Source organism: Nicotiana tabacum, chromosome 3 (assembly GCF_000715075.1).
Source record: "Nicotiana tabacum cultivar K326 chromosome 3, ASM71507v2, whole genome shotgun sequence".
Classification (NCBI taxonomy): domain Eukaryota; kingdom Viridiplantae; phylum Streptophyta; class Magnoliopsida; order Solanales; family Solanaceae; genus Nicotiana; species Nicotiana tabacum.
In genome coordinates, this window is record NC_134082.1 from 52,955,614 (window position 1) to 53,027,702 (window position 72,089).

General features: G+C 38.1%; 1 protein-coding gene across 1 annotated transcript; it reads left to right on the plus strand.

The window, feature by feature from the left end:
• Window positions 1-22,494: 22,494 nt before the first annotated feature.
• On the plus strand, window positions 22,495-32,115 carry LOC107803467 (MLO-like protein 8). Its single transcript, XM_016627201.2, has 15 exons — window positions 22,495-22,966; window positions 24,058-24,115; window positions 24,205-24,413; window positions 27,963-28,079; window positions 28,796-28,856; window positions 28,972-29,060; window positions 29,184-29,258; window positions 29,340-29,428; window positions 29,517-29,566; window positions 29,684-29,724; window positions 29,798-29,971; window positions 30,510-30,545; window positions 30,640-30,707; window positions 30,811-30,871; window positions 31,539-32,115. The coding sequence occupies exons 1-15, from the start codon at window positions 22,838-22,840 to the stop codon at window positions 31,944-31,946; spliced, it is 1,665 nt and encodes a 554-aa protein (XP_016482687.1). The 5' UTR covers window positions 22,495-22,837; the 3' UTR covers window positions 31,947-32,115.
• Window positions 32,116-72,089: the final 39,974 nt, after the last annotated feature.

Below are 72,089 nucleotides of genomic sequence, written 5' to 3' on the forward strand. Positions count from 1 at the left end.
GGTGCACGTGAGGGAACATGCACAGGTCGGCGTAAGAGACGCTCTTTTGTCCGCTCAATCCTTGCATATTCTTCAAACTTTGTTCAAGGCTTCTCATTCTCTTGGCAATCTCATTTTGTTCTGCAATCCTGGGGTTCTGATCCTGCCCGGGTGCAAGCTCGCACTGAGGCGGTAGAGGATTAGTACTGGTAGCGAACCTAGTTGGTTCCATTGAGAACGATGGGGCTTGGAATGTAAAAGAGGATGAGTCAAAGCTTGGCTTGTACGTGGTAGGCTGTGCCGTAACCGGGCAAGGAGATGCAGTAAAGATGTTCATGCTTGCATCAGTGGCCGACATTCGGGGATGAGGCTCAGAAGGCGATCCAGCAGAGAAGGCTGAGGTGGCTGGGTACCCGAATGGGGTAGCAGGGTAGTTTATGGGGACATTAGAAGTCCCACTTAACCTGGAGAATAATTCGGGGAATCCGGGGACGACACTTGGCGGCTCTTTCCCATTGTTCCAGTCGTCCAGCATTTCCAACATGCGGAGCCGTAGGATTCTATTTTCCTCCGCAGTTGCGGATTCAGGTGTGAGGACGGCTGAGATTGAGCTCTCCTCAGAAACATGGATCGTTTGCAATGGAATTTCTGAAGACATTTCCACACTTCCTTTTGACCTGGTGAAGTAAGTGTGAGTACTGCTTCTGGTCCTAACAACAGGTAGTTGAACACTTCTCCTTGACCTCGTGAAATATGAGTGCGAGGCCAGACTTTTACCAAACCAACCGTCCTTTCAAAAACCCTGGAATACTCAATGACAAACGCACGGTTAATTTTGTAGCAGATAACAGATAGTTAATTTCACGTTGGGCATGATGCACCAATACAGTTAAGTGGATTACTATATGTTTGCTACGAGAGCATGCGTCATTCCGGCATTTTTTATTAGTTTTCTTTTTTTTTCTTTCTTTTCTTTTTCTTTTTTGTTTTTTGTTTTTCTTTTATGTTTTTTTTTATTTTGCAGTAAAAGAAATGCGACCGGATCCGATGAGGATTGCCTACGTATCACGATGCCTACGTGAATCAGATCATTACGTAGTTCGAAAAACACAAATGAGCGTAAAAGAAACAACCTTTTTATTGTTGAAACGTTCTATTACAAGCTACATTTTGCAAAAGAGCAAACTTTGAAAATAAACCTAGACTCAAAATAGACTGAAAATCACCCTGATGGAAAAACAGGCAGAAGATGCTAAGATGCAGATTCGACCTATGAATGCATTATGGTTTTAAGAATTGGTCTCTGCGGGGCATCGTTCGGCCTCGCCGCGGTTCTAGGCGTGAGGTCCCTCTCAAGGTAACACTGGACATGTTCTCACATCGTAGACATCGTCTGGTGATGGCATGGGCAATGGCCTTGATCCTATCTCTGGTTTGCTTCTTCTCTACAAACAGGCGTTTTATCTGATCGCTGCATATCTTGAAGACTTGAGCATCTTGTACATGCTGATGCTTCAGTCGCCGTACTTCCAACTTCATCTGGGCTATTGAGTCGTACCAGTATCTGCTCTCGATTTGGAAATCCTTGGCCTGATTAGCTGCTTTGATCTCAAGTGCGGCCATCTCTTTCTTTATTTTAGCAACAGTTTTTTCGTGGTCGTCTTCCAATTGATTCAGGTATCGACGATGCTTATCTGCTCTTGTATCCCATTGTGCTTTGAGCTCTGCTATGACGTTTTCAGATTTTTCCAAACCATCTTGCCATTCTCTGATCTCGCTTTTTAGCCTTTTTATCAGGTACTCGTCTGATCGACGCCTTGGCTGTTTATCTGTATCCAACCTTATCTGTTTGATCTGGGCTCTGAGCATTTCATTTTCTTGAATTAACCCGTTCCGCTCTCCTAGATCGGTAGCAATTTGCACGTTGTGCTCGTATTTCATGCCTTCTACTTGTTGCTTTAACCTGCTGATTTCGGCACAATAGCCTCTTTCCTTTGCTAACCAATCCCAATGCCTTTGCGATGACTCGGTGAAATTCCGGATGTGGGGTCTCTTAGCTGTCCTTTCGTGCTCAAGTTCCCTTCTGTACCATGCAAGGTAACCTGGCGCCGTTTCTCCTTTGGCTCGATCCCGCACGCAAGTATCTGATTTCAAATATTGACCCTCATTCCAGATTTGGCGAATCTTTGCTTCTGGGAATTGTCCGTTAGGACTTATCTCGACTGCTTGAGCGCTAAGGTCTTCCTCATGAGGTACTGTCTGGCATCTTCCGAACTGTCTCAAAACTCGGCAGGGTGCGTAAGGTTGAATGCTCTTGAGCCCCATCAGCAAGAAATGAGTTTTAGCTGTCGACGTATATAAGATCTCATCAACAGGCAACCATCCCAACGTCCATTGTATTTGGCTGGCAGTAAGAGCTTGAAAGAACGAGGTCCATGCCAGGACTCCTTTGGGCAAAATGATCTCTTTGGTTCTCGTGTAAGATTCTTCTATGCATGTCTTTTCCGGAGAACCATGGCTCAAAATCTCGGAATGATGGCAGAGGTGCTCGGTCATCCATATCTGTAGGAGCAAGTTACAACCTTCGAAGAAATTTCCCCCGGCTTTACAAACTGTAAGAGCTCGAAAGATGTCAGATACCACCATTGGCGCGAGAGTACTGTCACTTTGCGTGAGTAAAGTGCTGACGACCCCGGATATCTTCAAATCAATGTTTCCATCTTTCCTTGGAAATACCAGAAGGCCCAGGAACATCATCATGAATGCTACCCGTCTGTGCTTGTCCCACTTCTGACGAACTCCCTTGCTGCACAGTTTGTTGATTGGATTATTGAATCCCCCCTCGTGACCGTACCTATCATATATGAAGCATGGAGTACAGAATCCGGCTGCTAGATCCGGTTTGTGGATTGTTCTAGGTATTTTCAATGAATCCAGGAACCGATGTACCGTGACGACTCTTGGGGCGACCAAGTATTTTTCCCTCAAGGGAAGCTCAGTATTCCCGATGTATCCGACCATTTCTTCCAAAGTCGGGGTGAATTCAAAATCAGAGAAATGGAAAACATTGTGCGCCGGGTCCCAATAGGTAACCAAAGCCCTTATGATATCTCCCCGAGGTTGGATTTCCAACAGACCCACAAGACCTTTCAGATATTTCTTAACCTCATTTTGTCCTTCAACACCTAGATCATTCCACCATAGCCGTAACTTGACAGGGATTTTGGTTATTATTGAAAAATGTTCATTTTGCATCGTGCTCATCCTGCACATTTATTAAGGTGATTTTAACAAAAATGACTGACTCAAAAATATTTTTACAGAGGGGATCAAGTTTTGAACACGGCCTTTAAGCACTTTGGGGACGAAGATTTTAAGGCTGTGTGGGTCAACTGGACAAAAGTACTAAACAAGACCCAAAGGTGGCTGTTTATGCAAAGTCAGCCTTCCGACGTCCCTTTCGGGAACATTCGGCTATTTATGACAAAACAGCATCACCTGACTTATTTATGACTCTTTTAAAATTTGACACGTCTTTTTTTTTATTTATTTATTTATGATTTTGGCTATTTTAGCAAAAAAAAAATGGGGTTGAACCCGACGAGGGTTGCCTACGTATCTCACATCCGGTGAGAATCAAACCGGCGTAGTTCGGGCATACCATGAATAGAGAAAATCAAATAAACCTAGAAATCAAGAATAAGTATTTTTATTATTTTTTGAAAAAAGATAAAGACTAAAGAAAAAATATTTTTTTTTGGCAATATTTGGACTATTAGTCTGAATTTATAAAAGGGGTACTACAAAAGAAACAACACATTTTTTTGAATTATGAATTTTCCATTTTTTTTACTTTTAAAATAAATACCTTCTTTTTTTTTTATTTTGGACATGAAAGAAATTTTTTTTTTGCATTATTTTTTTTTAATAAGTCAAACTAAGAAGACAAATTTGTTTTTATTCTTTTTTTTTAGAAAAGAAAAAAAAAATTCCGGCGAGGTTCTAACAATACTTGAACATTGGTTTTATTTTTCCAAAATAAGTAATTATCTCCCTACGCTGCTATTTTTCCCTTTTTTAGAAACCGGTCAGCATGCGGAACCGAAGCAAATAAATGCACAAAACAAATAGGATGCAGCAGGGTGGTCTTCTTCATTTCAGGTTGCCTGTCCTAGATGGACCCAACCCATGTGTTGAGTCCCCTAAGTCAAATGCAACATGATGCAAATAAGCGTTCCTACTAGGGATCCGGCATGAAGTCAAGTTATTCTAAGTTTGTAACCTGGGTATTTGTTCTAGACTGTGTACCCGAGCGGACAACTCGAGTCGAGGAGGGGGCTACGTACCGGGGACCCGCGAGATCGTCCGGCTTTGTAACTTGTCCGACCTTTTCTTATTTCAGGTATTGACACTAACAGAATAAGGAGTCTCGACCAGCGAGCTTCTCCCCGGAGGTAAGAAGAGAAGGGTTTCGGCACAGTTTATATACAGTTCAGATAATATCAAAGCGGTAAAAGACAACATTTAGCACGTTATGCAAAAACATGCAATAAAGATCAAATAATAAAGCCAAATATAACAATTATTCTAAGCTCGAATTCTTGAACCCTGAACCAGTGGTTCTGGGTTACATTCCCCAGCAGAGTCGCCAGAGCTGTCCCACCTCCTTTTTGCGCGCCCGGCCCCGAGGGGTTAAATGCGCGAGGGGAGTTTTTCCAATTTAAGTGACAATATTCGAAATGGGATTATTTATTTAATTCAGAGTCGCCACTTGGGAAAGGTTTGGTTTTTGGTGTCCCAAGTCACCGGTTTATCTTGAATCCCAAATCGAGGAAATTTTTGACTTTTCCAAATGAAGTCTGCGAACCAGAAATTCTAAGTAAGGAATTCTGTTGACCCGAGGAAAGGTGTTAGGCACCCTCGAATCCCGTAGTTCTAGCACGGTCGCTTAAATTGTTATAATGGCTAAATATCTGATTTAAATACATGTTGTGACTTATGTGCTTTTATTAAGTTTAAACCGCTTTTATTATTATCATTTATTTTTATAGAATTGCAACGTCGTGAAAATGCATTTCGAACCACGTCACAATCAATGCACCCGTAGTTGTTAACACATTTCGACTCCGTTGAGATTTGAATTTGGGTCACATAAATGCGCACCCGAATTTAAGAATGTAATTTAATTAAGCTGCGCCTAAAGAGTCTGACGCGTTATTATTTTCTGAGAAGGCCATGAGATTCACTGAACGGCCTAGCCCGAATTCTAAATATTATGATTAGTTGTTGAAGGCCTCGCAATTTGCATTTTTTCCTTTATTTGGCGATGCTCGTCTCATTATTTTTAAAAAAGGATAAAACCTACAATGACTACATTTCTTATTGTCTTTGTTTCCAGAATAGAAGAAGGAAAGATGTATGCTAATTGAAATATATGTTTTGACCAAAAACGGATTACTATCAATTTCTAATCACTTACAAAATGAAAAGACGCCATACCTTATGAAATATTTTTGGTTGAACAAAGAAGCTATATGGAGGTGGATGGAATGCAATACTTAATCCGAACATTTTCTCGAATCGAGCTTAACTAGACTTATTTAAGCTGGGTTAAGGAAATTGAATGCTAGGCATTGTTACTAATGGGGATTCGAACATGTACCTATATGTTGCCTAACGGTCCTGATAAATGGAAAGAAAATAACACAGAACATTATTGTGTAGGTGGAAATATTCTATCCTATACATGTCATTAGTTGACAGGAATCCAGTCGAAAGTTCTATGCCAATTATCCACACCGTCTATATATTATACCATTACATCTTATACCTAGCAAACAACTAGAAACTAAGATGCAAAAAAGCTAAACTTGATTAAGTATTGTCTGACTAATCTTTCACTACTGAATCACACTAATCAATTTATACAACAGAAATCAGTATATCACAAGCAGTACAAAACAGACATCTGAATTTTCTTCAAGAACTCCTTTCATTTCATGCTTTTGAACTGTTACAGTTAACACCAAAGTTGGATTTGAAATGTGTACCTGGAAAACACTGAATACTGAAATGCAAAGAAGAAGTGAAGCAGAAAGGTCAGCAGCAGCAGGAAACCAAATGGCAGCAGCAACAGCAGGTAACCAGATAGAAAGCAAAACCCCAGTGCAAGATGCAGTTGGAACCAATGAAAGATGACAGAGTGTGGCAAGTTCCCAGTAATATGAATCAGAATTTAGGCAAAACAGATCTGGGGATGCACTGATGCTACACACAACTAAAAATCTCAAATAGAACTCAAAAGAAATCGATATGGGACAAGGAAATCCGGCCAGATGAGAATCAAGACAAAGAGGAAAGATGCAGTTCCTCTTTCCTGTGTTATCCTCCCTCTATCTATTTCTGTCTGTGTGTATATATATGTATGTATTTCCACTCTCTCTTTCAAAAATTCCTCACAGTGTGTGTCTTTTCTCTTCTCAAATCTTCAGGGTTCTCTAGCCTCTAATCCTCTAGGTCTCTGTATTTTTCTCAGATGTGCTCCTCTTCTCCCTCTGTGTTTTTTTTTACAGCTCTCAAGGTCCAGTCCCCTTTATCAGCCTTCACATTACTCCTTTTAACAGCCTGTTTCGAATATCACAGTACCCCTCCCATGTGCCCTTTTTCATTTTCAGATTCCAATTAGTTATTTAAGTATATAACCTCCATCAACATTCCCTGGCAGACTTAACTTTTAAAAGGTTTAATACTTTTTAAACTTAAAGCAAGGTATGGGCAGTAGAATATATCTGACAGCATATGCTGTCAAATTGTTTAAAATTTAACAAAGACCTTTATGCAGGCCACAGGCTGTGCACAAAGCACATGAGGTGCACCAATGCACATGCTGTGCACGAGTGCACATGCCTTCCAATTCAGAATTTAAACCAAACATCCCTTTTTACATTACTGATCAATTCAACAGCTATAAGTAAACAAAAACTGGTTCTTAATTGACTCAACACATGCTTAGCAGAAGTAAGTCGATTTGTTATTGCTCGGATAGATGAAACTAATTGACGACACATGTCGACTCGACTATATTAGCATTAACATACACAATCGTAGCCAAAAATCAGACATTTAAAAGTATGGGACACATGACTCGACTTATACTGATTAAACAGAATTATACTTCGAGGAATCAGTTAATCAGTACAAATTTGGAATACAAACAATACACATGCCCTATCAGAATAGGAGGGGTTCAAACAAACACAGTGATTCAGGCAAAGTGGACAAACAAAAGTTGGTAAAAATTCAAAGACACAAAATGAAACAAAACATGAACATACATTTAATCACTCACATGGATCAAACAGAAATAAAGAAAGAAAGCAAGACTCACCTCAAATCTTGAAAAATCAAAAACCTTGACTCGGATTTGGACAGACCTTTCTTAAGGCTGAATGGACTTTAATCGAAGTGTTTCTCAGATGAGAAACACTTTGATTAAAGTCCATTAGACCTTAATCTCTTCGGTTGAACCGGTATGAACCAGTGACGAAGAACTACAAAATTTCCAAAACTCAGATCCGGGATTCATGCCTCCCTGGTCAGATTCGGACCAAACCAAGTATGGTTTGGTCACGAGGGGGTCTGGGGAGTGTCTGGTGTGAAGCTGGGGTTAAACTGTGTAGATCGAGTTTTGACTCGAATCTTCAAATGAAGATTCGAGAAGGTGAGGAGGGATTCGAACTACATGGTTAACAGATCCATGTTCAGGATGGCAAGGGGGTTCTAGGGTGTTAAGGGGAAGGTCACCGGCGTCCATGCCGCCGGCTTTCATGGCGAAAGTATACAGGGGCGGCTAGGGTTTAGGGGCCTGGTCTGTGGAGACGAAGGCTGGGGTATTGGATAGGGGGGCAGGGTAAGGTTATGAACTTATATAGTTAGTGGGTGGACGGATCTCGACCGTTAGATCAATTTAGATCTACGGTCTGGATCTGATGGTTAAGTGGAACGGTGTCGTTTCAAGTGTTGAGGGTTTGGGTTCGGTCCGGGTGTAAACGGGTCGGGTTCCTCAGTGGGTTGTGGGGAAGTGATCTTGGCCGTTGATCAATCTGAGATCAACGGCCCAGATCACACTGGACTAAAACGTCGTCGTTTGGACGTCCTGGGTATCAGGTGGTGTTGGACCGGGCAGGCCTGGGTTTTGGGCTGTTTGTTTGGGCCAATTTTAACAAATTGGCCCAAGTCTGGAAGGGAAGGGACCTTTTCTTATTTTTATTTTTTTTCTTTCTATTATAAAAATACAAAAATAAGTAAAATCAAATTAAAAATAAACACCTAGTACAATTATTTGCACACACATTAAAATAATTCAAAACGGGTAAAATTAAACAAAACAAAATCACGGACAAAGATGCTTGTTTATGCTTTTCTATTTAAACCGTGTTACGGTTCAGATTATGCATGACACGTACACACATTTTTTTTGAATTTTGTTTTAATAAAGTAAATAAATAAAAACGGGCCAAAGTCACAAATAAATCAACAAAGTGCCGCACAGAAATCCAAAAATTGTACAGCAGGACCAATTTTATTCTTTTGGAGCGACTGTCGCGCAAAAACAAAAATCACGTGCTCACAGCTTTTTAACAAATTGGCCCAAGTCCGGAAGGGAAGGGACCTTATTTATTTTTTTTCTTTTCTTCTATTATAAAAATACAAAAATAAGTAAAATCAAATTAAAAATAAACACCTAGTACAATTATTTGCACACACATTACAATAATTCAAAACAGGTAAAATTAAACAAAACAAAATCACGGACAAAGATGCTTGTTTATGCTTTTCTATTTAAACCGTGTTACGGTTCAGATTATGCATGACACGTACACACATTTTTTTGAATTTTGTTTTAATAAAGTAAATAAATAAAAACGGGCCAAAGTCACAAATAAATCAACAAAGTGCCGCACAGAAATCCAAAAATTGTACAGCAGGACCAATTTTATTCTTTTGGAGCGACTGTCGCGCAAAAACAAAAATCACGTGCTCACAAATGTCACTTAAATTGAAAAAACTCTCCTTTTTCCACAATCCTGGAAAAAAATGAGGTGTGACAAGCCCAGCTAACGTCCATAGTCAGTTTATCCTCAAGAGCCTCATACTCCCTCTCCAGTTGGTGAACTTCAGCTCTTCTGCGTTCTTGTTCTGCTTCAGCAGCATCGTGAGAGATCTTTAAAGGCTCCAAAGAGGACTCTAGGAATTTAACAGAGAAGACTCAAAGGACTTCTTTAGCTTAAGTGAATTCTTGAACTAATTCACCTGAAGTTCTTTCAAACTTCGAATCTCCTTTGTCGCTTTAGAATGTTGCTCTGTAAAAGTAGCTTCGCTTCTAGCATTTTTCTTCTCCACCTGATTTGCTGAAGCCATCATCACCGCTAATTCGGCGGTTGATAGTCTAAGTTGATGCTCCAAAAATACTTTATCCTTAACCAAAACCTCTTTTTTCAATTAAAGGCTCTCAAAATGTGCCTTTCTATTGTCAGATTTTGTACCTAATTCAACAACTTGTTGCTCAGTCCAAGCCACCCTTCTCATCATCTCCATACATGTCAAATTGACCTACAAAAGGGAGAAGAAAAACTTAAAGTGATATGAAGGGAACAAAAAGAAAGTATTAAAAGAAAAGAGTTATATCCTAAGTGTTTAGTGAATCACATCATTCACTAGGGTGATTGTAGTGTGCGATTCTAGCTTTTCTCTTTCAATTGGACCAATTAAAGGTTTTAGCCAAACACTAGCTCGCTCAGGTTTCTTCAGAAGGTTAGCACCATCGGGGACTTCAATTACTACTTGCTTCATCTTTCCCTTGTTGGAAGGGCCAGCTTCACCTTGAGAAATAGTAACTGGAGCAACATGAGTCAGAGGTAGAGCAACGAGGTTGTTCTTCAGCAACAAAGTTAAAGTCGCTATCGCCTTCAAACCCTTGGGCAAATAGTTATTCAACTGGAATCTAGGGGGTAACTGAAGCTGGGTCAGTAGTTTCTTCTTTCGAAGATATCGGCATGGTATCTTCAGGCTCGTCAGCCAAATAAAAAGGTACACTTTCCGAAGGATGAACTTGAGGGATGTTCTGTTCATCCTCTAAGACTATCTGCCTCCTAGTTCGAGGCCTCTTCACAAGTGAGCTCTCTTCTTCTTCTTCCTCATCAGAGGCGGGAGTTTCTTTATTTTTCTTCTTCGAAGAGGACAAGCTCAAAATAAGCTCCTGAGCAGTATTGACATCAAGTCTAGTAGTAGGAGCAAAAGAGGAACAAACACCACAAATCCCAAATCATATACACAAAAGAGTGGAATGTTAAAAGAAATAATAACGAAAAATATGCACGGTGCAAAAATAACTTAACGTGGGTCGAACTTTCCATCCAAACTTCTTGGAAAGAAATTTTCCAGTTCTCTGTTCCACGGGGGCAGAAGATAGCATCAATTCTACCCACCCACAAAAATCCAAAAGTTTACCAAAAATCTTCATGGTTATTGTGAAAAGATATATGAAAGAATTTGAATTTCAAGTAGGAAGAAAAGAAATTAACATGCAACGTATATAAGTAAAGCTTATGAGCAAAATTCTATCTTTCACGAAAAGGCATGTTCTCTTCTGCTAGTAACTCACGAATTGGGATAGCCACGAATCTACTATACTGTCGCGCCCCTTTTTTTCCCTCTTAGGCAATCAGGAGATCGAGTTTATGACATTTTGGGCATAGGACAACTCATTCCTATTGGAAACTGGGTTTTGCATTTGAAGAGTCGCCATCTAATTATTTTAAGGTGCATTAGGACACTAAGGGTTCACTTCTAGTTTGCTTGATAACCAAAGATAGGGTAAGGGCTTGAAATTATCCTTAGGGGAAGGTATTAGCCCCCCTCAAGATCCACTAGTGTGGTTCCCGGCCAGACAGTTTCTTGTGAATTTGTGCAATTTAACAAATAGACAAATATAGGCTCAAATAGTAGGGGATTTAAATTTAAACACATAAGAGTTCGAAAGAACAATTAAAAGAAGAGTTTTTAAAAGAAATTTGCAAATAAAAGGGAAAGGGGTCCTAGGTTTATATTTAATATGGACCACATCAATGCGATACCCGACATGACACTCCTCAAAAGAGGGGATACACGTGGTATTAGCACACCGGTTATCATATCCATATTTACCCTTTCCACCCTGTCAAGGTATTAAAGCGCGGATTGGTCTCGATCTCTATTGCATGCTATTAACCGTCCCATTCCTATCGGTCCCGTAGGAACTTAGGACTACTATTCCTAAAAGAGAGAGATATTAGGCTGACTTGGATTTCAAAAGGTAAAAATCTAAGACGACATATAAAACACATAATACTGCATGTTAGGGGAAGCATGTAAACAAATAAAAGGCTCATGTATACCTCCTCAAACAAAGCACATAAATAGCATGACTTAAACATACATCTAAGGTCTGAATTTAACATACTAAGGTAAAGGGAAGTTTCAATTGTTGAGGCAGACCAATTTATTACATAACTCAGATAAGAAGTTCGAATCAGGCCTGCCTGCTGGTTATAGCAATTACTACTTAATAGAGACGGATTCCCTTTTTCTATTATCACATAAAGCTTGTCTGGGCGTTTTGGGGGTGAAATCCTATAAACATGGTATCTACTATTGATTCAACATGTGGCAAAGTAATAACAGTTCTAAAAGAACGATTTGAAAATCTTATAGGCATGCTCTCTAAACTGCGTTTAAATAAAGGAGTAAAGTCGTTAAAAACTGCTTAAGAGTCGAACTGATTTTAAATAGTTTCAGATCCTATAGGCAGATATCTAGTATTGCTCATTTTATTCCTATAGACACGATTTCTAAAAAAAAGGTACTGGTTCTTAACCTTATGGACGTGATATCTGATTTTAACCATTTAGATCCTAAAAACATGGTGTCTAAATGTGACAATAACATGCAGAATTTAAGCAAGTCCTATAGGCAAGTTCCCTAGATGTAGAACATGCAGAATTTTAGTGAAAACAGGTCTTATAGACATGGTATCTAAATGCAGAATTAAACGTGCATAATTTAAACAAACGGACCTTATAGGCATAATACCTAAATGCAGAGTTAAACATGTAAAATTTAAAACAACAGATCTTATAGGCATGATTTCTACCCTTAAGCATGCATAATTACCCAACCCTTTTCACTATCCAACCCCAATGTTTATTACAAATTATTATACCCTGAATAATGAATTACATCAAGGAAGTATAAAAGAAAAGTTACAACCAGAGGAAGCCTGATTCTTGACTTCCTCTCTGAGTTATGGAGTAAACCACCTCAAATGCCATTATTTCAAAGCCTTTCTCAGACTTGAGTGTGTCAAAGTTCCCTAAGGGTCTCAAGGGGACCCCAGGCGGTGCTCACACCCAAGTTACATAACCAGATAAAGATGAGTGCAGTGTGTAAGGGCCAGCCCTTATATGTCCAAGTTCAGAGGGAGCTCATGGGTCCCAAGGCAAGGCTCACATAAGAGGGGCAAAGTTTAAGTCTAAGAATATGGTGGAAGTGCAGGAGTAGAGATTTAAAATTGAGTGGAGAATGTAGAGGGGAAAGGGGTAGTTTTGAATACAGTAGTCGTAAAAGCTAAAATTATACAGCATCAGTAATAGCAGAAAGGGGGCAGGGGTTTGGGAATACATTGTAGGTGGCTTATGACCCTAAGAGGGGTCAAAAATCTGGACATGCCCAGCAATAAGTGATCTTGGTATGCCCATAAATCAGCCAGAAGATACACACATAAAGAGGATATGAAGTATGTGATTAGGGAGGGTCATTGGGTCATGCACAGCAATGTCTAATGCTGGCATGCCCTCAAACCAACCAAGGAATACAAACACATAGGGGATATGGGGGTTTAGGGTTCATAAGTGACTGATAGAGTTCATATATAGGGGAAACATGAATTTCGAAAAGGAAGGGGTAGATTACGACATGCTTAACAATGCAACTTGATTAAAACACAAACAGAAATAGGCAAGAGTGAGTGAAATAGCAAAGAAATCATGTTGTTGATGCTGGAAAGTTAATTATAACATACCAGTAAAGAAGCAAATGCAGAAAGAAAAGTGAGCAAGTTCCCACAGCCTACCCTTGGCTTTCATCCGGCTAGACAAGGCAGCAACACAAGCACTAACAGAGAAAAAGAGAGAGAGAGTTTGAGTGAAGTGTGTGTTCTGAACTCAAGTAGCTCGTGTATTTGAAAAAAGAGGGGTGCAGGGTATTTATAGCCTTTTGAAAACATGTGAGAAATAAGGTAATAAGTAAAGTTCCATACAAATATGGAAATAAGCAACAGTCAGAATCAATCAGCCAAGTGATTTCCCTTTAGTTGAGGAATCACTTGTTTAACGGAGCTAACATATTCAAAATAAGAAAATAAAATCAGTTTGTAAGCAGACTGATTATTGCCATAAAAGAAGTAGTAAAACATTAAGTAAGCAATCGAGTCTAAGTACAGAAATACACTTATTTCGGGAAAAAGATTCAGTAAAGCAAAAATAAGGAAAGAATCAATTAAATTTAATAGGCGAGTGAAATTAGAGTTTCACAAAAGAAAATTTTGAAATCAGTCCCAAGATTGAAGATCACTCAAAGAAAGAACCTCATCATATAAATAGAGTGCACAAACACTAGACATGTGAAGCCAAACCTATTGGCAAAAGAAACAGCATACAATAGTAGCACAAAGTTCAGTAGATAGCAAACATTCAAAGCATGATAGTCCAGTAGGTCGTCTCACATTAACAGATGAGAAACCCTTTGAAAAGTTAGGGTTTCAGGCATAGTCGAGTTTTAAAGATACGAAAAACCCAGAATTAGAGGAATCACATAAAGAAAAAAGATTCAAAAACAAGGAACCTCAAGTCGAGTCAGGTATTCAAACGAACAGTTTCAAACCCAAAGACATAGGTTCCTTCAACAATAATCAAGCTTAAAAGATGATAATCAAATAAATCGAACAAGAACTTAACTAGACAAGCACTTATCTAACAAACAATTTCAGAACTCGAATGAATCCAAAGTAACTAGGGTTTTTAATGTGCTAACTCAGATAGGAGAATAACATGAACAAAACATAGTAAAACCACAGACATATTAAAATCAGAGAAAAGATTTTGAAAAGAGAACTTGAAGGAAAAACCCTAATCGGAAAAGATGAAGAGTCTTTTTTTTTAAAGCAAAGTTAAAGAAGCTTCGAGAAAATATTTAAAAACTCATGGTAAGCGTGGATATATGGTAGATCTGAAAGAAGTCGAAAAGGTCTTAGAGATTAGGACTTCAAAAGAAATCAAAAGCAACGAGAAAGGCCTTGAAAGTTACCGATCTAACTAGGAGAGTCAAAGGTCTGACTTGAATGGACATGGCTGGCCGGAGAAAGGTCAGGGATGACTGGAGAAGAGTCATCGAGCAAAGACTGGACCAAATCCCTTCAGAGTCTGGTCATGAGACCACAGAACTAAACACATAGAAGCCTTGGAAGGCTGGTATAGGTCTCCGATGACCTCGGAAGGCCATGGATTAGGGTGGCGGCGGCTAGGATTTGAGGGTGTTGTAGAGAGGATTTAGGAGAGGAAGGATTCAGAGGCGGCGTATGGTAACAAATGAAAGGGTTTGGGGGGTAGTTCGGAATTAATTAAGGCAATGGTGATTATTGGCCATTGATCTGAATGATCAATGGCCCGGATTAAAACGGGTAAGTGGGTGGTTTAATGAAACTGAGTTGGGTCAGTTTAAATTGAAATTGGGTTGGGGTTCAATTGAAGTAGAACTAGGCTACAATTGAAATAAAATCTGGCTAGATTTTAAATAGCCATTTTTCCTATTTATTTTATAAAAATAGTAAATTAAATTTTGGAAATGTATTGAAAGTAATAAAATAATTTTAAACACATAATTATTAATTTAAAAATACTGTACTTAATTTTTTTATAAATATAAACGCTATTAAATCTTAAAAGGGGCTAATATTGCAATTATATGCAATTTAGCTTTAAAAATACTAAATAAATTTGTAAAAATATGCGAAAACTATATTAGCTATATTTTAGTATAAATATGAAAATCCAATAAATGAATCACCAAAATGATAATTTTGGGAATTATTATTGGGTTTTTATGAATAAAATAGGGGAATAAATTGGTTTAAAAATCTTTAAAAATTAAGGAAAAAAATAATAAAACATTTGGACATACTTATATATGCATACATATGCTATTTTGAAAGTATTTTGTATATTAAGAATATATAGGGAAAAATTGGGTATTAACAGCTGCCCCTCTTTACCTAGGAAGGATGAAAGAGTTGTTCGGTAAAGATATGATGACCAATTTTGACCGAGTGAAATGGTTCGAAGAGGTTTAGGTCGCGCTATGGCTTCTGAGCTGCCTACATATTCCCAACTTTACAGGAATCAGGCTACATGTAGTTCAGGATCTGTCGGCGGAGGATGCCGATAGAGACTTTCCAAAAACGAACGCAATATCCAGGACGGGTTGAATGGTTAAGGTCTGATATGGATGTGGGAACTGGAGCGGGATCGCTGTTGCCGAGATGGCCGTTGCTCGCCGGTTTACCTACAAATAAGCAATACAAGCATATATTGTGCGTAAATTTAAACATGATGCAAATTCTCGTTGGACCATGAAGGTTGTCTTTGGACAGTTAGGATGACGTCCTTAGACCATGATGTCCTGGGCCATGAAGCGTGCAATAAAGGATTCACAGGCCATGAAACGATGCTCTCGGCTATGAGGATGGTGCCTCTGAACCATGATACCTTTGAATAATGATATGCGAAATTAAAAGGGATCCTCAGGCCATGGCATGGTGTTCTCGGGTTATAAAAATGGTGCCTTCGAACGATGACGCCTTTGGATGATTTGGCGATCTTTCAGCCCATGAGATGCAGTATTTGGCGATCTTTCAGCCCATGAGATGCAGTATTTGGCGATCTTTCAGCCTATGAGATGCAGTATGAGGTGATCTTTTAGCCCATACAGATGCAATATGTGGCGATCTTTCAATCATGCAGATGTAGATGTAGCGATCTTTCAGCCATGCAGATGTAGATGTGGCGATCTTTCAACCATGCAATGCAGTAGGTGGTGATCTTTCAGCCATGCAGACGTAGATGTGGCGATCTTTCAGCTATGCAGACGTAGATGTGGCGATCTTTCAGCCATGCAATGTAGTAGGCGATCTTTCAGCCATGCTGATGCAGATGTGGCGAATTTCAGCCATGCAGATGCAGATGTGGCGATTTTCATCCATATAGATGCAGATGTGGTGATCTTTCAGCCATGCAGTGCAGTAGGTGGCGATCTTTCATCCATGCAGATGCAGATGTGTTGATCTTTCAGCCATGCAAATGTAGATGTGGCGATCTTTCAGCCATGCAACGCAGTAGGTTGCAATCTTTCAGCCATGCAGATGTAGAGGTAGTAGAGCTTAACCTAGGAAGGCAGAATGGTAGCCTTATGCAATGCAAAAATGTAGATGAAGACAACGTTTAGTCTCGGAAGGCAGAATAGTAGCCTTATGCAAGAAATAAAATGGCAGATGGTAAAAGAGCTTTCTTAGCTGATAGCAGATTGCGATATTGTGACTTCTGGGGACATTGTAACACACGGAATGTCAATGGTGTGTATGGATATAAAATGTTGGTAAATGCAACAGTTCTAAGAGTTGTATTCCTGAACAATGTTTGTCTCGTGAGTGTATAGTATGTTTTGTGATTTTGCAATCCAAGTGCCTGCATCCAAGGAAAAATAGTGAGTTTTGCAAAGGGGGGAGGTTAGTTCGTATCCTCGCTGGCTCTGCTTGACTTGCTCGGCTTTGATCTGGTGTTACTGCATGTATCATTGGGGTAGTGTTGCTAAACAAGGCAGTTTCAGTAATAAACATGCATGATTTCGTAAAAATATGACATAAGTATATAATTAAGAATAACTTTTAGATGAACCGATGACTATGACGCGGTTCGGGACATTGCAACCTCTCTTGCTACGGAATTTTGAGGGTCCTCCTCAAAATTCTGCCCCAGTTTAATGGGTTGATGCTTTTGACTATTGTTTGCAACGATCGACTGAAATTACTTCGGAATTTTGAGGGTCCTCCTCAAAATTCTGCCACAGTTTCCAATTGCGGGGGAAATGAAAATTTTATTGAATTATGACCGAACCCATAGGGCTGCCTACGTATCCATTCTTAAACGGGAATCAGGTCAGGCGTAGTTCAAATTACATCATACAAGGAAAGCATAAGATTACACATAGTAACGCTTGACTGCATCTGAATTGATTGGTTTAGGCCAGACTTCTCTGTCTATTTCTGCAAGTATGAGGGCTCCTTCTGTCAGAACCCGGTGAACCATGTATGGACCCTGCCAGTTGGGAGAGAACTTCCCTTTGGCTTCTCTGTCTATTTCTTCAACACCAGCTGCCCCGGTGTGAACTGTCTCGGCTTGACTCTGTTGTTGAAGGCTTTGGACATTCTAGTATGATAGAGTTGACCATGGCAGACTGCATTCATTCTCTTTCCGTCTATAAGGGCTAGTTGCTCATAACGACTTTTTACCCATTCTGCGTCATCAAGCTTATCTTCTTGTATGATCCTTAGGGAAGGAATTTCTACCTCAGCGAGAATGACTGCTTCTGTACCATAAACCAGCATATAGGGGGTCGCCTCGGTTGATGTGTGGACTGTGGTGCGATATCCCAATAAAGCAAATGATAACTTTTCGTGCCATTGTTTATGCTTCTCTATCATTTTCCTCAATATTTTCTTGATATTCTTATTGGCGGCTTCTACGGCTCTATTCATCTGAGGTCTGTAGGTTGTGGAATTCTTATGTTTGATCCTGAAGGTTTCACACATGGCTTTCATCAGGTTAGTGTTGAGGTTGGAGCCATTATCAGTAATGATTGACTCTGGAATCCCGAATCGACAAACAATGCGGTCGCGGACAAAGTCTGCCACGACTTTCTTAGTCACTGCTCTGTAAGATGCTGCTTCGACCCATTTGGTGAAATAGTCGATTGCTACTAAGATAAACTTGTGTCTGTTGGATGCAGCAGGCTCAATTGGTCCAATGACATCCATTCCCCAAGCGACGAGCGGGCACAGTAAGCTTGTTGAATTAAGCTCATTTGGAGGCACCTTTATCATGTTTGTATGTACCTGACAGCGGTGGCATTTTCGGACATACTGGATGCAGTTCGATTCCATAGTCATCCAAAAGTAACCAGCCCAGAGTATCTTCTTGGCTAAGACAAAACCGTTCATATGTGGACCGCAGGTCCCAGCGTGAACTTCCTCTAGTAGTCTGGATGCTTCCTTTGCGTCGACACACCTTAATAATCCCAAATCAGGGGTCCTCTTATACAGGATTCCTCCGCTGTGAAAGAAATTATTGGACAACCTCTGAAGTGTGCATTTCTGAGTAGGGTTTGCGAGCTCTGGGTACTCTCCTTTTGCCAAATATTCCTTGATGTCATGAAACCAAGGCTTTCCATCTGCTTCTCTTCAACATGGGCACAATAAGCTGGCTGATCGTGGATTTTTACTGGAATGAGATCAATGAAATTCTTGTCCGGATGTAGTATCATAGATGACAGGGAAGCCAATGCATCGTCGAACACATTCTGGACTCTGGGAACATGTGGAATTCTGCCTTTGTGAACCTCTTTCTCAATTCCTGTACATGATACAGATACGGGAGTATTTTGGAGTTCTTGGTTACCCATTCTTCTCGGACATGATGTATAAGTAAGTCTGAATCTCCAATTACTAGTAGCTCTTGAACATTCATGTCAATGGCCATTTTGAGCCCTAAGATGCAAGCTTCATACTTAGCCATATTGTTGGTACAGGGGAACCTGAGTCTGGCGGACACCGGATAATGTTGATCGATTTCTGATACTAGGACTGCTCCTATGCCAACTCCTTTGAAATTTGCCGCCCCATCGAAGAACATTCTCCAACCGTCATAGGATTCTGCAATGTCATCTCCTATGAATGATACCTCTTCATCAGGAAAATATGTTTTCGGGGGTTCGTATTCTCCATCCACGGGATTTTTAGCAAGGTGATCCGCTAGTGCCTGTCCCTTGATTGCTTTATGAGTCACGTAGACAATGTCAAACTCACTCAACAGGATTTCCCACTTGGCTAGCTTGCCAGTGGGCATGGGCTTCTGAAAGATGTACTTTAAATGATCCATCCTTGATATGAGATATGTGGTATAGGCACAGAAATAGTGCCTCAGCTTCTGAGCTACCCAAGTCAAAGCACAACAGGTGCGCTCTAACAGAGAATACCGGGCCTTATACGGGGTGAACTTCTTACTGAGATAATAGATGGCATGTTCCTTCCTCCCCGTTTCATCATGCTGCCCCAGAACGCAACCGAAAGCTCCATCCAAGACTGCAAGGTAGAGTAATAAGGGTCTACCTGGCTCAGGTGGGACCAAGACTGGTGGTGTTGACAGGTACTCCTTGATTTTGTCGAAGGCTTTTTGGCAATCATCAGTCCATTTGATAGCAGCGTCCTTCTTCAACATCTTAAAGATTGGCTCGCAGATAACTGTAGATTGTGCTATGAACCGGCTGATGTAGTTGAGTCTCCCCGGGAAACTCATCACGTCTTTCTTATTCTTTGGCGATGATAGTTCCTGAATGGCTTTGACTTTTGATGGATCCAGTTCTATTCTTCGGCGACTCACAATAAACCCAAGCAATTTTCCAGCAGGAACCCCAAATGCGTATTTTGCAGGATTTAGTTTCAGGTTGTACCTCCGCAATCTATTGAAGAACTTCCTCAAATCTTCCATGTGATCAGTGGCCTTCTTGGACTTGATGATGACATCATCTACATATACCTCGATCTCCTTGTGTATCATATCATGAAAAATGGTAGTCATGGCACTCGTGTAGGTGGACCCTGCATTCTTCATGTCGAATGGCATCATCTTGTAATAGTACATTCCCCACGGCGTAATGAAAGCCATTTTCTCAGCATCTTCTTCATCCATCCAGATTTGATGATAACCAGCGAAGCAATCTACAAATGACTGCAGCTCATGTTTGGCGCAATTGTCAATCAGGATGTGTGTATTCGGCAAAAGGGAAGTCGTCCTTTGGACAGGCCCGGTTGAGATCCCGGTAGTCGACATGTTATGATTGGAGATTGCGGCTAGGGTTGATTTAATGAGAGTGGTCCTTCCTGCTATGTTAAGGAGGTTGATTTTCCACGTTTTTAGTCTATTGTTGAGACGGTGGATTATATATTGAAAGACACTCTCTTAGGCTTGATTATATCGTAAATACTTTAATTGCAAAACTCTTCATTTTATTAGTGGTACATCACTAATAATATAAAAACCGGGGGGTTGGAAGAGAGGGGAAGGAAAATGAACTCCAATACATAATAAAAAGATAGATGTAAAATCATATCTCATATTTATTAAGGAACATATCCCGACTATTATTTAATTCAGAGAGATAATTAAAATTTAAAAGTAGTTGTTGAGAAGAGTGTCTTAATGAGTTGGTTCTTTATCTAATCTAAAAGGGGAGCCACAATTATGAATTATGATTAAGAAAGCTACGTAAAGCTGATCATCTTTTGCTGTTCCCTCTTGGCATTCCCAAATTATACCATTAGCTAGAAGAAAAAAACAAAATCCAGCTCATCCACCCTAACTTAAGAAGAAAAGTTGTGAACATAAAAATATTCCCTCTTTTTTTTTCCGTGTTAAAAGCTTAATAATAATATGAATAAAATGAAAGAGAAAGATTAAAAGAAAGAAAAAGGGCGACGAGATTATGCTAGAAACTTTTTCTTTAGAAATAATATTATTTTTTTCACTCTTTAGAAATAATTGACATATTGACAAAAAATGTAGGTCCATAACTGGAAAAGTGAAGGAAGTAGCACAATTTTTAACGTATTATCAATTAATTTTGGCAAAAAATAAACAGTACTCAATTCTTAAAAATTGAATGCAGAGCAGAGCAGGTCACTGAACAAAATTTCCATCTTCCGTTGCAGCTGTGCACTGTGCATCCATTAATTCCCACACGTTTACAACACAAAGTAATTTATATTTTATACATAGTTCTATGCACTTCATCGCCCTTAATTAGGAATAATGAATCTTTTGATCCAAAGTGTTTTACTAAATTTATCTATCATGATTGATTTAGCAGGGCTAGTAAATTTCCAATATGTTAGAGAGCTTTTAATATTTGTTATTTATTGTTATATATAAAATTGCTATTACTCTTATAAAATTGCTATTAGTCTTATAATTTATTTAGAGGAGAAGCCCAGATGCTTCGGTAAGGAGGTGTGAGTGGCTGGTTGTGGAGGGCATGAGAAGAGGTAGAGGACGGCCTAAGAAGTATTGGGAGGAGGTGATCGAGCATGATATGGCGAGACTTCATATTTCCGAGGACATGACACTTGATAGGAAGAAGTGGAGGTCGAGTATTAGGGTTGTAGGTTAGGAGGTAGTTGAGTCTTGCCTTACTTTATACCTTTGTGAGACTAGTCTGGTAGGATTTTTGTCTAATATAGCTAGTGACAAAGTTGTGTCTTACTATTTCGCTTTTCAGTGTATGACCTATTTACTAGCTATCGCTTTTGCTTTGCATCTTTCATTTGAATTTCATGTTGTTCATATTTTTCCTATGATTTCTGTGGTGATACTAATGTTGTCTTCTTTGTCCTTTTATTTTCTTGAGCCAAAGGTCTTTAGGAAACAACATTTCTACTCCTTCGGGGTAGAGGTAAGGTCTGCGTACACACTACCCTCTCCAGACCCCACTAGTAAGATTTTACTGAGTTGTTATTGTTATTGTAATCTATAAAAAATAATTTATTGACTCTCGTGATATTTTTAAGTAAATTTGAGTAGTTTTTTTTTTTTTTTTGTTACAAAAGATGATTTGCTGATTTTGGTATAGTTAAATGACAATAATGAAACTACCATTAAACATTTAAAAAAAGGTTAAAGATTTTATCTTTTTCGTTTAAATTCTACTCGGCCGTCCTAGTATTTTAAGCAGACAAATTGACGCGATCTGCGCCTCCTAATTCTCCATCCAGTCACGGAGTATTAATTGCTTTCAGATCCAATTTTCCTCTTTTCAGACATTACTTACATTTTATTACTAATTCACCCCTTAATCAAATTTACTGTTTCACTAATCACTTTTTAAGTCAAAACTACACTTCCTTGTGGTAAGTGGTAATTAAAAAAAATAAAATTATAATTGCACTGATAATATAAACTATTTAGACCGTTTGGTATATATAACTTAAATTTTTTTTTTCAAAAAAAGCCCCTTAAACCCAAAACCCATTGCCAATTCCCCCCTAATTCACATTTAGCGTTACAAAATAAATACAAACTTAAATCTTTAAGCGTTGACTGCCTCTCTTGTCCCTCAACCCCTGTTCCACTATGTGAAAACAATTCCTACAAAATTGTCTAAAGAATAATTAAGGAAAAATATTAAATGTAAAGTACGTAGATGTCATATTAATTATGGAAGGCCTTTGCATATCTCTATGAACAACTCCTACAATAGAATAAGTATCAGTTTCTTTTAGAGTAGTGCAGTTCAATGCATGCATTTACTATATCCCAAGAGAGTTCAAACCCAGAATTATTTTTGACCAGATTGACAGATACCCCATTAAGATTAAATTTTTTTTTCCTTTGCAACTGAAGTTAAAAAATCTTGCTTTTTGAGAGAGTGAAGTTTTGTAGGAATGGCAGGTGGGGGTGGAGGTACATCAAGACAACTTGATCAAACACCCACTTGGGCTGTTGCTGGTGTTTGTGCAGTCATTATTATCATTTCTATTGCTTTGGAAAAGATTATTCACAAACTTGGCACTGTATGTATGCTAAATATTTAATCTTTTGTTCTTCAATTTGTATTTTTGTTGGGGATTTTAATTGTTTTTTTTGCTTTCTTTTTCTGGTTGTTAATCTTGGATTTTAATGTATAAGATGTGTTGATATTTCTCCTAGCCAGCAGCATTACAATAAGTGTTTGCTTGTAGAAATTTTCTTCCTTGTTTCTTGGTTTCGTGTTAAGAGGATTTTGCAGCTATATTTGCTGTTTGACTTTTTAATTTTTGCATAAAGACATTACCTTTTTATCCGAGGATGTCTTGCCTTAAAGCCTGGGAAATATTCTTGACTGCTCAGATACTGATTACCAAACAATGGGTTGTTACTCTATGAGTATACCTTTGTTTTGCTAGTCCTAACCCTTGCCTTGTTCTTCCCTGTTTTCCCTCTTTTGCTAGTCCTAATCCTTTCTTAGCTTTGAGGTAATTTCATGTGTTTGAATTATTGTGCACATTTGGTTTTGCTATCTTGTGCTATTTCTATTATTACAACAACAAACCCGGTAGAATCCCACAAAGTGGGTTCTGGGGATGGCAGAGTGTACGCAACCTCACCCGTACCTTGAGAAGGTAGAGATGTTGTTTTGTGCTATTTCTGTTACTATTACCCCAAAAGAAATGTACCCAAATTGGATTCTTGGACATCATAGCTATGTGATTTATGTCATCGGCCGTGGGATTTATTTTCAACCACTGAACGCCTTTTATGTGCTTCCTTTTTAGTTTTGATCAATTAAACGAATAAGGACGAGAGGAAAAAGTGGTTTCGTGTTGTGCCTTGTGAAATGAACCTTCCGTTTTGTGTAGCAGAAACTATATTGCCCTGTGATATATTATGTTGAGCACATCTGCTTGGAGTTCATTGTTCATCCTTTTATTCAGATGTTTGGGCTTGCCTTTGCTCTGTCAAGGAGCATCTTGAAGTGCACACGCATTTGTGTTTCCATATTGTATATTTTGATATTTATTGTATTTATATTGACATGACTTCTACCAATTTATAGTGATTGTTTGGGTCCATTTGGATCTTCACTTCTCTAGTGATTTACTTACAAAATGAAATCTTTTCCCAGTGGCTCACAGATAGGCATAAGAAAGCTCTATATGAGGCTCTGGAAAAGGTTAAGGCTGGTAAACTTTGTGCTCTCAACTTCTTATCATTTTACCGCGGAATAGTCTTGTTTTCTGTATTAATGGCTCGTTCGCTCTAATTGTTGCAGAGTTGATGATTCTTGGTTTTATCTCATTGACCCTTGTATTCAGCCAGTATTATATTGCTGGAATCTGTATCCCACCAAGTGTTGCCGACACAATGCTCCCGTGCCCTGCTGTTGACAAAAATGCTAAAACGGAGGAAGCCGAGGAACATCGGAGACTTTTATGGTATGAGCGCAGGATTTTGGCTGGCGCGGAGCCTAAATGCAAGGATGTAAGTCATAAATTTGTATATGGAAAAAATGACATTGCAGGGATTTTGCTTGTTGTAGTCAATCACGCTTTCCTTAAATTAATTTAGGTGACACTAATTTTGTTTATCTTTTTTAACTGAGACAGTCAGATATTATGCACAAACCTTTTAAGATATTGTTACTCGTACTGATTGACTTTTCAAACAATCAGGCCTGTCAATAAGAAAGCTCCAAAACAAAATTAACTTCTCATTTAAGTATACAGGCATATGGAAAGTAATTTATATTGCATGCCTGTAGCCTGATCAAAGATAAGTAAGGACTCTTTTCCTTCGAAGTTTCTGCCTTCAATAAATAGTAAGCAGTCTTAGGTCTCTCCTCTCGACGTGCAAATAAAAATGTTTAAATAACTATGCAGTTCAATTCGTACATTGGTTAGAAGGATCCAGATTTTGTATTTACAATATTTAAGATCCACCTAATGTGGTTCATTTATTTTAGGATCCACCTGATAATGATTGCCTGTTCCAACTTATATACTTCGGTGGTATGTTCCTCCAGGGGAACCTGGTGTGTATGTGTGTGTGTGGGGGGAGGGGGATTAACCTCAATATGTTAAGATTAGCAGGCTTGATATTCTTTGAGACCCTCGCGACTCAGCATAGGCTCTTAGTGATGGACATCGGCATTATGATAAAGACGAAGAAGAGGTATGCTCGTGGACGACCGAGTATTAGATGGGGAGCTTTAACAAAGGATAAAGCCCATGAGTTGGAGGGGAGGTTATCCGCTATGGGAGCTTGGAGGAGTAGTGGAGACGCGAGCACTATGTGGTCAACGACGACGAACTGTGTGAGGGAGGCGGCGAGAGAGGTGCTAGGTATAGCAAAGGGTTTTTCTGGCAGGCACCAAGGCGACTGGTGGTGGAATGACGTAGTCCAAGGTAAAGTGGAGGCGAAGAAGGTAGCGTACACGAAGTTGGCAGGTAGCACAAGCGAGGAGGAGAGAAAGTGGCTAGGAAGGAGGCAAAGCTGGTGGTCACGGAGGCTAAGAATGCAGCGTTTAGTTGTCTATACGAGGAATTGGGGGAGAAAGGCGGGGACAGGAAGTTGTTTCGGCTGGCTAAGACGAGGGAGAGGAAGGCCCGGGATCTAGACCAAGTAAGGTGCATCAAAGACGAGGATGGTAGAGTATTGATAGGGGAGACGTACTTCTATGGTCTTCTAAATGAGGAGGGGGACCAGGATATAGCGCTAGGGGACTTGGGGCATTCTTAGAGTCTTCGAGATTTTAGGTATTGCAGGCGCATTAAGGTGGAGGAGGTCGTGAGGGGTTTGTGTAAGATGAGTAGGGGTAGAGCGACCGAGCCAGATGAAATTCCGGTTGAGTTTTGGAAGTGTGTGGGTAGAGCAGGATTGGAGTGGCTGACTGGGTTGTTCAATGTAATTTTTAGGACGAAGAGGATGCTGGATGAGTGGAGGTCGAGTACAGTGGTACCGTTATACAAGAACAAAGGTGATATCTAGTGTTGTAACAATTATAGGGGTATCAAGTTACATAGTCATACCATGAAAGTTTGGGAAAGGGTGGTGGAGGTGAGGGTGAGGAAGACAACGTCTATATCCGACAATCAGTTTGGGTTCATGCCGGGTCACTCCACTACGGAAGCTATCCACCTTATTAGGAGGTTGGTGGAACAGTACAGGGATAAGAAGAAGGATCTGCACATGGTGTTTATTGACTTGGAGAAAGCGTACGACAAGGTTCCTAGGAAGGTGCTCTGGAGATGTCTCGAGGCAAAGGGCGTGCCGGTAGCCTACATAAGAGCGATCAAGGACATGTATGATGGAGCTAAGACTAAGGTTAGGACTGTGGGAGGCGACTCGGAGCATTTCCCGGTTGTTATGGGATTACACCAAGGCTCTGCGCTTAGCCCGTTCTTATTTGCCTTGGTGATGGATGCATTGACACACCATATTCAAGGGGATGTGCCATGGTGTATGTTATTTGCTGATGACATAGTTGTAATTGATGAGACGAGGGTCAGTGTTAACGAGAGATTGGAGGTTTGGAGACAGACCCTTGAGTCTAAGAGTTTCAAATTGAGCAGGTCTAAGACAGAGTACCTGGAGTGCAAGTTTAGCGCTGAGTCGAGGGAAGTAGGCAGGGACGTGAGGCTTGGATCACAGGTCATCCCGAAGAGAGATAGCTTCAACTACCTTGGGTCGATGATTCAGGGGGACGGAGAGATCGACGAGGATGTCACTCACCGTATAGGGGCGAGCTGGATGAAATGGAGGCTTGCATCTGGAGTTTTGTGTGACAAGAAAGTGCCATTGACACTAAAAGGTAAGTTTTATAGAGCTGTGGTTAGACCGGCTATGTTGTATGGGGCAGAGTGTTGGCCGGTTAAGAACTCCCATATCTAGAGGATGAAGGTAACAGAGATGAGGATGCTGAGGTGGATGTGCGGGCACACTAGGATAGACAAGATTAGGAATGAAGATATTCGGAAGAAGGTGGGCGTGGCTCCTGTGGATGACAAGATGCGGGAAGCGAGACTTAGATGGTTCGGGCACGTGCAGAGGAGAAGCCTTGATGCGCCTGTGAGGAGGTGTGAGCGGTTGGCCGTGGTGGGTACGAGAAGAGGTAGAGGGAGGCCTAAGAAGTATTGAGGAGAGGTGATCAGGCAGGACATGGTACGACTGCAGATTTCCGAGGACGTGGCCCTTGATAGGAAGGTCTGGAGGTCAAGCATTAGGGTTGTAAGTTAGGGGGTAGTAGAACTTTCCTTACTTCATACCGGGGGTGAGGCGGGTTTGGATTAGGGTTAATCTTAGATGGCTTGCAGTTTATGTTGAATCCACACTATCCTTGATGTTTATCTTAGCCCCGGGCCTTAGATACTAGTTAAGTTATTGCATGTCATTCATCTTTGGGTTGTTATGCTTCTGTCACTATTACGGTTTCTATATGAATTGTTTTTTCTTGTTTTTTATTTCCGTCTTTCTGAGCCGAGGGTTTATCGGAAACAACCTCTCTGCCCTATCGGGGTAGGGGTAAGGTCTGCGTACACATTACCCTCCCCAGACCCTACTTGGTGGGATTTTACTGGGTAGTTGTTGTTGTAGAATGCTAGGTTTATTTAGTGACAAGTGAAACAGCAGTTACTAGAGGAATGTGGAAGGCTTTGTAGCTTCAGCTATAATCTCCACCAAAATGAGCACTTGTTTGTCCTTTAAATATCCTGGTAGCTATTAATTAACGAGAAAACATCTGATGCCTTAACGTTTAAGTAGTTTCCTGAAATAGTAATTTTAGGATTTGCCGTTCTATCGATACCGCCAATGTTATCTTAGTGTGAAATTTCTTAACAAAAGTGCCATTCTATCAATAACCGATACATTTCATCTAACTGTTGCTTCCTGTAAAGTTAGCTCTACTACTAAATAATTACCTTTTTGGTTTATCTATTTTTGGATATTTATGTGGCACTTCCTCTAAATTTACTAAATTACAGCATGCTAGGCTGTCTTTATTATCAAACTAATTTGAGTAACCTTTTACAGGGACGTGTTTCTCTCATTTCTGTCGATGCGCTGCATCAAATACACATCCTAATATTCTTTTTGGCGGTCCTTCATGTGATATACAGTGCTATTACTATGTGGCTTGGAAAACTTAAGGTAATTCAAAGTATAATTTTCATTAATTCCTGCATTATACTTGAACTGCTGTGCCATTTTGTGTCGACCTTTTGGAATATCAAGAGAAACTCTGGTGGAGACCAGTTATCGGCTCTATATTATTTGGTGGTTTCTCTGGTCCATACCTTGAGCCCTTCAGAATTCAGATGATATATCAAATTTTGGACAAACATTCAATACTCTACTGGTAATAAATTAAAAACTGCAATACCAAATGTTTATGACATATCTAATGTTGATCATTACTATGCTCTCCTCCTTACTAGAATATGCCTCTAGATTTCCTTGGCTGTCGCATCGCTGAAGTACTTAAGCATCCAGCATTTTCTCTTTTCCTCATAGTAATGAATTAATTAATATTCAGAAAGTGTATGAAATCATTCCAGGAGTCTGGTTTACATGTATGCTCGATGATTTCTGGGGTCTACGGGATAAGATGACGAAGTCAATTTTTTCTTGTTTCATTGAAGATAAATGTGGTAAAAAAGCAATTGAAGATAAATTTCATGTGTGTTTCATCCAACTTTTTATACTTTTTTTAAAGCACTTTTTGTTTTGGTTGATACATTAGATATCAACCAAAGAATTGGACAGTCAGTCAAAGGGGTGCTGTTCATGGTTTTGTTCATTATTGATATTTTTTACTATCCATTTTAGATTCTAGACTGTCTAATGCTTGAAAATATGTTCTTCAGATTCGTGGCTGGAAAGGATGGGAACAAGAGACCTCAACCCATAACTATGAGTTTTCAAATGGTATGTCATAGTCTGCTGTACAAATAGCGGAAATCTCTGATTTGCTAGTAAACTGTGTTCGTTATCCTCATTTATTTGGATTGGCAATTGATCATTTCTTACATGGAACTTATAGATCCTTCAAGATTTCGGCTTACTCATGAGACATCATTTGTCAGAGCACATACTAGTTTCTGGACCAGGATCCCAATCTTCTTTTACATTGTGAGTAAGACACTTATATGAGAAGATATTGTTATTTTTATTCTATTTAAGAATTGCTTTATTCTTCAGCACATCCGGGAAGAAGAGTAATGCTTATTAAATGTTGCAATCTTATCTTTCCAGGGATGTTTCTTCAGACAATTTTTCAGGTCCGTGAATAAGTCTGATTACTTGACCCTCCGCAACGGTTTTATCAGTGTGAGTTTAGTTCTTTAAATTTTTTTTATGTCTTTCTTCTCTGTTTTCCTCTAGAAATTATGGATTATGCTTCTTGTATAGGTTCACTTGGCCCCTGGAAGTAAATTTAACTTCCAAAAGTATATCAAGAGGTCATTGGAGGATGACTACAAGGTAGTTGTTGGTGTCAGGTAGAGAGATGTGCTATTTCTTTATCCCAGTTTTTCCTAACGAACATGTACTGTATCATATCGACTGACTTATATTTGCTATTGGCAGTCCAGTTTTATGGGGATCGTTTGTGGTTTTCTTGCTCCTAAATGTTAGTGGTAAGTCATATGCTGTGATGGAAATATATTTGGACAATTCTTCTTTTTTTCACTTTCACTAATTAAGTCTGTTATTCGACATTTTTATATATTTCTGAAACATTTGATACATTTCAGGGTGGCATGCGTTGTTCTGGGCATCCTTAATTCCTATGATTGTAAGTTTTTTTTTTCCTTGTCCACCTTTTGTGATTCCATTGCAGGGAATTCTGATACTTATTATTTTCGCAGATCATTTTAGCTGTTGGAACAAAGCTTCAGGCGGTGTTAACAAGGATGGCTCTTGACATCTCAGAGAGACATGCAGTAGTCCAAGGCATCCCTCTTGTACAAGGCTCAGACAAATATTTTTGGTTCGGACGACCTCAATTGGTTCTTCACCTCATCCATTTTGCCTTATTTCAGGTATTACATGTCCCAATCAGATATATGTGATAAGCTAAAATACTGGCGTATTAGAGGACTGGAATGTACTTCTTCCATTTCAATCTAAGTGACGTAGTTTGACTTGGAGCGGGGTTTAAGAAAAAAAAAAGACTTGAAACTTGTACCAAACAGATAATAATTGTCTCTAGTCTGTTTCTATGAGTTAAGGTCTACGTACACACTACTCTCCCCAGACCCCACCGGTGGAAATATACTGGTTTTGTTGTTGTTGTTGTTGTTGTTGTTGTTGTTGTTGTTATAGTCTGTTTCTGTGAATGACTTGTGAGAGATAAATGTGTGGCTAACGCTGCGAAGTAAACGTTGAATTGTGCATACATTCATGTCGAGGATTTGGGCTTGAAATTTAAAAAAGAAGGGAAAATAGGGCTGGTGTCTGGATTTTAATAGTTTGCCTTATGTATCTCATGCAATTCTCTATCTCCATCTATTTCCTGACACTGACAAAAGTTCCATTGTTATGTGTATCTGATGCTAATCTATCATTTCAATTTGACAGAATGCGTTCCAAATAACATATTTCTTGTGGATATGGGTAATATTTCTTCCCCTTGTATCAAACTTCCCAAGATATTTAGTTTTAAAACCCATGAAACTATTGGTTGAAATGTTGATTATTTATTTTGCAGTACGAGTATGGGCTAAAATCTTGCTTCCATGACAAATTTGGCTTCGTCATCGCGAAAATTGCTTTGGGGTATGTTACTTGCAATAGAAAGTCACTTTATCAGGATGCCTATATATATGTTCTCAGAGCTTCAAACTGAAGCTTATGAATCTACTTTGTTGTCCCATTACAGGGTGGGAGTTTTATTCTTATGCAGTTATATCACTCTTCCACTCTATGCCCTTATAACTCAGGTATTTTATCAAATACTAACTGGAAGTTCCCAAGTGTCACGGTTCCCCCCCCCCCCCCCCCACACACACACACACACACACAAATTGAAAGCATAAATGTATTTAGGTTCTTTTCGCACCATTTTGCTTTGACCAAGCAGTTAGCTAGGGTACAAGCAAATATATTGTAGTCATTTAGCAGGATGGAAATGTGCCATAGTAAACTACATGAACTTCTTAGTACAACAATAACAGTTTCTACATCACATTCTCAATCAAGTTGGAATCGGCTGTATATATCTTTACTGCTCATTTAGCTCTGTTTAGGGCTTTAGGCCCATCTCAATTCAATATTACCTTGTCGTTTTTCGCTTCTCGAGATTCAAACTATGTCGACCTTTGACCAATGGTTTCTTCAACATATTAATTTTAGAAGAATTGCAATTTGTAATACTTTTCGTATAGTTTTTGAGTAGCTAAATTTTAATTTTAAAATATTGAGTTGATCTAATCTATATCTTCGAAGATTGGTCAAATTGACTCTCGAAAAGGGAAACATGGCAACTTAAAAGGGACGTGAGTATATGAAACAGTATTATACGTGGACTTTATAGTGTTAGCCAAGACTTCTTGTACTTTACATGGGAAAATAGGCTTAATTTTTATTTGTCATGATTGGAATTCGCAGATGGGCTCCAATATGAAGAAATCCATTTTTGATGAACAAACCTCAAAGGCGTTAAAGAAGTGGCATATGGCCGTGAAGAAGAAAGCGGGAGCTAAGGGAGACAAATCCACGCGAACACTGGGCAGTGGAAGTCCAAGGTCCTCAGTTGGCTCGCCTCTACACTCATCGATTGGTCCTACACTTCATCGGTTTAAAACTACCGGTCACTCAACACGTTTCAACGGCTATGACGATGTAGAAGCCTCTGACCTCGAGAACGATCCAACTACACCGATAAACCGTCCCGAGGACTCAAATGCACATGTTACTGATGATGATACTGAACTTCAAGTGCATGTTCCTCAAAAGGAAGAATCTACTAGGAATGAAGATGACTTTTCATTTTCGAAGCCTGCCCCTCAAAGGTGAAAAGGAAGCAGATAACAAATGCATATTTTTGGAGGAATATTATACGAAGTAGTTAGCCATTCCCAGAGAATCATATACATAACATATTGTCTCCACTACTATTTCTTGCCTTTTTACTATATTCCATTTTGAAATTATAAAAGAAAGGAAATTTGGATTTAGCCATGAAGTTTGGGTTCGAAAGTTCAAACACTCAGGCATCTATTTTCCTTATTATTTGTTGTTATACTTTCAAGTTTACCTTTAATGACATGTTTTTATAGTCATAAAATATCATAACATAATTAAGATAACAAGTTCGAAAGCTCTTTTTTATTAAATTCCGTGCGCATCCAAATAATGCCATAAAATGAAACGAAGGGAGTAATAGTTGGTGTAGAATTCTACCTTGGATAAAGTATTTTAGTGAATTCGGTACATTATTAATAAACGTGTGTCATGTGTTCTAAGCAGGGCTAATGTAGTGTTCAACCGACTTGTTTAATTAAACCCATAACTTTCGATGTAGAGTAAAATTTTATATACAAAAATTTAATAAAATTGTAAAAATAGTAGATATGAACCCATAATTTTAAAACTATTACGGGTTCAATGCTAAAAACCTTAAAAGTTGAACGCATAATATTTAAATCATGGATCTGTCTCTGGTTTTAAGTACGTTGTTTTACTTGAATAAAGTAGTTAGTTAATATGCTCTCTTATTTCAATTTATCATTTAGAGTATGTTTGGAAAGCCACCTCAGAATTGGATTTGGATGTAATTTAGTGCAATTATACAGTTTGACATGTTTGTCTGGCAAAATAATTACTTGGGCAACATGAAATTGGGTGTAATTACACTCTCCAATTCTCAAAGAGTATGTTTGGAAAGTCACCCTCTAATTGGAATTGGTGTAATTACTAGGGTAGTAATTACACAGTTGTGTAATCGCGACGACCTGTTTGTTTGCCATAGTATAATTACAGTGTAATTACAAGTTTACACTGTAATTAAAAAGCAAAAAGGAAAGAAATTAAAAAGCAACCTTGTAATTAAACAATGTAATTACCACCAATTCTCACCTCCCCCTTGAGAATTCGAGAGTGTAATTACACCCCTCCAATTACCTCCAATTCCATGTCGACCAAGTAATTACTTGGCCAAACAAACATGCCAAACTGTATAATTACACCCAGTTACACCCAATTACACCCAAATCCATTTCCAAGATGGCTCTCCAAACGGGCTCAAAGGGAAGGTGAGAATTCATGGTAATTACACTGTGTAATTACAAGGTAATGTAACTTTTCTAATTTTTTTTCCAAATATATTAAGTACTATTCTTTTTACAATATTCTTTTTTATTTCTCTTATTCATTTTTTTAAACCTTCCAGCACGTTTGCTTATTGTGTGCTTCCCAACAATTTTGCAACTTTTCATATTTAGCTATTTTTTTCTTAGTTGTTAAACACAATTTCGATTTTACTAGCTTTAATTTCTATTTATTAGTACAAATAATTATTAAGAAAAAAATACCTTTTAAACTCATATTTATCTTTTTTTTTTTAATTTAGAAAGTGCAACAAATCATAGATTTCATATTTTACTCATATGAGTTGGTAAAAAATATAATTTTTTTTATTAATTTTTTTAAGTTAAGATATTATATATTGAAAATAGTCAAGATGCCGATAATATTTTTTCGATTTTAGTTACCAATTTATAATTATTTAATATTTTTGTTTTTTAAAATATATTTTAAATCCCTGATTATAAATAATATCTAGCATTTCTTATATATACAGGTATTTGTTACACATTAATGACTTAGTGAAAAAAATTATATTGCTATTGAAATTAATTAAAAAATAATATTATTTATTTGGAAAATACTTACTACTTTTAAGATATTATTTATCAATTGATAATTATTTCATATACTATTTAATATATTTTGATAGGTTAATCTAAAAAAATATATATTTAACTATGTAATTTCACTTGTTCAATCAAACATGACAATGAGAATTACACTGTAATTATGTTCTGGCAAATAAATATGTCATTATAATTATTATATTATATAATTATTAGGGTGTGTAATTACTATCTTAGTATTTATTTAACCCAAAAATAGTATTTGAATTTTATATATATATATATATATATATATATATATATATATATATATATATATATGGGAAAAAAGAAGATACCTGTCAAAGCATTAGGAATTCCTTTGACGAAGAACTCAACGCTATCGAGAAAAATGGTTGAGTGGAAGTAAATGCTAGAAAACCAGAGAATTTTGTTTGGGTGGGGGTGGGGGGGTTCAGTGTTCCACTTATTCCAAAAGAAGAATTAATCCAAGTAGCCGCTCAGCCAATCGCTTAAATTAAAAATAACCAGTGAAAGTATATATATATATATATATATATATATATATATATATATATATATATATATAATTTATGTATTATATGTATATAATTATGTATAATCAATATATAATCTATGTATATGGATAGAAAAAGTAAACAATAAATATGATGGTTATTTGTGGAAAGATCTCATTTGTTTTTTCAATAATTTGTGGAATATTATATAAAAAAGATAGCGAAGGAAAGACAAAGAAGATAAGAGCACGGGTAGAAAGAGGGTTCTGCTAGAAAATGATGGAAAAGTAAAAGGAGGGATGATTTGGGTCAAGTTTGGGAACGAATGGAAGTTCCTAGTCAAGTGAAATAGTATAAGGATATTGTGAAAGTTGAGGTAAAACATTAAGGATGATATTGGTAAAAAAAAAAACTCTCCAATTCTCCCTCTAAACTTTTTATTTTTCATCCACTCACTTTTTTTGTACTCATTGCCATGCTTGCATATGCCCTAAAAAATTCTTATAGTTTATTGGATAGCATAATCTTTGTTGCACAGATTTCAAAAATATATCTCTGTTATAAATAGAACTCTATTTAGAGTGAATGTCTATCTTATAGAGAGTTCTACTTTGTGGCTAAGTCATTTCTTCCCAATAAATAGAGGATCGTACCTCATTGTAAATCATCCCAAAATTCAATAAGAATTACTCTCTCTTTCTCTGCAATATTGTTCTTCTACTTTTATTGTTTATTACACGTTAGCAGCACGAGACTCTACCGTCTCAAGAAGCTCTTTGAGAAGATTAAGGTATAACTTTTCTCCTCTTTTTAATTATGACTGACATTATGAAAAGAAAGTTCGTTGCCCTTGAAATTTCGGGCAAGAACTATATGACATGGGTGTTGGATGCTGAAATCCATTTAGATGCAATGAGTCTTGGAGACACCATTAAAGACAAAACTAAAGCATCCACCCAAGACTGTGCTAAGGCCTTGATTTTCTTGCGACATCACCTTGATGAAGGTTTGAAAATAGAATATCTCACAGTCAAAGATCCACTTGTTTTGTGGAATGACTTAAAGGAAAGATATGACAACTTAAAGTTGGTCACTCTTCCACAAGCACGATGTGATTGGGCTCATTTGAGGCTCCAAGACTTTAAGTCTGTTTCTGAATATAATTCTGCGATGTTCAGAATTACTTCTAAATTGAAACTCTGTGGAGATACTATCACTGACTATGATATGCTTGAAAAAATATTTACAATGTTTCATGCCTCTAATATGGTCCTGCAACCGCAATACAGAGAGAAAAGTTTCAAGAAGTACTCTGAGTTGATTTTTCTTCTTCTTGTGGCTGAACGAAACAACGAATTGCTCATGAGAAATCACGAAAATCGACCCACTGGGTCTATACCATTGCCTGAAGTGGATGAGGTGTATTCCCATTATGCTAAGCATGGAAAAGGCCGTGGCCCTATTCGTGGTCGTGGTCGTGGTCATGGTCGTGGCCGTGGACAAGGAAGAAATTTTCCTGGTGTTAATCACCCCCCAAAGAAAAATAACCACCAAAAGTGGAAAGGGAAAGATGAGAAGCTAAAGGCAAATGGTTCAGAAACTGAATGTTATTGTTGTGGTGGAAAAGCACACTGGGCAAATATTTGTCGTGTAGCAAGACATTTGGTTGAGCTTTATCAAGCATCTCTAAAGAATAAAGACTCTGAAGCTAATTTTGTCTATGACAATGAATTTGACATCACCCACTTAGACGTGGCAAACTTCTTTAAGCGCCCTGATGGAAAAATAGACCACTTGATCGGTGATGGATCTGTGGTTAAAGAAGATTGAGTAGTTTGATTTTATTTTATTTTGTTTATTCGTATTAGTTAGTGAATAAACATCATGTAATTATCATAGTTTACATGAGTAGTAGTTTTAATTAGTATGTCGAATTAGTATAATCTGTTATTGAATAAAGTTTGAGAATTGTCTAAATTTATACTCATCATCAGTTGTAATTTATGTTAGGAGTTGATAATCGTGAAAAAAAAATTACAAAAAAAAAATAAAAAAAATAAAAGGGACGAAAACTTGCAAACGAAAACTAGCGTGAAACTATACACGGGACGAAAACTAGCATGAAACTATAACTTGCAAATGAAAGGGACGAAAACTAGTGTGAAACTATTTGCTAAAGCATTTCAATAAGTTAGGATTGATTTCAAATCAACTGACACTACGAAATTTTTATTAAAATGCAATCTTTGTTTTTTAATTAAGTTGTTCAATCAACGATTGTGTCTTACGGAAAATTATCATCACACTTATTGAATAAGTTATTTTTGGGTTTGACTTCACTTTGAATCCTTTCCTATATCTCTGAAAATACTAATATTTATTCGTATATTTCTTTTGTATGTCAAACCATGGGAAGCAAATATGGATATCCCACAAAACAAATTTGGATTAAAGTTCAATTGTAAAAATATTTGTTTAATTGATTCATGTACGACACATACAATATTAAAAGAGAAGAAATATTTCTCTCATTTAAGTATGTGTAAGACAGATGTTACTACAATTTCTGGTAGTAGTAATTTAATTGAAGGCTCTGGAAGAGCTACTATAACTCTGCCTAAGGGAACAATACTTATCATAGAGAATGCAATGTCCTCCTCCAAGTCTAAGAGGAATTTGTTGAGTTTTAAAGACATCCACCGAAATATATATCATATTGAGATAATAGATGAGAATAATCTTGAATATCTCATCATTACCAAGAATGTCTCTGGCCAAAAGAGGGTTATTGAGAAGTTCTCATCTTTATCTTGTGGCTTGTATTAGACAAGAATTAGTGCAATTGAGGCACATTCTACCGTAAATCAAAAGGTTACTGATTCCAATACTTTTATACTTTGGCATGATCGATTGGGACATCCTGAATCAATTATGATGAGACGAATGATAGAAAACTCAAATAGGCATCCATTAAAGAATTTAAAGATTCTTTTAAATAATGAATTTTTTTGCACTTCTTGTTATCAAGGCAAGTTAATTATTAGACCATCACCAACAAAGGTTGGTATTGAGTCCCCTGCATTTTTGGAACGTATACAAGGGGACATTTGTGGACCTATTCACCCACCTAGTGAGTCGTTTAGATATTTTATAGTCTTAATAGATGCATCTTCTAGATGATCTCATGTGTGCCTATTGTCATCTCGCAACCTCGCGTTTGCAAAATTAATGGCACAAATAATTCGATTACGGGTACAATTTCTCGATAATCCAATTAAGTCTATTAGACTTGATAATGATGCTGAGTTTTTATCCCAAGCATTTAATGATTATTGCTTATCAATTGGGATAAAAGTGAAACATCCTATAGCTCATGTTCACACTCAAAATGGCCTTGCAGAGTCCTTAATTAAACGTCTGCAATTGATAACAAGACCGTTACTCATGAAAAAGAGGTTGCCCATTTCTGTTTGGGGTCACACCATTTTGCATGCAGCAATGCTAGTTCATCTCAGACCGACAAATTATCATAAATATTCCCCGTTGCAATTAGTTTTGGGTCATGAACCTAATATATCCTATTTAAGAATTTTTGGATGCGCAGTATATGTGCCTGTAGCACCGCCATATCTCACCAAAATGGGTCCCCAAAGAAGGTTAGAAATATATGTTGGGTTTGAATCGCCCTCTATTATTCGCTACCTCGAAACATTAACGGGAGATTTGTTTGCTGCACGATTTGCAGACTATCGATTCGATGAGACACTTTTCCCAAATAGGGGGAGAAGTTGGTGAAACCAAACGGGAAATTTTGTGGAAAAATCCATCATTATCTCATCTTGATCCACGTGCCTCTATTTGTGAAAAAGAGGTGCAAAAGATTATCCACTTGCAGAGAATAGCAAATCAAATACCAGACGCATTTACGAATCTGAAAAGGATAATATAATCACATATCCCTGCAGAGAATGTTCCAATCCGTATTGATGTCCCTGTTGGACAATCTTATAGTGTCATAGCTAATAAGTCAAAAGCACGCCTCAAACGTGGTAGACCATTAGGTTCTAAGGATCGAAATCCTAGAAAAAGGAAAACAAATGATCAAAATGACACTACGAAAGAGTCTCACGAAGAAATACACGATTTAATAAATTCTGAGATTCATGAGGAAACCACTGAGCCCGAGACTCAAGAAAATAAGGAACTATCAATAAATCCAATTGATATTGAGATAAATTTGAATCGATTAGATATAGTGGTGGATTATGTCTTTGCATATAATGTTGCATCTAGCATTATGTAAGATAGTGATGATCTTGAACCTCAATCTGTAGGAGAATGTCGACAAAGACGTGATTGGCCAAAATGGCAAGAAATAATCCAATCAGAGTTGAATTCACTTGAAAAACGTGAAGTTTTTGGCCTGTAGTCCAAACACCTAATGATGTTAAGCCTATATGCTATAAATGGGTCTTTGTACGCAAGAGGAATGAGAAAAATGAGGTACAAAGATATAAGGCACGCCTTGTTGCACAAGGATTTTCACAAAAACCTGGTGTCGATTATGAAGAGACATATTCACCCGTTATGGATGCTATAATGTTCTGTTATCTCATTAGTTTTGATGTCCATGAAAAGCTTGACATGCATTTAATGAATGTGGTTACCGCCTACCTTTATGGCTCACTTGATAATGAGTGTAAGCACGTGATTTTTGCCCAATATGAAAATTACTCCCAAAAATTCAAAAATAAAATGATTTTTCTTTGGTGTGCAATTTTGTGATATTTTGAATAATTATTTGTATTTGTCTGTGCGTTGTTTATTTGCTAAATTAATAAAAATACAAAAATATGTCGCATTTTGCATGTAGGATTTAATTCTACAATTGTTAGTAATTAAATTTGTTTTACAAAAATTAAAATTACAAAAATAGGCATCGTTTGCATTTTTAGCATTTAATGTCCAAATATACAATTTTATGCTTAATTATTACTTAATTGTGCGTTAATTGTTATTGGGAGTTAATTTGCGCTTTTATAACTTAATTTAATTCTTAATAATAGTTTAAGTATTTTTATAATTTAGTTTTAGAGAAATAAAAGAAGAAAGAGAGCGAAAATATAAAGAAAGTCGGAATTGGGCCTCTTCTTCGATTTCAAGCCATAGGCCCAAAAAATGGCCCAATCTTCCCTACAACCTAGTCCATTTCGAACTGGGTCGACCCAGTCCATAACCCAACACCCCTATTATTTTACAAACAAAATAAAAAAAAAAGAAAAGAAAAAACCCTAAAACTACTAAGTCATCCGCCACCCCCCTCATTTTCCTTCTTCTTCCTCAAAACTCCAAAACACCCCATCCATGGCTGCCTCCCCCCACAAACCCCAGCCTGCAACGTCGACCACCCTCCCCCACGAACCCGTCACTGCCCGTCGTCCAGTCCGGCACCCACTCGTCGACCACCACCAAACAGAAACCACTCGTCGACCACCACCAACAAACCAGACCCAGTTGTTCCCATGGCTGCCTAGCTCCTCGTCGGACAGCTCGAACAGCTGCTACCTCACCTCCGAGCTACTGTTTCATCGTCTCGAGCTGTTGCTTCATCTCCCAGTTGCTCCTGCTTCATCATCGTCATTCAACGTCAAGCTCAAAGTCGAGCTCGACGTCCATGGATGACCCTCGACGTCCATGGCTCGACGAGTTGTGCTCCTGTTTCATCCCTTCTGCTGCGCCGAGTTGCTGCTTCTGCTTCACTCGATCTCCTTCACGCACACAACCAGTCGCCGCTGTTTCGTCTTCTTCACTGCTGCGTACTGCCGTCGACGACCCCATGAGTCTGCTGTTTGGTTGCTCACCATCGTACTGTTGTTGACGACGCAAGGCAGTCCGGTTAAAGTCCGGCAAAGGTCGAGGGTTTTTCGTCGAGTCAAGATCCTGTACATCGTGTGTTCATCGTCGTTTGGTCGAGCTTTGGTCGAGGTTCGTCGAGTCAGTCCATACATATTTCGTTTCAATCCGGTTAGTAGTTTTGAATTTTATTTTGTCCATTTTCGTTTTTATATTTCTCAAAGTTAAAATCGTTAAATATTCGATTCTTGTTTTGTTCGTTGTTCATCGTTGAAATCGTTTTTCTAGTTTGTTAATGTTCATGTGCTTTGTTAAAATGAATTTTCAGATTTCAAAATAGAAGTTTAATTAGTTGTTTTCATGTTTATTTCATGTTTGTATTATTGTTTAAGTGAATATTTGTTAGTTTAATATTAGTTAGATACAAATTGAAGTTTAATTAATTGTTTCTTCAATTTGTTTAATGTATTTTATGTATTTTCCGGAAATTGTTAATATTGTTAAGATCAAGTTTAAATTCATAATTGTTTCTTCTTAGGTTTTGTTTTGTCATTTGCCTAAAAGAATTTAGTTGTAATAAAGGAAGTATGTTGGTTTTAATCATTTGAATCCGTCGTTTTTATTTTTAGATTTAATTCATGTTCATATTATGTTTGTTGATCTTGAATCCGAAATTTGTATAGTTTGATTTCTTCTTTATCATTTATGATTATCTCTTGAATTTGTCTCATAATCTTGTTTAAGTTTGATATAGGAATTGTTGGTTGTAATGTTGTTATGGTTGATTTTAAGTTCAATATTATTGAATTTAGAAATCTAAATATACTTGTTTGATTGTTGTTGTTGTTTAAATCCGAAAATAGGTTTGTTGTTGCTAAAAATATTGTTCAATCAAATTTTAGTTGTTCTTGGTTGTTCAATTTGTGTTCATATGATTTGTGGTTGAAATCATGTTCATGTGATTTGTTATTGAAATGTTGAAGAAATCATGTTCATGAAATTTGTTGTTTGAACATTGTTAGAAATTAATCGTATTGCCTATATTTTGGTTAAGTTTGATTAATTGATGTGTTATAGCTGATGGGTAGTTTGGTAATTTGTAGTACGTTCAGGGGTAGTTTGGTAATTTTCAGTAAGGTCGGAGGGGTAGTTTAGGAATTGTACATTTTTTAATTGTTTATATGAAGCATGGGAGACAAAATAAAATGGGGTGGGTTGTGATATAGTTTTTTAACATAAAGGGGGGACAAGACAAAATTTAGTGGGGGGAATCTTGTATTATTTTAAGTGAAGCATGGGGGACAAAATATAATGGGGTGGTGTGATATGTTTATTTAATGTAATGGGGATGAGTGGGAATATAATGGGTTGGGTAGAGAAAAAGTATTGATTTTAATTAATTAAAAGATTTATGGTATGAGTTATATATAGGAAGTCTTGAAATCAGATTTAAAAAGGAAGAGAGATAGACAGAAAAATATACACAGACAGAAAAAAAAACGAGAGAGAGAAACAAATCTGAAAATAAGAGAGAGAAAAGGGCTGAACATTTAAGAGATAGAAAATTCCGAAAAATATTTAAGCTTTCAAATAACAAAAAAAAAACTAAAAAAAATATTCTGTTTTCTTTTGTTATTTGAAATCAGAATTAATTGTTGTTTCATAAAAGCTGGAAGTTTTTTGTTTTTTTTATTACTACTCCACCGGTCTGTTACTGGGTTGTTACTGTTGCTGGGCTATTGTTGCTGTGTTGTACTGATTTACTGCTGCTGCTGATTCTCATATTCATTTTCTTTTGCTTCCAATATCAGGTACACAACTGAAAAGCTGTTTATTGTAATCCGAAATATGAAGCGTGGATACATATGAAGAATGAAAATTTGAAGTTTTAATTTCGTTTTTTCTTTGTTCCTTTTGTTGATTGTATTTAAGCTATTTCATGAATTACTAAATAATAACTGGAATAAGAAAATAATATCATAAGTTAGTCTGTAATAAATCAGTTCGGCAAAATATGTTAATTCACTAGTTATGAAGGCTTCAAGATTATAGGTTGATCATGAACAAGTAGCTAAATTTAGCTAAGACACGGATTTAAATTAAACATCGTAAATTAAGGATTAAGGCATGACTTGAGCTTAAGCAAGATTAAAAGAACGTTTAAGTCTAATAAACTTTCTAATAAGCTTTAGTAATTATGATTAAATCTAGTTTCAAATGATTGTGAATAATTAATCTCAATAATATTTTTTTTAAAAAAAAATAACAATGCTGAATTTTAATCTAGCTATATTTGTTTATTTTGAATATTAGTTGTTGAATTTTTATTTTATTTATAATTTCAAAATTAAGAGTAAAATTCCTTTTTCATCAATATTTGTATTAATCAAGCAATTAGCATGTCATTTTTTTTTAAAATAATAAAAAGCTAGTAATTAATTAGGATTTTCTTTCTTTATTTTAGAGACTAATATTTATAGAAAAATGTAGTCGTTTTAAGATTTGTCCATTTAAAATAAATGAGATGAGCCTCGCTTAATGAAATGTATAGATTGCGGGGCCCTCAATAAATGTACATTTAATCGCTTAGAATTAGGGAGGAGCCGTTTTAGCAAATTTCACGGCCCTACCCAAAATAATGATACGCTAGTCGCTCTAGGCGCGTATTTAATAATGTTATTTTCTTAAATACGGGTGTGCATTTATGTAACCCAAATCTAAATCTCAACGGAGTCGAAATGTGTCGATAATCACGGGTGCATTGATTGCGACGTGATTTGAAATACGTTTTCACAATGTTGCAATTCTTCGTAAAATAATAACAATAAATAATAATAATAATAATAATAATAAAAGCGGCTAAGGGATAAATTTGCACATAAGTTTATAATACGTATTATATCAGATAATCAAGCCAAATATAATAGTTGAGCGACCGTGCTAGAACCACAGAACTCGGGAATGCCTAACACCTTCTCCCGGGTTAACAGAATTCCTTATCCGGATTTCTGGTTCGCGGACTGTAATACAGAGTCATTCTTTTCCTCGATTCGGGATTAAACTGGTGACTTGGGACACCCTAAATCTCCCAAGTGGCGACTCTGAAATAAATAAACAAATCCCGTTTCGACTGGCCTTTAATTGGAAAAAACTCCTGTACACCCGCGAGGGCGGAAAAAGGAGGTGTGACAGCTCTGGCGACTCTGCTGGGGACTTTTATGGTAACTCAGAACCATTGGTTCGGGGTTAGAGATTCGAGCTTAGATAAATTGTTATATTTGGCTTTATCTGATTTTTACATGTTTGAGCCTAATGTGCTAAATGTTGCTTTTACCGCTTTGATATTATTTGACTGTATATATAAACTGTGCCGAACCCTTCTCTCTTCACCTCCGGGGATGTGCTTACTGGTTGAGACTCCTTATTCTGTTAGTGTTATACCCTGAAATAAGAAAGAGGTCGGACAAGTTACAAAGCCGGATGGCCTTTTGGTTCCCGGTAAGTTGCCCCCTCCTCGACTCGAGCTGTCCGCTCGGGTACACAGTCTAGTACACTGACCCAGGTTTTGAATATAGAATAACGTGACTTCATGCCGGATCCCTAGTAGGAACGCTTATTTGCATCACATTGCATTTGACTTAGGGGACTCAACACAGGGGTTGGGTCCATCTAGGACTAGCAACCTGAAATGAAAAGACCATTCTGATGCATCCTACTTGCTCTGTACATATATTTGTTTCGAACTTGCGTGGTGACCGGTTTCTGAATCTCGGGAATGTTGGAAAATTGAAGAAAAAAAAAGGAAAAAGAATATATCAGTTAGGGAGTTAATTGATTATTTTAGAAAAAATCAATGACCAATTACTGGCGAAACTCTGCCGAAATTTTGAAAAAAAAAGAGGAAAATATTTTATTTTGTTTTACTAAAAAATATAGAAAAAAAGAGTCTTTTATTTTTGGAAAATAGATTGTTTTATTGTTTGTTGAAAATAAAAAATATTGTTATTTTGTCTTTTTCAAAAATAGAAAAGGAAAATAGATTGTCTTGCCAGAAAAAAAAAATGGAAAAGAGTCATGTTTTAAATAGTTCGGTTAATTTGCCCGAACTACGCGGGTTTGATTCTCACCGGATGTGAGATACGTAGGCAACCCTCATCGGGTCCAACCCCCTTTTGCTAAAAAAAAAGCCAAAAACAAAAAAAAAAACAAATAAAAAACATGTCAAGATTTTTAATTTTGTCATAAATAAGTCGGATGATGTCCAACTTCCCTTTTTACAAAAAAAATATAATAGCAAAATATATATGTCAAATTTCTAAGAAGTCGGGTGACGCTGTTTTATGAAGACATAGCCGAATGTTCTCGAAGGGGACGCCGGAAGGCTGACTTTGCATAAACAGCCACTTTTGGGTCATATTTAAGATTTAGTCTGGTTGACCCACACAGCCTTAAAAATCTTCGTCCCCGAGACGTTGAAAGGCCGTGTTTGCAATATTGAGTTTCCTAATTTGAAAAACGATAAAAAAGAGTCATAAATAAGTCAGGTGATGTTGTTATGTCATAAATAGCCAAATATTCCCAAACGGGGCACCGGAGGGCTGACTTTGCATAAACAACCACCTTTGGTCGTATTTTGATTTTTGACCCTCACAGCCTTAAAATTTTCGCCCCTGAGGCGCAGGAAGACCGTGTTGCAATATCGGGTCTTTTATCTAAAAATATTAGAATTAAGAATTGAGTTCTTCATTTGAAATATAGGGTTAATTTTGAGTCGATAATATAGATAGTAGTTTTTGGAGTTAAATAAAAGTTTTCTTTTGCTTAAACGCTTTAATAAATGTGCAGGATGAGCACGACAATAAATGAGCCTTTTTCAATAATGACCAAAATCCCTTTTGAGCTGCAATTGTGGTGGAATGATTTGGGCAAAGAAGGGCAAGACGAAGTGAGAAAATATTTGAAAGACCTTCCGGATTTATTAGACATTCAGCCTCGGGGGATATCATCAGGGCATTGGTCGCCCATTGGGATTCAGCACATAATGTGTTTCATTTTTCAGACTTTGAACTCACCCCAACAATAGAAGAAATAGCGGGGTACATTGGAAGTGACCAAGCTCCATTGAGATTCAAATACTTGATTGCTCCTAGAGCCATTACCATACATCGATTCCTGGATTCCTTAAAAGTACCCCAGACAGTTCATCACCTAGATTTTGCAAAGGGTTTCTGCAGTTTCCGCTTCGTGTATGATAGATATGGCCATGTGGGCGGGTTTAATAATCCAGACTTTAAGCTTTGCAGTAGAAATAGCCGACAAAAATAGGAGAAACACAGGCGAGTGGTATTTATGGTAGCTTTTTGGGTCTCGTAATATTCCCAAGGAAAGATGGTAATATTGATTTGAAAGTAGCAGGCGTCGTCAGTACTTTGCAAACCATGGGGAAAAGCACTTTAGCACCTATGATTGTGGCTGATATCTTCAGAGCTCTCACTGCGTGCAAAACTGGGGGCAAATTTTTTGAGGGATGTAACTTATTGTTACAAATGTGGATGATTGAGCATTTGTGCCCGCGCTCTCAGTTATTGAGTTATGGCTCGGCTGAGAAAACTTGTATAGGGGAATTTTGTACGAGAATCAAAGGGGCTAATCTACCTGAAGGAGTCACGGCTTGGGCATTATTATTTCGGAACCTCGAGGCTATCCAGATACAGTGGGTGCTTGGATGGTTGTCTGTCGAGGAAGTCATATATATGCCAGCAGCCCGACCGCATTTTTTGTTAACGGGACTCAAAAGCATACAACCTTATGCACCGTATCAGGTTCTGAGGCAACTCGGTAGATATCAAGTAATACCGAGAGATGAAGATTTAAGTACCCAAGTGGTCGAAATTAGTCCTGACGGTCGATTCCCCGAGGAAGAGGTTCGTCAAATTTGGAGTGAGTGTCAATATCTGATGGCAAACACTTGTGTGTCTGATAGGGTCAGAGGGGAAATTGCTCCAGGGTATCATGAATGGTTCAGAGGTGACGTGGCATATGGAAGACCGGCTAAAAGACCTCATCTCGAAGATTTCGCCAAGTCGTCCCAAGAGCAGTGGGATTGGTTAGCAAAGGAAGAAAGCTATCGAGTTGAGATTGGTAAATTAAAGCAACAAGTCGAGAGTCTGAAATTCGAGAGCAGTGTATAGGTTGCCGAGGATCAAGGTGAAAAGAATAGACTAGCCAGAGAAAATGACGCTCTTAAAGACCAAGTCCGACAGTTGAAGATAACCATCGATAAGCAACCGAGGAGCCGATCCGATGAACAATTGGTAAAAAGATTGGAAAGCGAAGTCAGAGAATGGCGGGATGAGCTAGGAAAAGCTGGAAATATCATGGCAGAACTTAAAGCACAATGGGCGACAAGAACGGAAGAGAGTCGCCAATACTTGAATCAGTTGAAAAGGGACCATGAGAAAATTGTTACCAATTTAAAGAGAAAAGTAGTTGCCCTTGAAGGTAGAGCGGTTAGGCAGGCTAGAGACTTCGAAACTGAAAGCGGACATTGTTACAACTTGTTAGCCCAAATGGAGGCAGAAGTGCAACAGCTGCAAGACCAGCACTTGCAAGACTCCCGAGCTTTAAAGACGTGCAGCGATCAGATAAGACGCTTGCTCATAGAAAAGAAGCAAACAAAAGACAGGATTAGAGCCATTGCTCATGCTATTGTCAGGAGATGCCGGGTTTGTGAAGACATGACCCGTACTACTTTTACCTCAGCAGTGATGATCTATGTGAAGCGAACCATGAATGAGTTAGAGCAGCTTGAAAGGGATTTGGATCCTAGACCCGCGGCGAGGCCGAACGACGCCCCGCGGATACCTAAGTTTGAAGCACTAGAATATGCATAGTCCGTGTCTGTGAGTGTCTACCATTTCGAGTCAGTCTTTTGTACGTCCATTATCTTTCTGGATTGAGTATGTTTGCAAGCTTAGAGTTTTTATTTGCTTTCAGATTGCGTTTGTTAGTTTCTTTCCAAAACAAAAGATGTAGAGTTTGTAAAAGTCTATTTATTAATGAAAGTTGAGCATTTTATTTCCACCCTTATTTTTACATTTATCTTCATGAACTACGCTTGGTTTGATTCGTGCGGGATCACGATACATAGGCAATCTCCATAAGATTCGACCATAATCGAAAAGAAAACAAAAAGAATGAAAAGTAAAATATAAGGAAAATCAAGAAAAATAGAAAGAAAGAAAAGAGCGGAAAAACAAGAGAGAGAAAAGAAAAAGCACAAGAGAGGGATAAGGCGAGGAGAAGAAAATGAAACAAGGAATGAAATGCCGGGATGACGCATGCAATCGGGCAAACGCATAATAGAAAGGAATAACTGTATAAGTGCATTCATGCCAACGTGTGGTTGTTAAATCTGTTGAGACCTAATCGCTAACAAAGTGGTTGTCTAAATGTGTGATATCAGGCAGGTGGTTAATTGATTGGCAATTCTGGCAACTCATCCCTACAACACCCGGTCGAAAGATCAAGTAAAAATGACCGGGCAGGATTCAGAAATCAGCATCGTAGACCCTTCGAATGAGGTTGAGGTAACAGATGTGGGTGCTATGAAAGAAGAGATGAGGAAATTAAAAGCACAAATGGCTGAAATGCATCAGGCATGGTCGCAGGGATACCCAACACCACTATATCCTGCCAACCCATCTTACATCCCACCATTTGCTCAAGCTCAGGAGCCTACCACTTCCCACACATCTTCAGCTTTCCCTTATCAGGCCCAGGGTTATGGTACCACGTCATACGCTCCCCCAGCTCCACCCTCCAAACAAAACCCTCCACCACCCATGGTTCCCATCTTTGTGGCACCTCCCCCAGCTCCACTACATAGATCATCCAGTGAGCCGCTATTCCAAGCTCACGACACCCAATATTACCCTCCCGAACCTACTTTCAAAGTGCCTGAGCCAGTCTACTCTCCCCATTTTGAAATCCCGGGAGAAGTTGAGAAACCGGTTAAGAATGCAGAACAAGAGGAGGTGATTCGTAAAGTCAAAAGCCTGGAGCAATCCTTCAGGAACATGCATGGTTTAGGAAATCAAGTTAGTGTCGCATACAAAGATTTGTGCCCTTTTCCTGATGTACAGTTGCCTGCAGGGTTTAAAATGCCGAAGTTTGACTTATATGAGGGGCACGGTGACCCAGTAGCCCATCTGCGTGGTTTCTGTAGCAAAATGAGAGGGGCTGGGGGAAAGGATGAGTTGTTGATAGCATATTTCGGGCAAAGCCTAAGCGGGTCAGCGCTAGAATGATACACGAGGCAAGACCCCGGCCGATGGTATACATGGGATGATTTGGCCCAGGCATTCATTGGCCATTTTCAATATAACCTCGAAATAGTCCCTGATCGTCTGTCATTGTTGAAACTAGAAAAGAAGCCTGGGGAAAGTTTTAGAGAGTTTGGTTTCCGCTGGAGGGAACAAGCTGCAAGGGTTGATCCTCCCATGCGGGAGAGTGAGATGGTAGATTACTTCTTGCAAACATTGGAACCTACCTATTTTGGTCATCTAGTGACATCTGTCGGGAAGTCGTTTAATGAAGTGGTAAAGATGGGAGCCATGATTGAAGAAGGATTGAAATCTAACAAGATCTTGAGCTACTCGGCGTTGAAAGCAACCACCTAGGCCATCCAAAGCGGTACTGGTGGTGTGCTAGGGAAGAAGAAGAAAGAAGAAGTTGCTACAGTTGAAGCTAATATTTGGTCCAGGCACAATAATCGTCCACTCTACTACAACCAACCCAGACCCCACCACCCAAACTATCAATATACCCCATATGGTCCACCACAACACTATTATCCACCACCAGAACCACACTTTTCTATTCACCACGCCCAGACCTACACTCAACCCCCAGTGCACTCGCAATGGCGTACACCAAGTCCCCAAAATACACAGCCACACCCACAAAACACCTATCCACCTCCCAGGGCTAACAGACCAGGAACCAGCTTCCGCCCAAACCAAGCTTTTAGAAATGAGAAGGCCCCAAACAAAAAAACATTTACTCCGCTGGGAGAATCTTACACTGCTCTTTTCCACAGATTGAAACAGTTGGGGATGCTGACCCCAGTTGAATCCAAAGCACCAAATCCTCTTCCCAGAAACCTGGACCACTCTGTTAGCTGCGAGTATTGCTCAGGGATGCCGGGGCATGATACTGAAAAATGTTGGAAGTTGAAAAACGCAATCCAAGAGCTCATTGATAATCGCCGTATTGAGGTACAGGCTCCAGAGGCCCCGAACATCAATCAAAATCCGTTACCAGCGCATTATGAGGCCAACATGATCGAACTGATACATAAGGGGGCAGAGCCTAAGAAACCTTCGCAGGTGGTTATGGTGATTCATTCTACGGAAACCAAAGAAAAGACAGTGAGTGAAAGGCCAGTGGTTCAGTTAAAAGCAATAGAAGACAAGCCAGTGCTAGTAATGGGAAAGGGACCGTTTGTGGCCGAGAAAAAGCAGGAGCCAGTCAAGATAGTGGTACCAAGGTCAGTATCCACGCCCGTGGTGGTTGTGAAGGGAGCCTATGTAGAACCGGTTGTCATAAAACCGGTAGTCCAGTTACCCATGGTTGATAACAAAGCTGTACCCTGGAAATATGACAAAGTAGTGGTGACATACAAAGGAAAGGAAGTTGAGGAAGAAATTTGTGAAGCACAGGGACTGACCCGATCGGGACGTTGTTTCGCTCCCGAAGAGTTGAGAAAAGCTAAAGGCGCAAAAGACAATCCAGTACCAGTTAAAAAGGCTGTAATAGAAGAAGAGGCAGAAGAGTTTCTGAAAAAGATGAAAGGACAAGATTATTCCATTGTTGAGCAACTGAGAAAAACACCGGCCCAAATCTCATTGTTGTCATTATTAATCCACTCTGATGAGCATTGCCGAGCTTTAATGAAGATATTGAATGAGGCTCATGTGCCTGACAAAATCTCAGTAAACCATTTAGAGACAATTGCCAACAAGATCTTTGAAGTGAACAGGATAGCATTTTCTAATGATGAATTGCCTATGGAAGGCACAGAACACAACAAGGCTCTCTATTTGACGGTCAAATGTGAAGGTTCAATGGTTACTCGGGCACTGATCGATAACGGGTCGAGCGCTAATATTTGCACGTTATCCACATTGAACAAGTTAAAAATTGATGAGGATAGAATCCGCAAAAATAGCATTTGTGTTCGAGGGTTTGATGGAGGAGGAACAAACACGGTAGGAGATATTGTACTCGAATTGACTATTGGCCCAGTCGAGTTCACGATGGAATTTCAGGTGTTGGATGCTGCAGTATCCTATAATATTTTGTTGGGTCGACCGTGGATTCATGCGGCAAAAGCCGTACCCTCCACACTGCACCAAATGATCAAATTCGAGTGGGACAGACAAGAAATTGTGTTACATGGGGAAGATCCCACATGCACCATGAATGATGCCATTGTACCTTTTATAGAGACCGAAGATGATAAGGGGCCATGGGTGTATCAGATCCTCGACACGGTTCCGGTGAGCAGGGTGCCTGAGGGTAAAAGCATGCCATGTCCTAGGGTGTCAACTGCGACCGTCATGGTAGTGTCAGAAATGTTGAATAACGGGTTCGTGCCCGGGAAGGGTTTGGGGGTTGAACTGCAGGGCATTACTCAACCTGTGTCTTTGCCCAAAAATCTGGATACCTTCGGGTTAGGGTTCAAACCAACAGGGGCAGATGTCAGAAAGGCCCGTAAATTGAAGAAGAAAGCTTGGGTGCTCCCTAAACCAATTCCTCGATTGTCTAGGTCCTTCGTCAGACCAAGTATTAAGAAACAGTCATTGGCAAAGATGCCAGGCTCGTTAATTGAGGCGGATGGGAATTTGGATAAGGTGTTTGAGAAAGTATTTGCTGAAGTAAACATGGTTGAGGCCGGGGAAGGGTCAAGCAGAGCAGACATACAATACATCGGACCACGTGCTAACATCAACAATTGGGAAGCTACTCCTCTTCCAGTTCGGAGGGAGTCGTGGTAGTGGGTTTTGTTTTCTTTTTTGTCACCTGGATTATTCCAGGGTTTGTAATCCAGTTGTTATGTTCCGTCCGTTTGGATGAGTTAAAACCTTGTTGTCTTTACGTTTAATGAAATGCAATTTTCTTCGTCCCTAATTCTCTTTCCATTTTCTTTTCTTTTCTTTGTACAGTTCTTTTTATGCTGATATCAATGACATAACATGCATGAGGAATCTTCGGCCCAGTTTTAAAAGCCAATCTAGTTCAGAAGTAATAATACAAGAGATCGAGTGTGATGATGGGGTGGATTGTAATAATGATGAAGCTTATGAGGAAATTAGTAAAGAATTAAGTCACTTTGAAGAAAAACCCAAACCTAACCTAAATGACACAGAAGCAGTTAATCTAGGAGACCAAGACAATGTACGGGAAACTAAAATAAGTGTTCATTTGGAGCCACAACTCAAGGAGGAGATAATTAAAGTATTGCATGAGTACAAAGACGTTTTTGCATGGTCATATGATGATATGCCGGGTCTAAGCACCGATTTGGTGGTTCATAAATTGCCCACTGATCCAGCACTCCTCCCTGTCAAGCAGAAGTTGAGAAAGTTCAAAACAGACATAAGTGTGAAAATCAAAGAAGAGATCACCAAGCAGTTTGAGGCAAGGGTCATTCAGGTTACACGGTACCCCACTTGGTTAGCCAATGTCATGCCTGTGCCAAAGAAAGATGGCAAGACCAGGGTGTGCGTCGATTATCGAGACCTTAACAAGGCAAGCCCAAAAGATAATTTCCCACTGCCCAACATCCATATACTGATCGACAATTGTGCCAAACATGATATTGGCTCTTTTGTGGATTGTTATGCGGGTTATCATCAGATTCTAATGGACAAGGAAGATGCAGAAAAGACAGCATTCATCACGCCGTGGGGAACGTATTGTTATTGGGTCATGCCATTTGGTTTGAAAAATGTTGGGGCAACTTATATGAGGGTCATGACAACTATATTCCATGATATGATACATAAAGAAATCGAGGTATACGTGGATGATGTGATCGTAAAGTCTAGACAGCAATCCGACCATGTCAGAGATTTGCGAAAATTCTTTCAAAGGCTTCGCAGGTACAATCTTAAGCTCAATCCTGCGAAATGTGCTTTCGGGGTGCCATCTGGGAAGTTATTGGGATTTATAGTTAGCCGGAGGGGTATTGAATTAGACCCGTCAAAGATCAAAGCTATTCAGGAGTTGCCACCTCCAAGAAACAAAACCGAGGTGATGAGTTTGTTGGGAAGACTGAACTATATCAGCAGGTTCATTGCTCAGCTCACAGCAACGTGTGAACCAATTTTCAAATTGTTAACGAAAGATGTTGCGGTCAAATGGACTGATGAATGCCAGGAGGCTTTTGATAAGATAAAGGGGTATTTGTCAAACCCACCCGTGTTGGTCCCACCAGAACCAGAGAGGCCTTTGATTCTATATCTGACAGTTGTGGATAGTTCATTCGGCTGTGTACTGGGGCAGCATGATGTTACAGGCAGAAAGGAGCAGGCTATCTACTATCTCAGTAAGAAGTTCACATCTTACGAGGTCAAGTATACTCATCTGGAAAGGACATGTTGTGCCCTAACTTGGGTGGCACAGAAATTGAAACATTACTTGTCATCTTACACCGCTTACCTTATATCTCGCTTGGACCTTTTGAAGTATATTTTCAAGAAACCCATGCCCACAGGAAGGCTTGCAAAGTGGCAGATCTTACTTACAGAGTTCGACATTGTCTATGTGACACGGACTGCCATGAAAGCACATGCATTAGCCGATCACTTGGCTGAGAACCCCGTTGATGAAGATTATGAGCCTTTGAAAACTTATTTTCCTGATGAAGAGGTAATGCACATTGAAGAATTAGAACAAGCTGAGAAGTCGGGATGGAAACTGTTCTTTGATGGGGCCGCCAATATGAAAGGCGTAGGAATAGGTGCGGTACTTATTTCGGAAATAGGTCAGCATTACCCCGTTATAGCTCGGCTTTGTTTCTACTGTACAAACAATATGGCAGAATATGAGGCGTGTATATTGGGATTGAGATTAGCTGTGGATATGGGTGTACGGGAAGTCTTGGTCATGGGTGACTCGGACTTACTGGTACACCAGATTCAAGGGGAATGGGAAACACGGGACTTGAAGCTTATACCATATCGGCAGTGTCTGCATGAGCTTTGCCAACATTTTCAGGCCATAGAATTCAGACACATTCCAAGGATTCATAATGAGGTTGCTGACGCTTTGGCTACTTTGGCATCAATGTTGCACCATCCAGATAAGGCCTATGTTGATCCATTGCAGATTCAAGTCCATGATCAGCATGCTTACTGTAATGTGATAGAAGAGGAAATCGATGGAGAGCCGTGGTTCCATGATATCAAAGAGTACATCAAAGCGGGAGTATATCCAACGCAGGCCACTAGTGATCAGAAAAGAACAATTCGACGGTTGGCAAGTGGGTTTTTCCTTAGTGGGGGAGTAATGTATAAAAGAACGCCAGAGCTCGGTTTGTTGAGATGTATAGATGCACGACAAGCCACAACTATCATGACTGAGGTGCATTCCGGAGTTTGCGGACCGCATATGAGTGGGTATGTTCTAGCAAAGAAGATTCTCCGAGCAGGTTATTATTGGCTCACGATAGAGCGAGATTGTATCAGTTTTGTGCGTAAGTGTCATCAATGCCAAATACATGGAGATTTGATTCATGCTCCACCATCAGAATTACATGCGATGTCCGCGCCATGGCCTTTTGTTGCATGGGGCATGGATGTTATTGGGCCAATTGATCCAGCAGCGTCAAATAGGCACATGTTTATCTTGGTAGCTATAGATTATTTTACCAAATGGGTGGAAGCAAAGACATTCAAGTTTGTGACCAAGAAGGCTGTAGTTGACTTCGTGCATGCAAATATCATATGTCGGTTTGGGATCCCAAAGGTAATCATCACAGATAATGGGGCTAATCTTAATAGTCATTTTATGAAGGAGACATGTGAGCAGTTTAAGATTGCTCACAGGCACTCTACTCCGTACCGTCCCAAGGCAAATGGTGCGGTTGAAGCGGCCAATAAGAACATAAAGAAAATACTCCGGAAGATGGTTGAAGGATCTAGACAATGGCACGAGAAATTGCCTTTTGCATTGTTAGGATATCGCACCACCATGCGTACCTCGGTAGGGGCGACTCCTTACTCATTGGTGTACGGTACCGAGGCAGTAATACCCGCAGAAGTGGAAATCCCATCTCTGCGAATCATTGCAGAGGCTGAGATCGATGATGATGAATGGGTGAAAAGCCGTCTTGAGCAGTTGAGTTTGATCGATGAGAAAAGATTGGCATCAGTGTGTCATGGCCAACTGTACCAACGAAGAATGGCAAGAGCATACAACAAAAAGGTACGTCCAAGGAAATTTGAAGTCGGGCAATTAGTATTGAGGCGGATCTTGCCTCATTGGGCTGAGGCAAAAGGAAAATTTGCCCCAAACTGGCAGGGACCATTTGTGGTAACCAGAGTGTTGTCTAATGGAGCATTGTATTTGACAGATGTGGAAGGAAAATGTGTAGAAATGACCATCAATTCCGATGCGGTCAAGAGATATTATGTATGATTTCTTTATTTTCTGAATGTATCTGTTCATATTTGGCATATCTTAAAGATTGAAATGATGAAGGCATTTTGTTCTGCTATCCAAACACTCATATCCCTTGTTATCCCCTTCGAGCCTTACTTATTTTTCATACACCTCTTTCGGAATCAGCGGCATTATCAGAGAACACAAGTGCCGAACATAAAGAAAAGAAGGAAAGAAAAAAAAAGAAAAAGAAAAGAAGAAAAAGAAAAGAAAGAAAAGTGAAGAAAAAAAAAAGGGAAAGAAGAGAAACATAACAACGTAGTCTCTATGAAGTGAACTACGTTTGACTTGATCCCGAAAGGGTACGTAGGCAGCCTTACTCCGAGGTTCAGTCATACCAAATAGAAATCCAAAAATTCCCAAGCAAGAAACTGGGGCAGAAATGGTGATTGTTATGAAAGTGGGATTCCGAAGGTTGTAATTTGAACCCATTTGAACTGTTTTGAGCCTTTTATACCTTTCTTTCTAACTCAATCCAAAAGCCTACATTACGGTCCAAAGAAAGACCTTATGATCAGTTTTGAGAAATGCCAAGATGAACAGGTAGGAATAACCCACGACAGGGGCAACACTCTGCTTCGAGCAAGAAGAACAAAAATAAATGAGAGAGTCTTATGGGTGAAAATCCTCACGGGCACCGTAAGGCGACGGGAGCTGAGAGAAAAATAAATAAGAGAGTCTTGTTGGTGAAAACCTTTACGGGCACCTCAAGGCGAAGGTGAGATAAGAAATGGAAAATTGAGAAAGGTCTGTTGATAGAAACCGTTTCGCGGTACCGCAGGGAAACAAGGTTGAGGTCTGGATAAATCAAACAAGTGATGGAAGTTCTGGGCAATGAGGTACGACAATTGAGAGTTGTTTAGTTGGATAGATTGGGCTGATTAATCCAAAATGCATGTCTTGACCATTGGTACTAGTTGTCTCGCTCAGATAAGTTTCTTTTCCTTCTCTTTTCAAACAGTCATCTGGTTTTGGATTCTTCTTATCCTTAACTCAAAAATCATTGCATTTCATTTTCTTTTGAGGGTTTTATCTAGCTGAGATGTTTCAGTGCCAGTTTTGTTCAATGCAATCAGAAGGGACTTCAAAGTTCACTACCAACTTCTAGAATTGTAAAACACAACGTGGTCAGAGCATGTCAAAAACAACTTGATGTCAAGTGGACTACAGGGAATTAACGGAAGTTTCATCGGTGAAATGATTGGGAAATGTCGTGGGAAAGGCGAAAGCTCAAACAAAAAGGTCAGAAAAGTGAAATAACAGCAGGGGTGTAAAACATTTAGGTCGCCAGAGGTTGGGAAATTTAAAAGTTGGTCAGAAAGTCAAGCGGTTTAGGGTCAGTGCGTGGAAATTAGTCAACACAAAGCAAGGCAGTGGAAGGATTTTTCAGCAAGAATGCCATCAACTAACCACCGTTTTAAACTGACAAAATTTTCTTTGATTGAGCAGGGGGAGAAAAGTTAGTTGTTGAAGAGGAATTCTCCAGTAGGGAAAAACAAGCACTAATCAGGATAAATGCAAGTAGTCAAGAGTCCGCCTGAAGAACGGAGACACACAGTTTAAATTTTAAAATTCAGGAGTCCGCCTGGAGAATAGAGACATTCAATTTCAAATTTAGCAATCAGGAGTCCGCCTGGAGAACAGAGACATACTTTTCAAGTTTGACGTTAGGAGTCCGCCTGAAGAACGGAGACATACAGTTTAAATTTCAAAAATCAGGAGTCCGCCTGGAGAACAGAGACATACTTTTCAAGTTTGATGTCAGGAGTCCGCCTAAAGAACAGAGACATACAGTTTAATATCAAAAGTCAGGAGTCCGCCTGGAGAATAGAGACATTTAATTTTAAATTTAGAAATCAGGAGTCCGCCTGAAGAACGGAGACACATAGTTCAAGTATTGGTTGAAATCAGGAGCCCCCCTGAATAACATAATGACTATTTATTGGTCGAAGTCAGGAGCCCGCCTGAAGAGAGGAATGACGTTTATTTTTAAAGTTGTTGTTGGAGTTGGGAGCCCGCCCAGATAACAGAGGCATACATTTCAGTCTTTATATTTCAGTTGTTGAAGTTGGGAGCCCGCCCAGATAACCGAGGCATACTTTCAGTCTTTACTTTTCGAGCGTTGAAGTTGGGAGCCCGCCCATAATAACAGAGGCATACATTCAGTCTTTACTTTCAAGCATTGAAGTTGGGAGCCCGCCCATAATAACTGAGGCATACATTCAGTCTTTATATTTCAAGCGTTGAAGTTGGGAGCCCGCCCAGATAACAGAGGCATACATTTCAGTCTTTAATTTTCAAGTGTTGAAGTTGGGAGCCCGCCCATACAACAGAGGCATACGTTTCAAGATCAAGTCAGAGGACAATAAAACAGAGGGTTACAATAGGAATCCCCAGCAGGAAACAACAAAATTCCCCGGCACCGGGAAACAGAAGGTTGCAACAAGAGGTCACAGTACAAACTCAAGTACATGTGTCAAAAGAAGAAAAACACCGGAAAAAATGCAAGCAGACAAGGAAGCAAGGCAACAAAAACAAATTGTACTCTAGCCTAGCTTCTTGTTTTCTTTTAAGCATGGTGTAACAAGGAGATCGGTAAGCAGTGGTAATAACATGCAACAACAGTAACATTGCAGTCCCACGGTAGTCCCAGCTACCAAAACTTCCCGAACTACATTGACCTGATTCCTGTTTAGCCCAGGATATGTAGGAAACCTTTGAAGCAAAGGTTCGGTCAAATATTTTTCAAAAAATGCTTCACACGGAGTACTCGGATGGGCAAAAATCGCTCGCTTTATCTTTGCACGAAAACCCTTCGTGTCTTCGGGCAAAGAGGGGCAGCTGTAAGCACGTGATTTTTGCCCAATATGAGAATTACTCCCAAAAATTCAAAAATAAAATGATTTTTCTTTGGTGTGCAATTTTGTGATATTTTGAATAATTATTTGTATTTGTCTGTGCGTTGTTTATTTGCTAAATTAATAAAAATACAAAAATATGTCGCATTTTGCATGTAGGATTTAATTCTACAATTGTTAGTAATTAAATTTGTATTACAAAAATTAAAATTACAAAAATAGGCATCGTTTGCATTTTTAGCATTTAATGTCCAAATATACAATTTTATGCTTAATTATTACTTAATTGTGCGTTAATTGTTATTGGGAGTTAATTTGCGCTTTTATAACTTAATTTAATTCTTAATAATAGTTTAAGTATTTTTATAATTTAGTTTTAGAGAAATAAAAGAAGAAAGAGAGCGAAAATATAAAGAAAGTCGGAATTGGGCCTCTTCTTCGGTTTCAAGCCAAAGGCCCAAAAAATGGCCCAATCTTCCCTACAACCCAGTCCATTTCGAACTGGGTCGACCCAGTCCATAACCCAACACCCTTATTATTTTACAAACAAAATAAAAAAAAAGAAAAAAAAGAAAAAACCCTAAAACTACTAAGTCATCCGCCACCCCCCCTCATTTTCCTTCTTCTTCCTCAAAACACCAAAACACCCCATCCATGGCTGCCTCCCCCCACAAACCCCAGCCTGCAACGTCGACCACCCTCCCCCACGAACCCGTCACTGCCCGTCGTCTAGTCCGGCACCCACTCGTCGACCACCACCAAACAGAAACCACTCGTCGACCACCACCAACAAACCAGACCCAGCTGTTCCCATGGCTGCCCAGCTCCTCGTCGGACAGCTCGAACAGCTGCTACCTCACCTCCGAGCTACTGTTTCATCGTCTCGAGCTGTTGCTTCATCTCCCAGTTGCTCCTGCTTCATCGTCGTCATTCAACGTCAAGCTCAAAGTCGAGCTCGACGTCCATGGATGACCCTCGACGTCCATGGCTCGACGAGTTCTGCTCCTGTTTCATCCCTTCTGCTGCGCCGAGCTGCTGCTTCTGCTTCACTCGATCTCCTTCACGCACACAACCAGTCGCCGCTGTTTCGTCTTCTTCACTGCTGCGTACTGCCGTCGACGACCCCATGAGTCTGCTGTTTGGTTGCTCACCATCGTACTGTTGTTGATGACGCAAGGCAGTCCGATTAAAGTCCGGCAAAGGTCGAGGGTTTTTCGTCGAGTCAAGATCCTGTACGTCGTGTGTTCGTCGTCGTTTGGTCGAGCTTTGGTCGAGGTTCGTCGAGTCTGTCCATACATATTTCGTTTCAATCCGGTTAGTAGTTTTGAATTTTATTTTGTCCATTTTCGTTTTTATATTTCTCAAAGTTAAAATCGTTAAATATTCGATTCTTGTTTTGTTCGTTGTTCATCGTTGAAATCGTTTTTCTAGTTTGTTCATGTTCATGTGCTTTGTTAAAATAAATTTTCAGATTTCAAAATAGAAGTTTAATTAGTTGTTTTCATGTTTATTTCATGTTTGTATTATTGTTTAAGTGAATATTTGTTAGTTTAATATTAGTTAGATACAAATTGAAGTTTAATTAATTGTTTCTTCAATTTGTTTAATGTATTTTATGTATTTTCCGAAAATTGTTAATATTGTTAAGATCAAGTTTAAATTCATAATTGTTTCTTCTTAGGTTTTGTTTTGTCATTTGCCTAAAAGAATTTAGTTGTAATAAAGGAAGTATGTTGGTTTTAATCATTTGAATCCGTCGTTTTTATTTTTAGATTTAATTCATGTTCATATTATGTTTGTTGATCTTGAATCCGAAATTTGTATAGTTTGATTTCTTGTTTATCATTTATGATTATCTCTTGAATTTGTCTCATAATCTTGTTTAAGTTTGATATAGGAATTGTTGGTTGTAATGTTGTTATGGTTGATTTTAAGTTTAATGTTATTGAATTTAGAAATCTAAATATACTTGTTTGATTGTTGTTGTTGTTTAAATCCGAAAATAGGTTAGTTGTTGCTAAAAATATTGTTCAATCAAATTTTAGTTGTTCTTGGTTGTTCAATTTGTGTTCATATGATTTGTGGTTGAAATCATGTTCATGTGATTTGTTATTGAAATGTTGAAGAAATCATGTTCATGAAATTTGTTGTTTGAACATTGTTAGAAATTAATCGTATTGCCTATATTTTGGTTAAGTTTGATTAATTGATGTGTTATAGCTGATGGGTAGTTTGATAATTTGTAGTACGTTCAGGGGTAGTTTTGTAATTTTCAGTAAGGTCGGAGGGGTAGTTTAGAAATTGTACATTTTGTAATTATTTATATGAAGCATGGGAGACAAAATAAAATGGGGTGGGTTGTGATATAGTTGTTTAACATAAAGGGGGGACAAAACAAAATTTAGTGGGGGGAATCTTGTATTATTTTAAGTGAAGCATGGGGGACAAAATATAATGAGGTGGTGTGATATGTTTATTTAATGTAATGGGGATGAGTGGGAAGATAATGGGTTGGGTAGAGAAAAAGTATTGATTTTAATTAATTAAAAGATTTATGGGATGAGTTATATATAGGAAGTCTTGAAATCAGATTTAAAAAGGAAGAGAGATAGACAGAAAAATATACACAGACAGAAAAAAAAAACGAGAGAGAGAAACAAATCTGAAAATAAGAGAGACAAAAGGGCTGAACATTTAAGAGATAGAAAATTCCGAAAAATATTTAAGCTTTCAAATATAAAAAAAAAACTAAAAAAAAATATTCTGTTTTCTTTTGTTATTTGAAATCAGAATTAATTGTTGTTTCATAAAAGCTGGAAGCTTTTTGTTTTTTTTTATTACTACTCCACCGGTCTGTTACTGGGTTGTTACTGTTGCTGGGTTATTGTTGTTGTGTTGTACTGATTTACTGCTGCTGCTGATTCTCATATTCATTTTCTTTTGCTTCCAATATCTGGTACACAACTGAAAAGTTGTTTATTGTAATCCGAAATATGAAGCGTGAATACATATGAAGAATGAAAATTTAAAGTTTTAATTTTGTTTTTTCTTTGTTCCTTTTGTTGATTGTATTTAAGCTATTTCATGAATTACTAAATAATAACTGGAATAAGAAAATAATATCATAAGTTAGTCTGTAATAAATCAGTTCGGCAAAATAGGTTAATTCACTAGTTGTGAAGGCTTCAAGATTATAGGTTGATCATGAACAAGTAGCTAAATTTAGCTAAGACACGAATTTAAATTAAACATCGTAAATTAGGCATTAAGGCATGACTTGAGCTTAAGCAAGATTAAAAGAACGTTTAAGTCTAATAAACTTTCTAATAAGCTTTAGTAATTATGATTAAATCTAGTTTCAAATGATTGTGAATAATTAATCTCAATAATATTTTTTTTAAAAAAAAATAACAATGCTGAATTTTAATCTAGCTATATTTGTTTATTTTGAATATTAGTTGTTGAATTTTTATTTTATTTATAATTTCGAAATTAAGAGTAAAATTCCTTTTTCATCAATATTTGTATTAATCAAGCAATTAGCATGTCATTTTTTTTAAAATAATAAAAAGCTAGTAATTAATTAGGATTTTCTTTCTTTATTTTAGAGACTAATTTTTATAGAAAAATGTAGTCGTTTTAAGATTTGTCCATTTAAAATAAATGAGATGAGCCTCACTTAATGAAATGTATAGATTGCGGGGCACTTAATAAATGTACATTTAATCGCTTAGAATTAGGGAGGAGCCGTTTTAGCAAATTTCACGGCCCTACCCAAAATAATGATACGCTAGTCGCTCTAGGCGCGTATTTAATAATGTTATTTTCTTAAATACGGGTGTGCATTTATGTAACCCAAATCTAAATCTCAACGGAGTCGAAATGTGTCGATAATCACGGGTGCATTGATTGCGACGTGATTTGAAATACGTTTTCACAATGTTGCAATTCTTCGTAAAATAATAACAATAAATAAATAAATAAATAAAAAATAATAATAATAAAAGCGGCTAAGGGATAAATTTGCACATAAGTTTATAATACGTATTATATCAGATAATCAAGCCAAATATAATAGTTGAGCGACCGTGCTAGAACCACGGAACTCGGGAATGCCTAACACCTTCTCCCGGGTTAACAGAATTCCTTATCCGGATTTCTGGTTCGCGGACTGTAATACAGAGTCATTCTTTTCCTCGATTCGGGATTAAACTGGTGACTTGGGACACCCTAAATCTCCCAAGTGGCGACTCTGAAATAAATAAACAAATCCCGTTTCGACTGTCCTTTAATATGAAAAAACTCATGTACACCCGCGAGGGCGGAAAAAGGAGGTGTGACAATGAGATATACATAAAAATTTCCGATGGATTTAAAATGCCTAACTCACATAATTCAAAGTCCCGGGAAATATTTTCAATTAAATTGCAAAGATCTTTGTATGGTGTAAAGCAATTAGGATGAATGTGGTATAATCGTCTTAGTGAGTATTTATTAAAGAAAGGCTATATAAATGATGCCATTTGCCCATGTGTTTTTATAAAGAAAATAACATCAGAATTTGTTGTACTTGCCGTATATGTTGATGACATAAACCTTATTGGAACTCCTATAGAACTCCAAAAGGCAATTGATTATTTAAAGAAGAAATTCGAGATGAAAGATCTCAGAAAGACAAAATTATATCTTGGTTTGCAAATTGAACATTTGGAAAACGGAATTTTTGTTCATCAATCTGCCTACATATAAAATGTATTTAAACGGTTTTACATGGATGGAGCATATTCATTAAGTACTCCGATGGTTTTTCGATCACTTGATGTGAATAAGGATCCATTCCGACCTCAAGAAGAGAATGAAGAGCTACTTGGTCCTAAAGTACCATATCTTAGTACAATTGGTGCACTAATGTATCTTGCTAATACTACAAGGCCTGACATAACTTTTTCAGTTAATGTCTTAGCAAGATATAGCTCTGCTCCCACAAGGAGACATTGGAATAGAATCAAACACATATTGCGATATCTAAAAGGGACTACCGGTGTGGACTTATTTTATGACAATAATTGCAGCCCCGATCTTGTTGGTTATGCTGATGCTGAGTATTTATCTAACTCACACAAGTCTCGATCTCAAATAGGTTATGTGTTTACCTGTGGAGACACTCAATATCTTGGCGATCGACTAAGCAATCAATTGTGGCTACTTCATCTAATCATGTTGAGATAATTGCTATTCATGAAGCAAGTTGAGAATGTATGTGGTTGAGGTCTATAATATATTTTATTCGAGATAAATGTGGTTTGAAATGTGACAAGCTATCCACGATTTTGTATGAAGACAATGCAACATGCATAGCCCAATTGAAGGGAGGATTCATAAAAGGAGATAGGACAAAGCACATTTCACCAAAGTTATTTTTCAGACATGATATTCAAAAGAATGGTGATATCAATGTGCAACAGATTCGTTCAAGTGATAATATGACTGATTTGTTCATAAAATCTCTACCGACGTCAACCTTCAAGAAGCTAGTATACAATATCGGGATGCGAAGGCTCAAGGATGTGAATTGATGCTCTCATCAGGGGAAGTTAATGCGTGTTGCACTCTTTTTCCCTTATAAGGTTTTGTCTCACTGGGTTTTCCTTGCAAGGTTTTTAATGAGGTAACCAAAAGGCGTATTATTAAACATGTGTACTCTTTTTCATTTTCTAGAATTTTTTTCCATTGGGTTTTATTTTAGTGAAGGTTTTAACGAGGCACATTACTTATTGAGTAGACATTCAAGGGGGAGTATTATGAATAGAATTCTATATAGAGTGAATGTCTATCTTGTAGAGAGTTCTACTTTGTGGATAAGTCATTTTTCCCTTATAAATAGAGGGATCTTACTCCATTGTAAATCATCCCAAAATTCAATAAGAATTACTCCATTTTTCTCTGTAATATTGTTCTTCTATTTTTATTATTTTATTACAATCCCAACATACTTGGTTATATTTTTAGGTTCAGGAGACATATATGCAGCCACAAATTTTGGGGAATGTTGGTTATGTGTAATTTCCTTTTTCAATTGGTCAAGTTTAACGACAATCGCAGTTTTGTGGCAATATCCTAATATATTTGGTTATTTTTAGTTCAAAGGACATTTACAGCCTGAAATCTTGGTAAATATTGGTCATGTATAATTTTTCTTTTCAATTGGTTATGTTTAACGACAATCTCACATTGGTAAAGACCACATGTATATTTATATGGAATAATGTAGTTTATAGATTTATTCATATGTTTGATACAAAGGCAAATTCGGAGAACAAAAAAGGAGTTTATCTTAGTGATGAAGGAAAACACAAGTTAGAGGGAGAAAAAGAAGAAAAGAGGAAAGAGAAATAAAATGGACAAAAAGAAAAGAAAAAAAATATGTACATTTGTGTCTTTTTTTTACGTAATATGTTAAAAAATTTGGATTTGTGTTTTATTCTCCTTTTTCATATTTTAAATTTCACCCCCCTTTTTTGGTTTATCATAAATACGATTTGAAAAAAAACAGATGTAGTGATTTGTAACGACTGAGGCAATTATAATAAATTACGTAAAATTAGGAATTTGACTGATTCTTTCTATATTCATAACTAGTAATGACATTTTTGTATCCACGACTATTACTGACCTTAATTATCAATTCCGTAACTATGTACTTATATCCAACCTTGAGATTGACATGTACGGTATCTACACAAGCGATCCTGTGGATGTTACTCACATCTTATGTATATGTCATTATTCTTTGTCGTTTTAACTCCCATGACACTTGTCTTTATAATATTAGTCCATGCGGCGAGTTTATATTTTACTACTACAGATAACCGCCCCTCCATATTATGAATATTCTCAATTGAATATTCGAGAAGTGAAGAGTTTATTTATGGCGGAAATATTTGCTGCCTCTTCCCGAAAATCATTATGACGTGCTGCATAAGTAAAGAGACATGCACTCTCTACATTTAGTGTTCAAGACATGTGTCTGATTGTGATTGACTCTGAAGTTTATAGTAGTTTCCAAGGCACAAATGGTGCTGTCAGTTTGATATGACAGTTCCATAGTGATGGTCCATGATGACGTATCTTTTCCTTATAACTACGAAACTTTACATTTTTAAAACTCTCATTCTTCTATCATTTTCGTCTTCTTATGCAATTCCCTTTTATGACTCGTTACTTTTGCTCTGTTTTGTGTCTCCAATAGCTTCCAAATCTACAACTCCTACTACTACTTCTCCTCGTCGTGCTATTGTAGTTGATAATCTTCCCTCCATTCTAGCTCCAGTTAGAAATAGAAGGAGGGATGGTAAGCTTCGTAGCCTAGGTTCTACAATGAATAGAAATACTTCCTCTTCTAAAGGAAAATCTTCAAAATCTGCCTCCTCTTCTAGAACCAGAGTTTCTACTACTCCTAAGTCCTCTTCCTAAAGTAAAACTAAAGATTCCAGCGAACTCTTGCCCGAAACTTTAGTTTCTGAAATTATTCCTCAAGAATTCTCTTTTGCCTCTGATTGTGTTGTGTGGAACAAAGAACCTCAATAGAAGTCCGTAACGAACATATTGACCTTTATCCATTTCTTATCAAATCTGGTCATCTTTCCCTTGTTAGAAAAGAATGTTATTGGAAACCTAACTTTCGAATTGTGGCTCTTGGTAAAGATGATCGAATAACTACTTATCGTGAAGGTTATTCGTTCATCTACCCTTACCCTTTTACTCTTGGATTCAAACCGGCTATAGGTCTAGTAAGCATCGAGTTTCGTCGTTACTTCAATGTGTGTCTTGGACAAATAGGTCCAATAATATGGAGAGTAGTGGCATGTCTTTGCTACTTATCAAGTTTAGTTTTCACTCCCCTTACCTGTCATCACCTTCTTTATTTATATTCCCCGAAACCTTTCTGTGCTATTGTATTCACACTCGCAGAAAGAAGTAACCGAGTTGTGATCGGTCCCGAGGATGATCACGCTAGAGGATGGTATATGTTCATATCCAAATTTTTTATATATATTTTTAATATGCAAAATACTTTCAAAATAGCATATGTATGCATATATAAGTATGTCCAAATATTTTATTATTTTTTCCTTAATTTTTAAAAATTTTAAAACCAATTTATTCCCCTATTTTATTCATAAAAACCCAATAATAATTTCCAAAATTATCATTTTGGTGATTTATTTATTGAATTCTCATATTTACACTAAAGTTTAGCTAAGATATGTTTTGCATATTTTTACAAATTTATTTAGTATTTTTAAAGCTAAATTGCATATAATTGCAATATTAGCCCCTTTAAGATTTAATTGCGTTTATATTTATAAAAAAATAAGTACAGTATTTTTAAATTGATAATTATGTGTTACAAATCATTTTAGTACTTTCAATTTATTTCCAAAATTTAATTTACTATTTTTATAAAATAAATGGGAAAAAATAGCTATTTAAAATCTAGCCTGATTTCATTTTAATTGTAGCCTAATTCTACCTCAATTGAACCCCGACCCAATTTTAATTTAAACTGACCCAAACCCAGTTTTATTAAACCACCCACTTACCCGTTTTAATCTGGGTCGTTGATCATTCAGATCAACGGCCAATAATCACCCTTGCCTTAATTAATTCTGAACTACCCCCCAAACCCTTTCATTTGTTACCATACGCCGCCTCTGAATCCCTCCTCTCCCAATCCTCTCTACAACACCCTCAAACCCTAGCAGCCTCCACACTAATCCATGGCCTTCCGAGGTCATCGGAGACCTATACCAGCCTTCTAGGGCTTCTCTGTGTTTGGTTCTGTGGTCTCATGACCAGACTCTGAAGGGATTTGGTCTAGTCTTTGCTCGATAACCCTTCTCCAGTCATCACTGACCTTTATCTGGCCAACCATGGCCATTCAAGTCAGACCTTTGACTCTTCTGGTTAGATCGGTAACTTTCAAGGCCTTTTTCGTTGCTTTTGGTTTCTTCTGAAGTCCTAATATCTAAGACCTTTTCGACTTCTTTCAGATCTACCTTAGATCCATGCTTACCATGAGTTTTTAAACATCTTCTCGAAGCTTTTTTAACTTTGATTTAAAAAAAAAGATTCTTCATCTTTTCCGATTAGGGTTTTTCCTTCAAGTTCTCTTTTCAAAATCTTTTTCTATGATTTTAATGTGTCTGTGGTTTTACTATGTTTTGTTCATGTTATTCTCCTATCTAAGTTAGCACATTAAAAACCCTAGTTACTTTGGGTTCATTCGAGTTCTGAAACTGTTTGTTAGATAAGTGCTTGTCTGGTTAAGTTCTTGTTCGATTTATTTGATTATCATCTTTTAAGCTTGATTATTGTTGAAGGAACCTATGTCTTTGGGTTTGAAACTATTCGTTTGAATACCTGACTCGACTTGAGGTTCCTTGTTTCTGAATCTCTTTTCTTTATGTGATTCCTCTAATTCTGGGTTTTTACTATCTTTAAAACTCGACTATGCCTGAAACCCTAACTTTTCAAAGGGTTTCTCATCTATTACTGTGAGACCCTTTGCATGCTTCCGATACTCTATTTTTTTCTCTTCACTATTGATTCAATGCGACTAGACCTACTGGACTATCATGCTTTGAATGTTTGCTATCTACTGAACTTTGTGCTACTATTGCATGTTGTTTCTTTTGCCAATAGGTTTGGCTTCACATGTCTAGTGTTTGTGCACTCTATTTATATGCTGAGGTTCCTTCTATGAGTGATCTTCAATCTTGGGACTGATTTCAAACTTTTCTTTTGTGAAACTCTAATTTCACTCGCATGTTAAAGTTAATTGATTCTTTCCTTATTTTTACTTTACTGAATCTTTTTCCGAAATAAGTGTATTTCTATACTTAGACTCGATTGCTTACTTAATGTTTTACTACTTCTTTTATGGCAATAATCAGTCTGCTTACAAACTGATTTTCTTTCCTTATTTTAAATCTGTTAGCTCCGTTAAACAAGTGATTCCTCAATTAAAGGGAAATCACTTGGCTGATTGATTCTGACTGTTGATTATTTCTATATTATATTGAACTTTACTTATAACCTTATTTCTCATATGTTTTCAAAAGGTTATAAATACCCTGCACCCCTCTTCTTTCAAACACATGAACTACTTGAGTTCAGAAGCACACACTTCACTCAAACTCTCTCTCTCTCTCTTTCTCTGTTACTGCTTGTGTTGCTGCCTTGTCTAGCTAGCTGAAAGCCAAGTCTAGGCTGTGGGAACTTGCTCACTTTTCTTTCTGCATTTGCTTCTTTACTGGTATGTTCTAATTAACTTTCCAGCATCAACAACAACATGTTTTCTTTGCTATTTCCCTCACTTTTGCCTATTTCTGTTTTAATCAAGTTGCATTGTTAAGCATGTCGTAATCTGCCCCTTCCTTTTCTGAATTCATGTTTCCCCTATGTACGAATTCTATCAGTCACTTATGAACCCCAAACCCCCATATCCCCTATGTGTTTTTATTCCTTGGTTGGTTTGAGGGCATGCCAACATTTGACATTGTTGTGCATGACCCAAACCTGACCCTCCCTGATCACATACTTCATATCCTCTTTATTTATGTATCCTCTGTCTGGTTTATGGGCATACCAGCATTACTTATATCTGGGCATGTCCATATTTTTGACCCCTCTTAGGGTCATAAGCCACCTGCAATGTATTCCCAAACCCCTGCCCTCTTTGTGCTATTTCTGATGCTATATAATTTTAGCTTTTACTACTACTGCTTTCCAAACTACCTCTCTCCCCTCTACATTCTCCACTCAGTTTTAAATCTCTACTCCAATACTTCCACCATATTCATAGACTTAAGCTCTGTCCCTCTTATGTGAGCCTTGCCTTGGGACCTATGAGCTCCCTCTGAACTTGGACACATAAGGGCTGGCCCTTTCACACTGCACTCATCTCTATCTGGTTATGTAACTTGGGTGTGAGCATCGCCCGGGGTTCCCTTGAGACCCTTAGGGAACTTTGACACACTCAAGTATGAGAAAGGCTTTGAAATAATGGCATTTAAGGTGGTTTATTCCATAACTCAGAGAGGAAGTCAAGAATCAGGCTTCCTCTGGTTATAACTTTTCTTTTATACTTCCTTGATGTAATTCATTATTCAGTTTGTAATAATTTGTAATAAACATTGAGGTTGGCTAGTGAAAAGGGTTGGGTAATTATGCATGCTTAAGGGTAGAAATCATGCCTATAAGATCTATTATTTTAAATTCTGCATGTTTAACTCTGCATTTAGGTATCATGCCTATAAGGTCCATTTGTTTAAATTATGCACGTTTAATTCTGCATTTAGATACCATGTCTATAAGACCTGTTTTCACTAAAATTCTGCATGTTCTACATCTAGGGAACCTGCCTATAGGACTTGCTTAAATTCTACATGTTATTGTCACATTTAGACACCATGTTCTTAGGATCTAAATGGTTAAAATCAGATATCATGTCCATAAGGTTAAGAACCAGTACCTTTTTTTAGAAATCATGTCTATAGGAATAAAAGGAGCAATACTAGATATCCTGCCTATAGGATCTGAAACTATTTAAAATTAGTTCGACTCTGAACCAGTTTTTAACGACCTTACTCCTTTATTTAAACGCAGTTTAGAGAGCATGCCTATAAGATTTCCAAATCGTTCTTTTAAAACTGTTATTACTTTGCCATATGCTGACTCAATAGTAGATACCATGTTCATAGGATCTCACCCAAAAAACACCCAGGCAAGCTTTAGATGATAATAAAAAAAAAGGAATTCATCTCTGTTAAGTTGTAATTGCTACAACCAGCAGGCAGGCCTCATTCAGACTTTTTATCTGAGTTATGTAATAAATTGTTTGCCTCAACAATTAAAACTTCTCTTTACCTTAGTATGTTAAATTCAAACCTTAGATGTATGTTTAAGTCATGCTATTTATGTGCTTTGTTTGAGGAGGTATACATGATCCTTTTATTTGTTTACATGCTTCCCCTAACATGCAGTATTATTTTTTTTGTATGTCGGCTTAGATTTTTACCTTTTGAAATCCAAGTCAGCCTAATATCCCTCCCCTTTAGGAATAGTAGTCCTAAGTTCCTCCGGGACTGATAGGAATGGGACGGGTAATAGCATGCAATAGAGATCAAGACCAATCCGCGCTTTAATACCTTGATGGGGTGGGAAGGGTAGATTTGGATATGATGACCGGTGGGCTAATACCACGTGTATCCCCACTTTTGAGGAGTGTCATACCGGGTATCGCATTGATGTGATCCATATTAAATATAAACCTAGGACCCCCTTTCCATTTTATTTGCAAATTTCTTTTCAAAACTCTTCTTTTAATTATTCTTTCGAACTCTTATATGTTTAAATTTAAATCCCCTAATATTTGAGCTTATACTTGTCTATTTGCTAAATTGCACAAATTCACAAGAAATTGTCTGGCCGGGAACCAGACTAGTGGATCCTGAGGGGTGCCTAATACCTTCCCCTTAGGATAATTTCAATCCCTTACCCTATCTCTCGTTATCAAGCAACCTAGAAGTGAACCCTTATAGGTGTCCTAATGCACCTTAAAATCATTAGGTGGCGACTCTTCAAATGCAAAACCCAGTTCCCAACAGGAAGGAGTTGTCCTATGCCCAAAATGTCATAAACCCGATCTCCCGATTGAATAAGAGGGAAAAAGGGGGTGCGATAGCATGACGACTCTGCTGGGGATATTTAGGCTTTTACCACTTCAGATTGTTATTGTGAATTTGTACCCTCCTTTATGTGCAATTACTTATTTAATTCCTTTAAGCATTCAATTTCCTTTTCAATTGCAAAAACTGACATGTCTTCTTTGTTTCTTTCCTTTACTACTGCTTTAAATTATGAAACTGCTGTATTTACTGCTTTCTTAATGTGCAAATACATGTCAACATGCTTTTAATTATTGCATAATCATGCTCAACATCATACTCCACTCGTGCCAGACAAATACCATAGAAACGCTTATAATGAGTGGTTGCACTCTTCCTATATTATCCCCCCTAAATCCGGAAAGGCATATTTGCGGTAAAACCAGTCGATCAGCGGTACAGTCGACAGTTCCGTGCCTTTCCCCCTTGAGTTGTCCGCTCAAGAGTATCAGTCTAGAACATCATAGAAACCTTACTCTGTTCAAATTACGCATGCATTATGGTCAAACCTAGTTGGTTCAGTTATGTTGTCCACATAATGATTCTTTAAGATAGCCTTGTCCAAAGTCAACCGTTTTCCCTAAACCCAAATGGACATCACCACGTTCTGTGCATTTATTTGGAGGACTAAATGCTTCATGCTAATTGTTGGTATTAAATAGTCGAGTCTGGTGGGGGTAAGGGCCTAACCTTATTTGTTTTGCAGAAAATGAGGCGCGAGGTCCCCTGTTTTGGTATGATTAGCACGTCCCCACTCATGCTAGACTGGTCGAGGAGTCTTCCATCAAATGACCAAATCAACGATTGGAAAGAGAGGGCCACCAAAGCTAGCGAAAAGTTGGAATATCTAGAGTACAGTCTGCTGGAATTGGAAGGGAAAGTGAGGAAGATAGTTACCGACTACCAGAACGCCGAGGGAAACGAAGGAGAACACCTGGAAAAGACATTTTTACTGATGAACCTATGCGAATTGGATGATCTGATCAACGAGAGCATTCAACCTGAGGAAGGTCCTTCTGGGACCAAGTAGATAGGAGTTTTTCTTTTTGCTTTATAAAATGTAATAAGGCCAATGGCCATTAGTGATTTTCATTTCCTGTTTATTTAGTGTCAATTTGGGATTCGTCTACTTTTTATCAATGAAATGAAGCATTTAGCATCCTATGTTTTCTAAATCAATTTATAGCTAGGACTACCTCGGCCACAAAGAGGTTCCTAAATTAGGACACGTCTTACATTCCGCACTATGTATTTAAATGTTGCAACCCTTATTATGATCCTCACTAACTTGGTTACCTTCTTGTTTTACTTTTTGTTTTATCATTCCCCTTCCTAAAGATTAGTTCATGCACTCTGGCAACATCATCCTATTCCACGAGATCCAGTGGCCCTCCACCCACTTCTCCTCTTAGTCCGGTCAAAAACAAGAACAAAGGCAAAATGGAAGATTTGAACAACGTTAGAAGGGAGAATGAAACTGAATGGGTAGAGGCCACCAATGGTCATAGTACTCAATTTCCTAAGGAAAATGTATCCCAACTTGAACAGAAATTGTTGAAATTCCAGGAAGAACTCGATCAAGTTCGGAATCTGG

Bases quoted from the DNA above. Each gene is read 5' to 3' on its own strand.
- LOC107803467 (XM_016627201.2), top strand. From the start codon at position 22,838: ATGGCAGGTGGGGGTGGAGGTACATCAAGACAACTTGATCAAACACCC. The intron at 28,080-28,795 runs GTAATTCAAAGT...TATGTTCTTCAG, and splicing joins TGTGGCTTGGAAAACTTAAG to ATTCGTGGCTGGAAAGGATG. The intron at 29,567-29,683 runs GTAAGTCATATG...GATACATTTCAG, and splicing joins CTTGCTCCTAAATGTTAGTG to GGTGGCATGCGTTGTTCTGG.